At 38.2% G+C, this 72,089-nt stretch overlaps 2 protein-coding genes across 7 annotated transcripts in view; one reads left to right on the top strand and one right to left on the bottom strand.

Annotated features, from left to right (window-relative positions):
- Positions 1 to 18,580, bottom strand: part of LOC124233517 (BTB/POZ domain-containing protein KCTD18-like) — a 33,478-nt gene extending 14,898 nt beyond the window's left edge. The window contains exons 1-6 of the mRNA XM_046650670.1: positions 18,482 to 18,580; positions 15,905 to 16,140; positions 14,119 to 14,330; positions 11,797 to 11,990; positions 10,624 to 10,718; positions 1,850 to 1,952 (exon numbers count right to left, since the gene is read on the bottom strand). Coding sequence (XP_046506626.1) covers positions 1,850 to 1,952; positions 10,624 to 10,718; positions 11,797 to 11,990; positions 14,119 to 14,330; positions 15,905 to 16,064 — 764 coding nt within the window. The 5' untranslated portion in view covers positions 16,065 to 16,140; positions 18,482 to 18,580. The remainder of the gene's footprint in view (positions 1 to 1,849; positions 1,953 to 10,623; positions 10,719 to 11,796; positions 11,991 to 14,118; positions 14,331 to 15,904; positions 16,141 to 18,481) is intronic.
- A 17,898-nt stretch (positions 18,581 to 36,478) lies between these two features.
- Positions 36,479 to 65,020, top strand: LOC124233441 (shugoshin 2-like). Of its 6 annotated transcripts, none has more exons than XM_046650543.1 (9): positions 36,479 to 36,552; positions 39,515 to 39,649; positions 41,600 to 41,775; positions 42,626 to 42,703; positions 49,697 to 49,782; positions 56,004 to 56,242; positions 57,441 to 60,632; positions 62,085 to 62,235; positions 64,678 to 65,020. In XM_046650543.1, coding segments are annotated over exons 1-9 (4,074 nt in total). In that variant the 5' UTR covers positions 36,479 to 36,551; the 3' UTR covers positions 64,694 to 65,020. The 6 variants fall into 6 exon arrangements, with proteins under 6 accessions (XP_046506499.1, XP_046506498.1, XP_046506501.1 ...); XM_046650542.1 differs by lacking the exon at positions 36,479 to 36,552 and adding an exon at positions 36,730 to 36,917; XM_046650544.1 differs by lacking the exon at positions 36,479 to 36,552 and having other exon boundaries at positions 39,585 to 39,649; positions 41,632 to 41,775.
- The last annotated feature ends 7,069 nt before the right edge of the window (positions 65,021 to 72,089 follow it).

Below are 72,089 nucleotides of genomic sequence, written 5' to 3'. Positions count from 1 at the left end.
ACCTACCAACAAAAGTCCAGGACCAGATGGCTTCACTGGTGAATTCTACCAAACATTCAAAGAAGAATTAATACAAATCCTTCTCAAACTCTTCCAAAAAATAGAAGAGGGAACTCTTCCAAACTCATTTTATAAGGTCAGCATTACCCTGATACCAAAACCAGACAAAGATGCCACAAGACAGAAAATATAGGCCAATATCCCTGCTGAACATACATACAAAATTCTCAACAAAATATTAGCAAACTGAACTCAACAGCACTTTAAGAGGATGATACACTATGATCAAGTTGGATTTATTCCAGAGATCAAAGATGGTTCAACATCTGCAAATCAGTCAGTGTGATACACCACATAACAAAATGAAGGATAAATCACACAGAATATTGTTTTAAATGACCTTAAAACTATCAAACAACCACTGTCAAAAGTTTGCCTGCTCCCCCTACTGCTTCCATCAGTTTTACTTCATGAAGATCAGCTCCTGAACATGAAGTATAATAGCAATCCTCCAAGACTTCTCCCTCTCACCCAGCACTGTTGTGTTTTCAGAGGCAAATACAACAAGTGAATTCCGATTCTTGGAAAAGGGATCATAACAGCATGGTGATTTCAAAATTGCCATTTGTAATAAAGAATGTGAATATAATATATCCAACTCTAAAACTCTACTGAACATAACTAAATTTTCTCAAGTGAGTCAGACGGTTCTTCAGGACCTCACAAGTACTTCCAAGTCATCATTATCATTATCGTACCCATGAAACAAAAATGATGCTTAACAAAGTTCCAGGGGGAAGACAACTAACACAGAGGAAAGTCTCCATAAAACCATTCCTACTTGCTTTGTTTTCTGCCTACATCTTCCACTAGACTCTAGACCAAGGTTTCTCAACCTTAGCCCTACTGCCATTTGTGGGTGGATAATTCTTTGTTATGGGGGCTGCCCTGTGGATTCTAGAAGGTTTAACAGCATCAGTGGCCTCTACCCGCTGGATGCCAGTAGCATCCCGCACTCCACAGTGTCTTCAAATACTACCAAATATCCCCTGGAGGACAAGATTGCCCCCAGGTTAGAACCACTGATCTATACCCAAATAATATTTGCTAACTATAAGTTCAAAAGACAAAATAAATAATGATAATAAAATGAGATCCTTTAGGAAAAAAGATCTGTTTTAACAAGAGATGATTAACCACTAAAAACTGAATAAACTTCTCTGCATTTCTATGAAAGATCTAGAGGGCAGAAGTAAGAAAGCAGTCTAAAATTCCAAATTCTAGAGTAGATGATCAAGAAATTAGAACATCTGAAAACCGTGAATAATACCCAGACCATGAAAAAGAAATATGATTTTAAATGTATTTAAAACACAGCAAAAGGCACAGATGTAGAATGAATTTAATGCTAATAATTTCATAGAACACTAGAATATATCATTAAACAAAAATGCTATCTGTGAGAAGAAAAAGGAGAAAGGAATTAAGAATAAGTCACAGGAAATCCCAAATATTAAGTCTAATAAATATTTTGACTTCTTCGAATAGAGTCCGGGATTTCACTTCTGTAGGGAAAAATACTGCAGCATTCCTACTGTGTCCACTAGTATTTTTAAAATCACACTCTCCAAAAAAGAATCTATCATAACTCAGTTTTACGTAATTATTACCAGGTTTTACATAGTTTTGGTGACTGCATTTATCAAGATTTATATTTTGATGGTAAGGCAGAATATTCATCTAGGTGACTAATAAGCTTAGTAAGGTCAAGAACCATTATTCACTTCTCCAATAAAGGCAGTAAAAATATAGGTCACAGATTTTAAAAAATCAACAGAACACAGATAACCTCTTTCGAATTGGGGCCATGTGACGCAGGCTTCCAAGTAAAGGCCGCTCTTCCAGAGTCCAACATTCTATCAGCTCATGAGGCACCCGCCAGTAGCTAACACCTGGAAGATAAAAATTCATCATGAAGAAAGCCACTGTTTACTGCAAAAGATTCAGCAACACTCTTTCAAGTAAGACTGGCCAAAAAGAGTTTGAGGTCCATGCCTCCCATTTGACAAAGGGAGGTGTACACAGGAAGTGCTCCTAAGAAGAGTCAGGGCAGTAGTAGCACAGCCATGGCCTGGGTCTAGGAAAAGCCAGACCAGCCGCAGCTCTGCCACTTACAATCAGCAAGATTTTATATGGGCCCTGGGCAACTGAGTGTGTGCTGGTTAAGGGCCCAGGCTTTGAAGCGAAGACTGCCTGGGTCTGAACCTCACTTCTGTCTTACTAATCACATGACCTTGAGAACGTTACTTACCTTTTGTGCCTAAATTTTCTCACCTGTGAAATGAAATGATGACAATAGTAGTACATACACCTCTTAGGATTGTTGTGAGGATTAAATTAGTAAATAAATGCAAAATTCTTAGAATGGGGCGTGGCACAGACAAAGCACTCAAGCGATCTTAGGTGCTTTTACTATAAGTCATAATATTAGTGTTAGTAGTAGTGTAAGGACTGGACAGTGCGGGTTCTAACACTTTCCCTGTCTACCTCACTGGGTTGCTGTGACCATCAAATCAGGTAAATTTTGTGAACCACTCTGTAAGAGGCAACCACTATGTGACTATGAGATATCAGTACCCTATAAGCACCTTTTCAAACAAGAATAATTTGAGTTAATGTGTTACACTAAGATTCCAGTCAAATTCATTTTAACTTTTAAATCTGATATTTCTGATTGAAGGCTGTAGTCTAATGGACCTTGAAAATATTAGGCTAGGTGAATGAAGCCAGACACAAAAGGTCATATATGATATGACTCCATATATATGAAATATCCAGAATAGGCAAATCCATTGAGACAGAAAGTGGACTGGTGGTTACCAGAGGCAGAGAGGAGAAGGGAATGGGGAGTAACTGCTTAATGGGTATGGGGTTTCCTTTTGCGGTGATGAAAATGTTTTGGAACTAGATAGACGTGGTGTTTACACAACATTGTTAATATAGTAAATGCCACTGAATGTACACTTTAATTAATTCTATGTTATGTGAATTTCCCCTAATTTTTTAAAAAGGAAGCATAAAAAATTATATAGACACATTAAAAAACGCTTAAAGAAAGAGATGTCAGCCTCATGACGGAGTGAGCTCTTTCCTTAGACTCTCCCCCCAAGATACAAGAAAAAGGACATTTCTAAAGCAACAGAGGACATTCACACAACACAAAAGACATCTAAGAGACCCATGCAGCCATATGTCTGAAAGTGGAAGTGCTGGAACCCCCAGAAGAAAGTGGAAGGAGGTAAGAGAATCTCCTCTCCCTCCCCGGGAGTGACGTAGGGCGCAGGACCAGGTGCAGCTCTGAGAAGAGAAGCGGAAGGGGTGGCTCTCCGTGGGAATGCCTTTGCTCTCCAAGTTCTCTCACAGCCCATAGGAAAGCCCCACAGAGAGGAGGCTAAGCTCTTGCAGGGGTGTCTTCATCAAGTGAGCACCCCAGCAGGGCAGATAGCGAGGGCAGAGCGAGAATGCCCCAGGGAGTGCACACATGAAAAAAAGTGCCCCCCACCCTGCCTGGTGCACCAGCTGAGCTGGTCAGCCAGAGCAAGTGACCCCCGCCAAAGTGCCCATGCATATGTTAGTAAAGCTGCCGTTGCAAGCAGGGAATCGCACACAGGCCCTGATAGCATAGATTCTAAAGGTCAGGCACAGACACCAGGTATCTTGGCAGGCTCAGAATACACAGCTGCTGACCCCAGCCCCCCAGTGGCAGCAGGTGGAATCTACAACCAGATACTACCACTATGTGACAGAAGAAATCCACCCCAGCAAATAGGATGAAGAAATACATTACTAATCCAGACTAGAAGGAAAATGACAAGCATTCAGAAATCAATCCTGAAGGCACAAAAATTTACAATCTAAATGACAGAGAATTCAAAATAGCTATCATAAGAAAGCTAAACGAGTTGCAATCAAATTCAGATAGACAGTTCAATGAAATCAGGATTAAAACTAATGAACAGAGGGAATTCTTCACAAAAGAGATTGAAACTATAAAGAAAAACCAATCAGAAATATTAGAGATGAAAAACACAATGAATGAGCTCAATAAAAATCTGGAGTCTTTGAATAACAGAGCTAATATTATGGAGGACAGAATTAGCAATCTGAATGACAGAAATACAGAAATGCTTCAGATGGAGGAGAGAATTAAGACTAAAAAGAAATGAAGAAATTCTCTGAGAAATATCCAACTCAATTAGGAAATGCAACATAAGGATTATAGGTTTTCCAGAGAGAGAACAGAGGGAGAAAGGAACAGAAAGCTTGCTCAAAGAAATAACAGCTGAGAACTTTCCAAAACTGGGGAAGGAGCTGGAATTACAAGTAAAAGAAGCTAATAGAATTCCTAATTACATCAATGTAAAAAGACCTTCTCCAAGACATAAAGTACTAAAACTGGCAAAAGTCAATGACAAAGAAAAACTATTAAGGGCACCAAGGCAGAAGAAAACAACTTCCAAAGGAACCCCTATCAGGCTTTCACGAGATTTCTCAGCAGACACCTTACAGCCTAGGAGAGAGTGGAACAATATATTCAAAATTCTGAAAGACAAAAACTTTCAGCCCAGAATACTCTATACAGTGAACAGATCCTTCAGATATGATGGAGAAATAAAAACTTTCCCAGATAAACAAAAGCTGAAGGAGTTCATCACCACAAGACCCTCCCTACAAGAAATGATCAAGAAGGCCCTCATAACTGAAAGGAAAAAAAGCATTCACAAAACCTTGAGCAAGGAGATAAACAGGCAGACAAAATCAGAAAATTGCAGCTTTCTATCAGAAAAGGCTAGCAAAGACTTAATTATAACATTAAAGATAAAGGGAAGGAAAACATAAAAAATAATCTTGTCATTTTAACCACAAACTCACTACACAAAACAGAATAAGTTGTGACAACAATAGCTTAGAAGGGAAAGAGGAGAGGGATGGAGCCAGCTTAGACTAAGGAAATAAGAGGCTATCAGAAAACGGACTATCTCATCTACAAGATTTTTTTATACAAACCTCATGGTAACCACTAAAAAAAATTCAGAACTGAGATACAAATGATAAATAAAGAGAAAACTGAGAAAACCATCATAGAGAACTACCAAACTGAATTGGCAGTCCGAAATACGTGGAATGAGAAACAAGGGAAATGCAGAACAACCAGAAAACAAGGAATAAAATGGTGACATTAAGCCCTCATATATCAATAATCACTGTAAATGTAAATGGATTGAATTCACCAACCAAAAGACACAGAGTGGCAGGATAGATAAAAAAAAAAAAAAAAAACAAGACCCAACAATATACTGCCTCCAGTAAACACATCTCAGCTCTAAAGACAAACACAGGCTCAGAGTGAAGAGATGGAAGATGATACTCTGAGCTAATGGTAAACAAAAGAAAGCAGGTGTTGTCATACTTATATCAGACAAAGTAGACTGCAAGGTAAAAAAGACAATGAGAGACAAAGGTGGGCATTATATAATGATAAAAGGGACAGTCCACCAAGAAGACATAACACTTATATATGCGCTCAACACAGGAGCACAAAAGTACATAAAGCAACTATTAACAAATCTAAAAGGAGATATTAACAACAACACAATAATAGCAGGGGACCTTAACACTTCATTTACATCAATGGACAGATCATCCAGACAGAAAGTCAACAAGGAAATAGTGGTTTTAAATGAAAAACTGGATGAGATGTATTTAACAGATAAGTATAGAATTCTCCATCCAAAATGAGCAGAATACACATTCTTCTCAAGTGTACATGGAACAGTCTCAAGGACAGACCATACAGTGGGAAACAAGGCAAGCCTCAATAAATTTAAGATTGAAATCATATCAAGCATCTTTTCTGACCATAATGCTATGAAACCAGACATCAACTACAAGAAGAAAGCTGGGAAAGTGACAAATATGTGGAGACTAAACAACATTCTACTGAACAACCAATGGGTCACTGAAGAAATTAAAGGAGAAATCAAAAAATATCTGAAGACAAATGAAAATGAAAATACACCATACCAACTCATGGGTTGCAGCAAAGTGGTCTTATGAGGCAATTCACAGCAATATAGGCCTACCTTAACAAACAAGAAAAATCTCAAACAAGCAATCTTGAACTACACCTAACAGAATTAGAAAAGGAAGAACAAAGCCCAAAGTCAGCAGAAGGAGGAAAATAATAAAAATACGGCAGAAATAAATGAAATTGAAACCAAAAAAACAGTAGAAAGGATCAATGAAACAAAGAGCTGCTTCTTTGAGAAGATAAACAAATTTGACAAACCCTTAGCCGGGCTCACTAACAAAAAAAGAGAGAAAGCTCAAATAAAATTAGAAATGAAAGAGGAGAACTTACAATGGACACCAGAGAAGTACAAAGGCTTGTAGGAGACTATTATGAAAAATTATATGCCAACAAATTGGACAATCTAGAAGCAAAGGATAAATCCTTTGACTCAAACAACCTCCCAAAACTGAATCAAGAAGAAATAGAGAATCTGAATAGCCCAATCACAAGAGATTGAAACAGTAATCAAAAACCTCCCCAAAAATAAAAGTCTAGAACCAGACAGCTTCTCTGGAGAATTCTACCAAACAATCAAAGAAGATTTAATACCTGTCCTTCTGAAACTATTCCAAAATATTGAAGAAGACAGAACACTTCCTAACACATTTTTTGAGGCCAACATCACCTGATCCCAAAGCCAGATAAGGACAACACAAGGAAAATCACAGGCCAATATCACTGATGAACATAGATGCAAAACTCTTCAACAAAATATTGCAAACCAAATACTGCAATACATTAAAAGGGTAATACATCATGATCAAGTGGGATTTATACCAGGGACACAGGGATGGTTCAACATCTGCAAATCAATCAATGTGATACACCACATTAACAAAATAAGCAATAAAAACCACATGATCATCTCAATAGATGCTGAGAAAGTATTTGACACGATCCAACATCCATTTATGATTAAAAAAAAAAAACTCTCAATAAAATGAGTATAGAAGGAAAGCACCTCAACATAATAAAGGCCATATATGAAAAACCCACAGCCAACATCATACTCAGTGGGGAAAAACTTAAAGCCATCCCTCTCAGAACAGAAACAAGACAAGGGTGCCCACTCTCACCACTCTTATACAACATAGTACCGGAGGTCTTGACCAGAGCAATTAGTCAAGAAAATGAAACAAAAGGTATCCAAATAGGCAATGAAGAAGCAAACTCTCGTCATTTGCAGATGACATGAGTTTATATATAGAAAACCCTAAAGAATCCTTTGAAAAACTATTAGAAGTAATCGACAATTACAGCAAAGTTACAGGGTACAAAATCAACTTAAAAAAATCAGTTGCATTTCTATACACTAATAACGAACTAACAGAAAGAGAACTCAAGAATACAGTCCCATTACAATCACAACAAAAAGAATAAAATATCTAGGAATAAATTTAACCAAGAAGGTGAAAGACTCACACAATGAAAACTATAAGACATTACTGAAAGAAATCAATGATGACATAAAGAAATGGAAAGATATTCCACGCATGTGGATTGGAAGAATAAATATGGTTAAAATGTCCCTACTACCTAAAGCAATCTACAGATTTGATGCCATCCCAATCAGAATCCCAATGACATTCTTGATGGAAATAGAATAAAGAATCCTAAAATTCATATGGGACACCAAAAGACCCCAAATAGTCAAAGCAATCCTGTAAAAAGTTATTCAAAATAATTTTAATAGCTATATCCCATCTATATCCCAAGGATGTGCCAATACGTATTTAATCCTCTACTGTAGACATTTAGACTGTTTTTATTTTTTCCCTATTATGAATAATGCTTAATAAACATTTCTGTTCATAAGCCTTTTTCTGCATTTGATTATGTCCTTAAGGAAGGTTCCTAGAAGTAGAATTACTGGGTCAAGGAATATGAGCAATTTTGATGTTATTGATATATACTGATTGATAAATTTTTTCCAAAAAAAGCAGTTTTAATTTTTACTCCTTTCAAAATGCATGAGAGATCTTTACTAATCTGGGATATAAAAAATAGTTCTCATTTAATGTATATCTCATTGATAAATAATGAGTTTGAACCTCCTGCCACGTTTGTTTCCCTTTCTGGGAATTTTATGGTCATCAATCTTGCACATTTATTTGTAGTATGGGTTGAGCTGATTTTCTAATCAATTTAAATAAACCCTCTCTATATCAAGGATATTCTTTGTCCAACTAATGTAACATTTTTATCCAAGTCTTTGATTGGCCTTAATTTTATTTACAATTTTTTGTTTTAAGGTTAATATATTAAATATTATGTAATCAAATTTATTAGTCTTTGTCTTTATGATTTAAGCTTATAATTTTTATCTATTAAGAAATCAGTTATTTGCTTACATTTCATTATAGTTTATTATAGTTTCATATTTCATTTATAAATCCACCTGGGGTTATTTTGATAAATGACGTGAGGCTGGAGTTCTATTTTCTCTCCCAAGTATATTTCTCACTTATTAAACAATCTACCCTTTTTTCATTGATATTTAATATTTTATCACATAGTATTTTTATTCTTACAAATATAATAAAGTTTTATTGGGGTTTACTCCTGATCTCTGAATCTATTCTTCTACCAGAAATACATGGTTTTTATTACTATAAATCTATGTATAGCATTTTTACTACCAAATAGTTAGACTCATCCCACTAATGATTTCTTCTTCCCAAAATGTTCTTGGCTATTTCACCTGTTTATTCTTTTAAAGGAATTTTAGAATCATTTCTTCAAGATTTCCAAAGAGTTCCACTGATATTTTGGTAGTAACTGTGTCAAACCTATAATTTAATCTGAGAAGAAGTGATACTCAGATTTCCCATTCAGAATCATGCTATGTCCCACCGTAATCTTCATGTTTTCTTTTTCATAGATGGATAGATGGACGGATGGATGGATGAATACATTTTAGCAGTTTTCTTCAAAAAAGGCCCAAGCGTTTCTTGGCGGGGCAGTCCTAGTTATTTCGTTTTGTTTATTGCTTTGTGAATGGGATTTTCCCCTATAATTTCTCATTAATCTATCAGAGGCAAGCTGCTGAGCTTTCTTTACTTATATTGTATCCAGCTGGTTTAGTCTACTGAACTCATCATTTAAAATATCTTTAGTTTATTCTTTGGGTTTTCTAAAAAGATATGTTGCCCACAAAAATAACAACAACTGTCTTCTTCTTTCCAATAGTTCTTTCTCTTAATTCTGTTTCCTGCCTTATGGCTTTCCACAGGCCCCCCAGAACTGTTAAATAACAATGATACTTCATTACGTGCTTTCTAAAAAGTTAAAATCAGTTGCACGCTTTTTAAAAGTCAGTGATTCCAGCTCTCCGCTCCAGCTTCCTTAGTCAGTGGAGACAGAAGCCCAGCCAGGGCCCTCGAGAAGCCTCCTGGGCAGCCTGCCAGGCGAGAGACACAAAAGGAGACACAGAGAACACCAGGGGTTTGTTCCTCAACTCAAGCCTAAGTATCTCAAAGTCAATTAAATCTAAAATAATAAGCTCTTTAAAGAGAAGAGCACTTCTTTCATTATACTTGATCCTAGATACTTGGGGGTGTGATATGAAAAGAAAAAGGAGGAAAAGTGAGGGGGCAAATTGAGGAAAGGAAGAAAGGTTGGTTCTAGCACCCTGCCTGAAGGAAGAACAGCTGATAGAGAGTTCTTAAAAGCCTTTTCCTCTCCTTTTATTCAATCTTACATGACTTGCCATGTCTGCGCCTACTGGCTTTTAAGAGCATTTGAGGACTAAGATGTGTCTTACTTATCTTTGGACCCAATTTTAGGACTTACTATAGTGGTGAACCTAACAGACACTCAATACACGATTGTTAATTAAGAAAAAAAAAATACTTCAGCATAGAACAGTTAACCCTCTGTGATCCTTAAGCAAGCGGCATGGCCTCCCTGAGACTCAGTTTCCTCATCAATAAAATGGTAAACAGCATTCAAGGCTGTTTTAGGACTGAGAGATACTGAATGTAAACTATTTATCACACTGGACATTAAACAGCATTATTATTATCAACTCACTTTAAGCAGCTTGGTGAAACGGTCAAATTTCAAAGCATGCATTTAAAGATTATTTTAACTGTTTTCTAAGGGCTCCTTAAACAACTTCCCCAGCATTATTTTCATTTTCTCTCTTTTTTTGGATTATACATTTTATGCTTAATTTAGAGGTATAGTTCCTAGGACAATGCCAGGTACAATGTAGTTGCTAAATGAACTCTTGTTTAATTGAACTAAACAAGCATTACGAACAGAAGCATATTTTAGGTTACTGAATGATAAACCCAGTAATAATATCTAGCAACATATGGAGTTTAAAGATTTGTAAATAAACTGCCTTAATGTTACTATGAGGTGACAAATACCTTAACCCACACAAAAAAATAATTTCTCAAAAAAAGAAATGTAGTATTTGAGCTTACTTTGTCTTACTAAGGAAAAGTCTACCTTCTGCATGAAATAAAAGAATTGTACTGTACCTTTTCCTTCCCAGGCATCAAAAGCATCCATCATTTTCTTCAGTTCTGCTACTGAATAATAGCTCCAAATGTACTGAACATTATTTCCCGCCTCTCTAGAAATATTGCAAAAGGTAATGAAAATACACTACCTAAGTACAAACATGAGTGTGCATATATATATATGTATATATAGCTCATAGACACTCAAGTGCTCATTAACAAAGCAAAAAAAATCTGTAGGCATTGCGTAGCTGTTCTTCTGTGACTCCTTAGCATATGTGTGTATATATATGTATATATATAATATTATATACTATATGAGTGTAATATACTATACTCATATACTAATCTACATTTGACCTCATTTTACTATGGTAAAGTATATGTTAATTCCAAAATATAGACCATGCAGACAAACCAACAAATCTTTAAAATAAGTTTTCTATAAAATCACCTAACTCCAGTAAAGTTAGAAAAGACAACTTTGAATAAAACTTTCCTAGCACTGTGCCAGGCACTTATATCTTATACAGAAACATCCTCGCCTATAAAGAATTCAGAAAATGAGGACATATTTAACAATCTAAAAAGCAAGCTCATGTGGTCATGCACTAGTCACTAATATATGACTCAATCCAATCTCCCAGAGAATTAAAAAAAATTTTTGCTAAGTGAATTGACCAGTGTAAATACGATTACAGGATAAATATTAAGAGAATAACCCTTACAAATTTAACATGTTCAAGTCATAGAATTTAATGCTGGGAGGAAGCAGGGAAGTCTTTCATTTCTAAGAACAGGACTCCGCGGCCCAGGGCACTCAATGAAACTGCTGTCTTCGAGGCCCATGTTTCTGAGCCCAGACTACGGCCTAGGGGAGATACCCAGGCATATGACTTTTCTTTCTTTCTTTCATTGTCTGTAAATCCTCTCAGGAGATTCTGATGCCCACTCCCAGTTGAGAACCACTGTACCACCACGTAGATGGCCTTTAGCTCATATGTATGTGAAACAGTCTTAATTATAATCTTCTCAAGTAGCAGGCCTATCTCGACAGCTATAAGGCCTTACTCTGTCTGTGGAAAGATGTTAAGGGTCTTTTCTAGTCAACCACATATTCCATTCAATAACACCTCTTAGAAGAGACCAAGACTTTATTTTGATTCTTTTCATATTTAAATATGGACATACCTTTTAAAAATGCTTTTACTGTGAATTCGTCCTCCCAGTTGCTTATCAATAGCATCTGTTCCATCAGTTTTTGTGGAATATACACCAATAATTCTACTCTCACAGCTTGCACCAGATGTGTTAAGATAGTGCAGAACCCAAACTGTTGGTTTATTGCAAACTAAACCATATGAATCACAGAAGTCTGTTAAAGCCTGGAGCAAAAAAATATATAAAATTTGAATTTACTTCTGGTGTAAAGCAAACAAGAATTTGCTCTATTACTTTCACGTAACGCTGAAATTTCAGTTGGTCATAAGAGAAAGAAGAAGATTATAAATTTCAGCCCAGTCTTCGTGCCTTTAAAAACCACATGCGCATTTGTGAATTTGGCGGTGGGGGGGAGCAAACCACAAAAAGCACCACCCAAAACCCAGCACCTTTTCAGCGAGAGGATCTTTTTCCATGTGGAAATTCTATTTTATTTCTTCCTCCTTTAGCGTCACTACCAACATCACTTTTAATTTTAAAATGTTCATATAATAACTAAAAGTCAGACCTTTTTCTTTTCCCTTTATTTCCTCCTAAATTTCCCATTTGATTCAATCTTCCTTTCACCTTCTACTGACTAGCCCCATGGTTGACGCTTATTTTTAACTTCAACTCTAATCATGGGTTAACCAGATTAACTTGTTCTTTTACACTGAAAGATATGAATATATGAACTCAATACATACTGTCTGACTCATACGGCATTTATCTACCTAGTCATTCATTCATTTGAATATTAAGTACCAACTAAACGCTGAGCACTGTCTGAGGTCCTGGAGCTACAATGCTGAGGAGCAAAAAACAGGCACCCAGCCCTCCTGGAGTTTATAGCTAATGCAGAAGACAGACGTCAAATACGCCATCAGCACACCGTGTAAAAAGTGTTGCCAGTGGACCTACAGGGTACAAAGGGGCACAAGCAGGAGGGCCTCGCCCAGGGGGCAGCAAGGGCCTTCCCTGGGAGGAATGGTGTTGAGCGCCCTGAGGACAGGCACTTTTGTCTATTTTGTTTTGTCTCCCAAGTGCCTGAAATAGTGCCCGACACAAAGGAGATGCTTAAGATTTATTGATTCAGTGAAGGAAAATAGGACCCTAACATGTCTTGCACTTTCATTTAACATTACTATCTAACTCCAGTATTGGTTTTTAACTTTACTTGCCCATTTGTAGAATTCCCAACTATATTATAAACTGTTCAAGGGCTAGAGCTGTATGTTGTATTTCCTTGTGTCCCACACAGTCCCTAGAACAGTGCTCCATATGCCAAAAGCATTTGAAATAAACATGTGTTGGCTGACAGAATGAATGTATGCTTGCTGTAACAAACCAGGAATAAAAGACTACAGAGTTGGGACTTGAGAAGATGAATGTTAACCCACCTCAATCTTCCAGATATGCTTTTTTAGCCCCAGTCTGCAGATGGGGTGAATAGCACCAAAAGACTGACAACTCAAATTATAAATAGCTTCAGTAGCAGAACCCATACAACCATGCAAATTCCTGACGAGATGTGGAACCAAATCAACTTTCTCCTCATGCTGCTCTCCTAATAACCATACTGTCAGCTTGCTCTCCTGAACTCTGACATCCAAACCAAAAATTCAAACCAATTTAGGTCAGTTTCTACTACTAACAATTATCTAGGAAAAATATTTTGCTTGGATGCCCCAATATGCTAATTAATAGCAAATGTAATACTTATCAATAAGACAGAAACAAATAATGAAGTTTTTCAAGTCATGTAAAGATATTTAAAATGTGACAAAATAGAAGCACCTTAAAGAAAGATTTATTGATCTCAAAGTGAATTCATCAAACTGATGTTTTAACTTAGTAACAAACTGTTACATTCTCTAAATCAGGTAAGAGATTTTATACAATCTTTTACTTATCATGACCATTCTTTTAAAAAATTATTTCAGTAAATAAAATAATACCAGTATACCCTCACATACTACAGTATTGCTCTTAATTTAAAAAGAACTTCAAGAGCAGAGTAGTTCTGCAAAAATACCCATCAAAAAGTGTTAAACCTTCAGTGAGGAATAAAAACTCCATAAACCTTTGAGTGGTGATGTAATGAGCTTTCCTAGAATAGAATACTGGCCTTAAAAAATGAGTAGTAGTAATTAAGAAACATGTCTTCAAAAATTATCAAAAGTAAAACTGTCTCATGTCTGACTTATGTGGCAACATAAACTATGTAAAATAACACATGTTGCTTTGTGCATAATAAATGCATATACATATGTACACTTATATATTTTTTAAAACTTAGGAAAATGCCAAGACCTTTTTAAGTTCTATATTTGACCTTAAAGAATATGTCTCCATTTCATTGGCCAAGTGGTCAGACAGGCTGTACGGATAAGGGATGCCAAAGTAATCAGCCTCTTCCTGCAGAGCAACGCGGGTTTGCTCATCTGTGGGAATGTGAACTTCTCCATGAAGATAATCCAAAAGGTATTTAAATAGATGTCCATCTCGGTCAATAACACAAGCCCCTAGAAAACATTCAGTTCAAAAATGATTACATAGATGCATACGACCACGATAAAGTTTCAACGTGTCCAACTAAAATCACACTGAAGACCTCTACAATTAGAAATGTTTCTTTCTCACAAGAAAGTTAATACCTAGTGTTCAAATAGGTTTAGTCAAATTTGGTAATCCTCTGTATTCTCACCTACCACACAGGAAAAGGTATTCTGAGCTCCACTTGGAATTTTGGATGCAATGACCATATTTGCACTATGGTCACTGCAAAAGCCATGGAGACCTCAGCCTGCTGGTAGAAACAAGCTTACCCCTAACCCCAGCCCAGCTGGGCCAGGAAAGGTGTACAGAGCCCCTCCCCAAGGGGGCATGTGGGGTGCTCGTTACTATGTCCAGTGTTGGTATGTCAGGGACACTACGAGTCAGCTTCAGGCTTCTTAGCTCCAGGCATGCCAGATACTTGGACTTATTAGGTTAGTCCCTTTGTACTATATGAAACTAAACTTTAAAGAGTGTTATGTTGGTACTACTTTATGATAAAAGCCTTTTCTTAGACAATTTAGCAGAATCAAAAAAAAGCTACTTCTGTGTGAGTTTACTCAATAATTCCTTTTCTCCCTTGATTAGCTGAGAAAAGAAGGGATTAAGACAGTAAAACTTGGGGGTACAGAACAAAACTCACTCCCCGCTTACCAGTCTTTCACCAGCAACCTTTCCACCCAAGTGGACCCCAGCCCTGGGCACCAGCCATCAGCAAGTTTTCTGTTCTTTCTGCTGCCATGCAAGTGGCAAAGAAACCTCTCAAGACCCAGGGTTTGCTAACAGCCCCTCAGGCTCAAGATTCCTCAATCTTGCCCCTCTAACAGAGAAGCAAGAGGGGTTCTACGAGCCCCAGAGCCCCCAAGATGTGCACAAAGACTTACTTGCCTTGCTGAAGATTCTTTACTACCAGTGGTAGGTTCAGTGAAGCCCAGAGCACTAGAAGCAGAGAGAGCAGCCCCAGAACCCTAGCTTTGCGTTTTACAGTTTCTTCTGAAACACCGATTTTCAGCCCTCTACCCTGAGTGACTGACGGTAACCGACATTACTGCCCTGACATTTTCTCGGGCGTACACGTGAGCCCACACAAGTCTACACAGCCAGCCCAGGTGGTGAGTTTAATGCCAATTCTACTCTGACAGTGACTGCCCTGTCAGCTATGAGGGCAGCTTTTTAACTTGAAGAACACAGAGAGAAGCTAACAAATTTAATCAGTCTCAATACCTTTACTCATGGAGTTGCATGAATATTACAACTTTCAAAATATAATTAATCCCCATAATTAGGTCACGGTTGGCCTTGATGAACATTTGCTTTTTGTCAACTTTTAGTGACAAAAACTTTTAGTGACTGCATCACAGAGTCTAGAAACTGGTATTTAATTTCTCCATGTACTTAATGAGTCTCTGTACAGTCCTAAGGATCTCAGTAATTAATACACTAATCTAACACATTCCATTGTAATTAGGAAAATCAAGGAATTTAAACTAGACCCCTATTTTAATAATATTCATGAGCATGCTTACAGCCTTTAGATATTTACCTGATTCATCGGTTTTTAGAGGAAAACGACCACTGAACATGGACGCCAGCATCGAGTCCTTAAAGCGGCACAAGGACTCACGCCTGGCTGTATAAATAGAGCCCCCCACGTTCAGTCGAAGAATATCGAACACCTCTTCTTCTGCCTTGTGACCTTCCATCACTCCCACCAACACCTGAATTTCTGTCTTGAAAGACTTTCAGAAACTGCAAAACAAGGGCCGTCCCGGTCCCCCTCTGTAAAAACAAAGGATAATCACCACCGACATTTCCAATAGTACACTAAATAGAAAATAAAATAAATACACTTTAATGTGACTTAAATCGCTTCCTCAGCACTGGCAATATTGAACTGAAGGATTTTATATAATACGAAAGAAGTTTGAGATATGCTGAGAAGCTGGAAAACTTTGGCTCAGAGGATTTGTAAATGATGATAAACTACTACCAACCAAATCATAGCTGCTGAAATGACTGTTTAATGAATTTAACAAGATAATGCAAAGGTAAGGTGTGCTTACGATCTTTGATATTCACAGATCTTTTTAAACTATAGTAAGTCTGAGGGAGCTGTCTAGTCTGCAGAGGGCATCGGCATGTAGCATGGAATCGGGCTCCCAGCCTCCAGCCCTTACTAGCTCTGGGACCCTGGGCAAATACATATCTTCCTCGGTTTCCTCATCTCTAAAATGATGGAGGTGGGACTGGTGCCTGCCTCAAAGGACTATCAGAGGAATAACTGATAGAATATATAAAAAGCATATGGAACAGTGTCTAGCTCAGAGTAAGTACTTGATGAATAATATCTATAATGATATAAACTTTATCATAAGGTATATACTGAGGGACTTGATACTGGCTCTGGAGATCCAACAAAATATAAGAGCAGAAATTATTAACGACAGTAATCGTAATACTTAGGTAACTAAAGAATAAATAAATTATCGACTGAGAATAGAATTCTATGTATACCAGTAGCCAGACTGGTCCAGAAGAACAACAAATACCACCTCTAAAGCATCTGGCTTCTTCACTCTAAAATGGCTGAAGCTTTAGGGAAGTTTTAAGGATCTGATTTCTTAATCCATTCTGGAGATGGATGAACCACAGGTGACTGTGGTGCTTCTACGGAACCTAAAACAATACTGTGATAAAAAAGGTATTCCCGATGTATCCGCACATTTCACAGCAAGTGTAAAACGGCTCTCAAAATGCTCAACTACATCCACGGCAATTCACGTTCACTTATGCAGTCAACTAAGATTCTTTCATGGATGCTCCAGTTTAGCCAGTCTCCAGTGAAATGGGGGAAGGAGACCATTAGAGTCTGAGTTGAGAGCCATGTGTGTCAAACACCGTCATTAGACAATCTATTATGGACCAACGGTGCGGCCTTCAAACACCACTCATGGATGTGACTTCTTGCACTGCCTAGAAGTCCCAGGAGCAGCCCCAACGACCACGTGAGAGAAGCACCTCTGAGGCACCGAATGGAGCCGGTTCAGCTGCCCCAGTTACCAGCGCCCTGGAATCCTATCTATTCTTCAGAGCTGCAGGCAAACCTCACTACTGTCATGACCTTCCCGAGCACCGCCAGTTCGAATACTTGCACAGCTCTCCTAACACACTTTTGTACCTCTGCCGCATTTCATCCCACGCGTTTAATCCCTAGTTTAGGGAATTATAAACCCCAGGAAGGCAGGGCCTGTATCACGGTCAATAATTCCCACTTCCTCAATGCTTACTACGTGCCAGCCACTGTAGGAGACACTTGATAGACATTACCTAATTGACACAAAAGCCTCATCGGAAGGGAATTACTGTCCGTGGTGACAGATGAGGACACTGAGGAAAGAAACAGTGATGTGTGCAGGGCCCACACTAGGCTACCGCGATCCCGATCGGCAGGACCCACTCCAAGGTCTTCCCGCCGCACGGCCCCCGCACGGTCTCACCCTGAGCTTCCTGACCCCGGCATCTGTCCCCCGGGAGATTCCTGTTGGTAGCGACAGGGACACAGCAGCACCCTGAGCGCTGGGACTTAAGAGGTACCCCGCCTCAGCCTCTCCTGAGGCAGAGGACCATCACCACTCCAGGCCGGTCACGGCGCCCCATCCTCAGATGCACCCACTCGGGCTCCCTGCGGGGTCGGACGCGCCCTGCCCTCTGGGGGAGTGTCCCCAAGTGCGGTGCTGTGGCCACCTGCATCAAACCCTCAGGGAGCTGGCTGAAAAGGCAGACTCCGGGCCACGGCACCGGGTCCGGGGCAGGAAGCCTGAGGAGCGGTCGGAGTCCGCCCGCGGGCCGCGCTCTGGAAACCGCTCGAGAGACTCGCATTCCTCCCACGACCGGGGACGAAGGCGAGGGGCGGGGACACCAGAAAGCCCCGCCGGGGTCTCCCCGCGGCCTGGGGACCCCGAACTGGCCCGCAGCCCGAGCCTGCAGCCCGGGGCGCCCGTGTTACCGGCGCGGCCCGGGCCCTTCCTCGGGGTGCCTCGCCGCCTCCCGGGCCCGCGGCCCACCCGGCGCCCCACTCCTCCGCACGGGCGGGGCCGGCTCCGCGGCCTCCCCGACTGACCTGCGGCCCGCCCGGCCCTCGGCACGGCCGCCGGACGCCGCCGGGCCCGACCCGGAAGTGAGCGCCTCCCCGGCCCCTCAGCCCCTCGGCAGCTCTCGGCAACTCTCGGCAAGTCGGGGCAGCGCAGCCCCAGTGGCGCCCCCGTGCGGCCCGGCCCGCCGGCCCGCCGCCAGAGCGAGGGAGGCCCCGCCCCCCCGCCCCGGGCACGCCCCGCTCCGCCCAGGACACGCCCCCGGACAGGCCCCGCCCCGCCGGCCGCCGCCGCCTGCCCGGGGAGGACAGCCCGAGCTGGGGGGCTTTGTATCCTGCAGGAAAAGGAAAGGCCTGGCAGAGAGACGTGGGCTGGACCCCCGAGGAACGGTCTTGTCCGTTCACAGGCCGCTTTTACACAAGAAGAAAAGAAACAGATTGTCCAGAGTCAGTTAATAAGTGACAAGAGTTAGCATGAGTTAGGTCTTCTCGCCCCCAGGTGAGGGCCCTTCCCTCCAAACTGGCCTGCTCAATGCACTGGGATAACTTCATTCGGGTAGTGTTTATGGTTGACAAAGCTGTTCCACACAGAGCATTCTTGTTTAATTTAGTCTGTGTGACGACCCTGTATTTTTATTCTCATTACAGCAAGGAAAATTGAGGCAGAAGCAAACATTTATTGAACACTTCTGTACGCCTAACATTCTGCTAAGTCCTTTGAACGGGCTATTTAAATTCCCCCTAATAATAACCCCAAAAGAGTTCTTTGGGTTTCCAGCTCCACCCTACCTTGTGCAAAGACTTTGCTAGGTATTTCACGATGACTAAAACACAGTCCTGTTTTCGGGGTACTTTCCCAGAATCGGTAATAATTGGTTCCCAATTCCTCTGACTGAGTCTTAGAAGGGAATAAGCTAATGAGAGGTAAGCCTTCCTACCCCCTCATATATTCAAAGTCCCGGGAGAGAGGGAAGATTGGTTCAACCTGTAGTTACTGAGCACTAGCTGTGGACCAGGCACTAGAAGTGAAGACTGAACAAGGTCATCGATGTCCCTCATCCATGGCACTTACATTCTAGTGCAACAGTCAGAAAACTTTTTCTGTAAATATTAGAGGTTTTGTGGGCCATACACAACTGCTCAACTCTGCTGTTGTAGTGTTAAAGCAGCCGTAGATAATATGTAAACAAATGAGTGACTATATCCCAACTTTATTATATATATTATTATTCCATATTATTCCAACACTGAAATTTGAATTTTACATAATTTTCATGTGTTGTGAAATATTCTTTTCAAAAATTTTTTTCAAACACTTAAATACGTAAAAACCATTCTTAGATGGTGGGCCATACAAAACAATTGGTGGGCCATGGGCCATAATTTGCCTACTCTGTTCAAGTGAGAGAAGCAGATGGTAAGCAAAAGACTTAGCAGAGAATGATAACTACCTGGGAGGAAATAGTCGGGATAACGTAGGGTGGAGATGATGGCTTCGGTGAAGAAGGCCTCACTGGTGAGGGGACACTACGTTGAGCGCTATGGATGAGAATGAGCCCACCCTCTGAAGAGATGGCGAGGAGTATTTTAGGAAGAAGGGAGACCAAGCCGAAAGGCCCTGAGGCGGGAAAGGGCTGAACAATTTGTAGGAAGAGAAAGGACACAGGTGTGCCTGCACCTGGTGAGCCTGGGGACAGAGGGAAGGTGATATAAGATGAAGTTGAAAAGAGAGGCAGCAGCTAGCTTTTAAAGCATCTTGCAGCCACAATAGGAGTTTAAATTTTACTCTAAGCACAATGGGAAGCCATTGAAAGGTTTTAAGCTGGGAGGTAGCATGATTAATTTACTATTAAAAAATCACTCTGGCTACTGTGATGAGAATGGACTGGAGGACATAAAATGAAAGTACCAGGCTGTTGCAGTGATCCAGGGGACAAATGGCATAGCTTCTACTTGAGGTGATGGCAATAGAGAGAAGTGGGTGGATGCAAGAAATATTTAGGAAATAGAAATGACAGAAAATTTGCTCACAGATCAACTAAGATGTATTAGTTCAGGCTCTCTGAAAAGCAACAGTAAGATCAGATTAGACATGCACAAGATTTATTGGGGGAGATACACATGTGAGGAAAAAACAGGGCGAGATCTGGAGGGGACTGGGAGAGCTTCTAGACCGGCTGCAGATTCAGCTCCCGTGGAGGACAGGAAAGGAAAAGTTGTAGAAATGAGACAGTTCTAAGGAAGTTTCAGGAAAGCCAATGGAAAGTTTTCAGGCCGATGTCTCCCAGAAGAGGAGTCCTGTGTCTCCCAGGAATGGGCCTACCTTAGTATCCCTGCCACGCTCAGTAACTGATGGGGAGCCATCGGTGGGAAGTGCAGGCCAGACCCTGGTGATAGACTTCAGAGCACAGCAGCTGGGGCCGTCAGTCAGTAATGCTCTCTGAAAGCAGAGATCTGAGAGGTGCACTTTCATGGCTGCCACATATTGGAAATAAGGGAAAGAGAAAAACGCAGGATTACCTCTAAATTGTTGGCTTGAATAACTGGATAATGGTGCCATTTACTGAAATGGTGAATTATGGGAGAGATCAGGTGCTATATTTGGTCTATTAAGATTGAGATGTTTAACAGCCATCCAAATATAGAGATCAAATAACAATTGAATGAATCTAGAGCATAGGAGTGAAATACTCTGCTGAAGGTGTGAATTTGGAAGGTATCAGCATTGAAAGCCATGGGACTGGATGAAATCACTTATGCAAAAGGCAGGTAAATAAGAAGAAATAGGATGGAGTACTGACTCCAATACTTAGAGTTCAGGCTTCAAAGGAAGAGTCAGAGGGGAGGAGAATATGGAGCTACAAAAACCAAGAGAGGAAAGTGTCATTTATGTCAAACACCGCCAAGAGATCAAGAGTCTACTATATTTGGTAATATAGGAGTTCTTTGTGACCTTGACAAGAGCAGAATCAATGCTATGATGAGGATGCAAGCCCAGAAGAAAATGGGTTGAAGAGTGAATGTGAGATGGCAGACTGGATATAACTCTGTAGAGAAGACATTGCAAAGAGAAGGAGAGAAGCAGGGCTGTAGTTGAGATGGGATACGGGGTCAAGGAAAGGAGTTTTAGGATGCGAGTCACTAGAGCAGGTTATGCTGATAGAAATCATTTAATAGATAGGAAGAGACAGGTGATGCAGGAGACAGAGGGGACAAGTGAAGGAATGAAATACTTGAGAAGTCAAAAGGGTGCTGGAGCCAGAGCCCGAGGGGGTCAATTTCTGTTTGACAAGAGCAAGGGGAAGAGGTAAAACAGAGAAGAGAGATTTAAGTTCAGTTAAATTGGTAGATTTCACAGTGGGAAAATAAGGACATTCTGATTTAATGGCTTCTACTTTCTCCATTAAGTCTAAAGCAAGGCCAGAGGCTGAGAGTCATGAAGGGTAGAAGAGGTTTGAGGAAGGAGGATAATGTATGAATTATTTATCTTGAGAAAATTGAAAAAGCAAACTTTCTCTAGAAACCTGGTAGGGTTGCCAGGAAGGAATGATAGCCTATTTGAAGATTATAACCATTGTAACATAGATGACAAACTAGTCATCCCAGTTATGTGACTTTCAGCCAGCAACATTCAACAGCTTCAGTGTAGGTGCTGAGAAAGTGGAGAATTGGGCTCAGCTGGGCTGAGATTTAGCCAAATAATATAACGCAAGGAGGGAAGAGTGAGGCAGTTGAGGACGTTTGTAAGTGATTGATTCCCATGATGGACCACGGACTCTAAACTGGGTAAGAAGGGAAATAACTATATGAAGGTGGTGATGGATATCAAAAACAGTGAGGTTAACAGATTTGAGTTCTCAGTGTAGTTGAAGAATTACTTAAACAGGAGTACCAGAGTAAGTGAGCTGGAAGGATTGGAGGCAGTAGTCAGAGAACATCATGCTTGAATCCAAGATTTCAGTGACCGTAATGGCAAGGTTCTGGTCTGAGCTGAGGTGGAAGAAAGGTTGATGGAGGTAAGAAGTTTAAGGAATAATTATTATTAGATGAGTTTCTCTATAAATAGCAATGTCAACAAGAGTGGAGTAGATGTAGAGAGGAAGATGATGGAACAGAAGCTAATGTCATCAAAAATGGGTGATCAGAAGAGCCTCAGAAGACTACATTGAGGAGAAAAAGAAAGCTACTATATCCAGATGGCATATAATTCAGATTAGTTAGAGTTTAGAAAAAGGAAGGAGGAAAAATTGTTTGTTAGCAATAAGGGGAGAAAAGAAGACCCCAATCCCACCTCCTGGCCCTGACATATGTGGGGAGTGGAAGGAAAAGCAGTCACTACTGAGAGGGCTACAGAGGAAGCAGGTCCTCTAGGAAGAGACAAGTTTCAGTAAAAAACAAAAAAACATAGGCACATTAAAGAAGGGAATTTTAAAAGGCTCAGTGGAAATGTTTCAGAGGAACGGGAAGGGGGAGTATTGGCTCAGAGTAGTGGACATACTAGCAGTATGGGAATGGGAGCCCACTTGACAGGGGAAAACTTAAGGGGTTGGAACTGACAAGGTGATTTAAGGTAAACAGGAATCTGAGCCATGATGAGAACAGTCCCAATGGCATGTTAGTGAAAAGTTCAAGCCAAAACCCAGATATTTAGCTCAATAGCATTGGGGTGACCCCACCCTCTGGCTGCTCCCAATTGTATGGTAGTAGAAGGGCAGGTCTTATGAGGAGCCCAAGCATCAGGAAAGCCCTTGGATGATTATTCTCTTCCTACCCATTCTCCCGGAAGTGAAGGATAATCCTAGCTCTGAGGTATAGGAGCTTGAGGGGAAGGGAGAGAGGAAGCACCATATAAATCAGAGTCTGAGTCACAGACCTGATCAGGTTCAGCTGACTCACGTCTGTCCTTTGGGGAAAGATTCTCAAATCATAAACAACCCCCTCCCTCCAACCCAGGACAAGGTATAAGAAGGAGAAGAGGGGTCTGGTTACTCCTTTATTCACAAAACCTAGATGAATTACAACATTTTTCTTTTTGAAATGCCTAGTGCAGAGTGCGCACTTCCGTCAAAATAACAGTAGGGGTAGAATTTCTGAGTAGCCAAGATGATATTAGCCACAGCTGTATAAATCTAAATCTCCCAACTCATTCTCCAAAACACCAAATACAGAACAATAAAAAGAACAAAGAAAACTACATGAACCCCATGCCCTCTGCATAACTAAAAGAGAATGCCAAACTTCAAATTATCTGTGAATAGAAAAATAAACACCAAATCTCAGGAAACTATGTCCCATGCTTCTGCCACAAACTTGCACGGAGATAAAGAATGGTCTGGAGAAAATGCATGGAAGAGAGGAGAGCTGTTGGCAAGACTATGATTGATCTAAGATAACCACAAAAAAGAGAAAGTCCACTTTTGTGCTAAAATATTGGTGAAGAATCCTGGTAGATAAGAACACTTACTATATATTAAAACAAATTTTAAATGCACGTGATTCAAGGGGATAGTGTGTGAAAACCATTGCTTCTGGAGGTATAGAAGGTAAAAAAATAGAGAGGCACTCTTTGGAGCTTGGTGAAGAGAAAAAGAAACAAAAGGACATTTTAGGGTGAAGTAAGGAAAAAGAGAGCCAAAGCTGTGAAAATCTGCAATCTTTAGCCCATATTACTCACACACACACAAGATCCGTCCATTAAAAAATTGTATGTCTCTGCAGAAGAGTGAACTTGAAATTTTGTAAACCATCCGAAATCTTTGAAATGCGCAGATGAAAACAGAGTAAATATAAACAAAACTGTTATAAGAAACAGAAAACAAGACCGCTTCAGCTGATAAAAAGTACCAATCCCAACTGGTAAAAAAAAAAAAAGGCACAAAGAAGAAGAAAACTACAACATAAACTCCAAAGTCAACTAAATATTCACAAAGAAGCACTTGGGGATATGAAAAACCACCTTCAACCAGAAATTCAAAAACTAAAAGATAGAAATGGAAAAAAAAAAACCCCAGGAAGAAATGAAAAGAAAATGAATTGAATCTAGGAAAGTAATAGGAGAAAAAGACAAAAATTATCACAGAAATGAAGAATAAAATGTAAAGGTTCTGATTTATTGAAAATAAAATCAAGTGAAAATTTAATAAGGGGCTTTGGAAAAGGGCAGGAAAATAAACAAGATAATGAAAATAAGATACAAAATTAAAAGTAGTTAGGGTCAACAAAAAGTGGCTGAAATGAAAGATAAAGAAGAAACAACATATAAACAATGATAGTCCATAAAGAAGATAAACAAAACAACAGAACAGAACTAATATTTAAAACTATGATCCAAATATTTTCAGAATATGAAAGAAGATATAAATCCAAATACTGAAAGGATTCATCAATTACATAACGAAATTAAACCAGAATTATCAACTCCAAGACATATGCAGGTAAAACTATTGGACTTCTTTATCCTCAAAGTTAAGAAAAAATACCCAAGCATCCAAGCTAGAAATGATCAAGAAATTACAAGGATGAAAGAATTAACCTAGCACCAGCCTGCTTAAAACTACATACAAGAAAGGCAACAATGGAATAGCATTTTTTAAAAACTCGAGAAAAAGTGTGAATTGATGATATTCAGTCAATCTGTCTTTCAAGTATCATGGCAAGAGAAAATGAGTTTTAAACATGAAAAATTCAGGGAATTTTGTATACATGAGCACTTCTTGAAGAATCTTTGGAAAGATGATTTCCATTCAGTCAAGTGGCAAAACTTCATCAAAAGGACTGATAGTGATCATTTATTATATTTAATAAATATAATACTTTATATTTATTATAAACTATAAAACTAAAACTAAACAGAGATGTGAACAAAGCTCAAACAATGATGTTATATGTAATGTGTATTAGGTTCTAATAAAGTAGAAATAATGCAGGTAAAAATGGGAGAAGGGAAAGAGAAAGAGGAAGGCAGAATACATCCATTGATTGTGACACAGGCAATAGATGGGGGTAAAGGATAATATTAAAACTGACAAATCAGATAATAAATGATTAAGTAAGGAAGAGAGAACTAAAGGCTTTACAAAAAGTACAAATACAAAGATAACCACTAGAATAACACTACAAACTTTCCTAAATACAAAAATAAGTTTTAAAAATTAAAAGAGCAAAGAAAATGCACCATATACAAAAAGAAACATAGGGATTATAATAATATTAATGTCATTACTATTAAATAAAATAATTTTAAAATAAAATACTGTGACCATGGATCTAAACATATGTCATATCAATAAATATGAATAGGTTTAATTTATATGTTAGAAGAAAAAGATTTTCAATTTGACTCACAAAGAAAGCTGCTGAAAATAAGAGACATGCCTAAATCAAAGTGATTCAGAAAGTCAAAAACTAAAGGAATGGGCAACATTGTACCAGGCAGCTGGAAATGATGAGAAAGCAGAGGTTGTGATCCTGACTGTCAAAGTAGCATTTAAACCAAAATGCATTAAATGAGACAAAGAAGGACATGTTTTAATGCCACTATTCACAATGAATTATATTTTAACAGTTGAATGAATGAATTATTGTATTATATTATAACAGTTACGAATCTATTTACCAAACAACTCAGCAACACAGTTATAAAGCAAAAATCATAGAACATGCAAAGAAACATTGACAGAAATACACTAGTAGTAAGAAACTTCAATATGCCACTTTCAGGACAAACAGACCAAGTAAACGAAAAATAAGGAAAACAAATATAGACGTAAACAGCATAATCAATAAGTAGATCTTATGGACATATTTACTTTATATCCTTAAATATTACTATTGTAATAGTAACAAAGAAAATAAAATGTTTCAGCATGAAATTATCAAGAAATGCGCAAACTTATGTGAGAAAACTTTAAAGTACTGCTGAAAGATACAAAAATGGACTTGAACAAATGGGAAGGCATTCCATAATGTTATAAAGATACATTTTCTCTTAGTTAATTTATATATTTAACAAATACTAATAAAAATACCAAGATGTTTATGGAACCGGACAAGTTGATATTAAAATTCATATGGAAAAATAAGCATGCAAACATAGCCAGGAAAACACTGAAAAAGAAAAGTTTATGAAAAGCGACTAGCCCTATCAGTCGTTAAAATATGCTATAGATCTGGTTTGTTTATCTACTCATGGCACTGGTGCATGAATAGATAAATAGACCAGTGGGATAAAATAGAAAGTCCCAGAAATAGATGCAAACACATATGGAAATTTAGTATGCAATAAATATGATATCTAAAATCACTTGGGAAAAGATAGACATTTTAGTAAATATTGGTGGGACAACTGGTTTGCTATTTGAAGAAAGATAAAATTAGAATCACATCACAGACTATAATCAAGAATAAACTCCAAATGGACCAGGGATATAAACGTCAAAGATGAAACCATGTAAGTACTGGAAGAAACCATGTATGATTTTCTCTATAACCTGGATGTAGGAAAAGGCTTTCTAACTATGACTCAAAATTCAGATGCAATAAAAAATAAAACTGACAAATTTGACTATGTTTTAAAAAACTTTTGAACAATAAAAAATAAACAAATAGGGCTCAGCCAGCCCGGTGGTGTAGTGGTTAAGTTCGTGCACTCTGCTTTGGCAGCCTGGGGTTCGCCAGTTCGGATCCTGGGCACGTACCTACACATGGCTCTTCAAGCCATACTGTGGTGGCATCCCACATACAAAATAGAGGAAGATTGGCACAGATGTTAGCTCAGCGACAGTCTTCCTCAAGCAAAAAGAGGGTGATTGGCAACAGAGGTTAGCTCAGTGACAATCTTCCTCACAAAAAAAACCCCAAACAAATACAAGAGACAAATTACTAATTAGGAGACAATTTACACACACACACAAACATATAAATACACATATTTCTCAAAAATATGAAAAGATATTCAAACCCACTTATTTTAAGTGAAATGCAAACTAATCTACCCTGATGATACACCTCCAACAGGATGAAACTCCTATGCACAAAGTTAGTCATTATAGTATCATTTGTAATTGCAAAATATCAAAAAAAAAAAAAACCCTCTAAATTCCTATATACAGGAAGGTGTGTGAATAAACTGTGGTACATCCATGCAATGGAGTACTATGAAGCTGTGAAAAAGAATGAGTCATTTTCTATGAACTAACATAGCGTGATTTCCAGGATTATTTTTTTAAGAGAAAAATGACAAAATGCAAGAGTTTTTATAGTATGCCACTTTAAGAATGGAAAATGAGAAAATATACATGTATCTAATCATTTGTGTAATTAGAAACATAAACAAGAAACTATTAAGATTAGTTACCTATAGCAGTTAAGTGGGAATTGGATGGTATAGGTGGCTGAATAATGGCCACCAAAAATATCTAGGTCTTAATCTCTGGAACTTGTGAATGTTACCTTATATAGAAGGAGGATCTTTGTAGATGTCATTAAATTAAGTATCTTGAGATAGAGAGATTACCTAGGATTATCAGAGTGGGTCCTAAATGTAATGACAAGTATGCGTATAAGAGGCAGGCAGAGGGACTTTGACTACAGGCAGAAGAGAAGGCCATGTGATGGAAACAGAGGGAAGCAGAATCAGAAGATACTACGCAGCTGGTTTTGAAAATGGAGGAAGGGGCCATGAGTCCAGGGATGTAAGGAATGCAGCCCCAATGCTGGAAAAGGCAAGGAAACAGACTCTCCCCTGCAGCCTCCAGAGGGAGCATGGCCCTGCTGACACCTCGATTTTATAAGACTCATTTCCGACTTCTGGCCTCTAGAACTATCAGAGAATAAATTTCTATAGTTTTAAACTACTAAGTTTGTGGTAATTTGTTACAGCAGCAATAGGAAACTAACGCAGGTAGTAAGGAATTAGGAGTGAGAAAGGGATAGAAGAAAGGAAGAGAGGAGTGACACTTTTGAATACACCTCTTTATAAAATTCTGACTTTTGAAATTAATGTTTCACATACTAAAATACATATATGAGTATAAACATACATACATATAAAGATAGGGAAAAATTCAAGAATTATATACAAGGAGATATAAGTAAACCTAACCATAATTCAAGTGACTAACATAGTCACACTGAAGAGAGAGGAGAAAATCAATGAATCGGAGTAACTTTAAATGACAGTATTTAGCTACTTACCCTTAAGCTAAAGATTTTAAGAAAGAACAGCAAACAAATATTCAACTTTAGTTAGTTTTCATAGAGTGGATTAGCAATTCTTCAGTTACTTCCTATGTATGCTAGGACTGAGCAGAAAGTAAATATATTGTAGATAATAGGAACCAGATTTCTGGTTGTTGGAGAAGTAGTTACATTGAAAAGGAAAACGCCGGAATGAACCCTGTGGTTTTCGTTTGGAATTGGAAGTGTCAGTGTGAATGCATGAGTTTTAAGATAGACAGATGATGGACAGATTAGATAGATAGAGGGATAGACAGACAGATACATACATACATAGATGATAGAAATATAGATGTTTGTATACATGCATGTGTGTATACATAAATGTACATAAATTTTCAAGTTCTGTGCCTTGAGAGAGCCTAGCATTAATGACACCCTAGTAGCAATGGGCACACTGAGTACGCAGATCTTGGTTTCTGAACCCGTTCTTCCCCATTCTCCAGTAAAAGGAACCAAGGCTTTTTGGTGAAATGGCTGATTGACTGACTCCAGGGCTGGGGCTGAGAAAGTACAAAATGAGCCAGAAATATCCTGCTGTTCCAGAAAGTAAGGAAGTGTTCAATCAATGATGAGGATTATCAAAAGGACACAGAATCATCTCAAAGGGACTATCACTGGCCAAATATGGGACAATTTGCTCTTCAAAATTATGAAGGTAAGAGATTATAATCTATTGAATAAAATAAGAATCTATGATTCCGTACTGAAATAGGTAGATAGATAGATAGGTAGGTAGATAGGTAGCTAGATAGATGGATAGATAGATGAAAAATAAAGGAAATAATAGCAAATCTACAGTGGAGAAACCTAGCAGACACCACCTTAACTAAGTGACCAGTAACAGTACAAACCACCATCATGTGCTCCTGATACGATGTACTAAGAAGAACTCAACATCACTTCCATAGCACTTTGGCCCAGAATGAACACTTGAATTTAATCCTGAGGAAACATCAGACAATCCCAAATAGAGGGGCATTGTGATTTAGTTTGCCTATACTCTTAAAAAAAGCCAAGGTCAGGAAAGACCATAAAAAAGACTTTCTGACTTTTCCAGTTTAAATGAGTCTGTAGAGTCTGAAATTGTCAAAATGAAAACATAAATAATTTATTTCAAAATAAAAAGTAAAAAAATGTAAATACAATTCTACGTGGAGGGCTAAGTAGAGTTTATATAGGGTGTCTGGAAATTGTTCTAGCAAGTCCAGAAGCCTTTCCGCACGCTTATATATATATTCTGCATAGCCCTGATTATGTCCCTTTTCTGCTCAAAAACTTACCTGTATCTTTATCGCCAAAAAACTTCGCACCCCTCCTTTTCTAACTAGTCCTCTACATTTACATTGCACCTGAACTGAACGACTCATTAGAAAATTTGTGCGTTTTTTCCCTTTTATTGCCTTTGTCCTGCCCTTCTCTCAAAATAAAATGTCTCTCTCCACACACTGCAGTCCTCATTTGGTGGAAACCTACTCATCCTTCAAGACCCCTGCATTAGTTTCCTGCAGCTACTGGAACAGAATCCCACAAACGGCGTGGCTTGAAACAATGGAAAGGTATTCTCTTACAATTCTTGTGGTCAGAAGTCCAAAATCGAGGTGCCAGCTTGGCTGCACTCCCTCTGCAGGCTCTGGGGGAATCCGTTCCTTGCCTCTTGCAGCTTCTGGTGATGGTTGGCATTTCTGAGCTTGTGAGTGCATCTCTCTCTTCTCCATCTTCATGGTGTCTTATCTTCCTGTGTGTCTGTACGTCAAATTTCCCTCTGCCTGTCTCTTAAAGGACACTCATGATGATACTTAGGGCTCGCATGGATAATCCAGGATAAACTCCTCATCTCAAAATCCTTAACTTAAATTTTCAAAGACATTTTTCCAAATAAGGTGATATCCACGCTTTTGTCACATAAAGTAATATTAGCAAGTTCCAGGGATTAGGAAGCAAATATGTCTTTAGGGGACATTTGTTCAGCCTACCACACGTTCACGTGAACTTCTCTATGTTGGCTTCCTGACTCTACAACCAAATAGGAATCACTCTTTCCTCTGCTACTGTTGTGGCAATGAATGTGGACTACCTTGTATCATTATCAGTGTATATGTCAGATCTCTCAGTGTCTAAATTCTTTGACAGCATGAACTTTCCATTGTTGTAACCCCATAGGACCTAGCATCTATTAGCTGTTCATCTTTTTTCTAAATAATTTCTACCACTATATATAGTTCATTACTTATACATAAAAAATAGCATATATGATGTTAAGAAAACCACCTATGTCACCCATCTTAATAAAATTAACATGATGGAGAAGATACATGATATTTTGTGAATTTAAATTACTAGTTGTCCTTTTATTGAGAAAAGTACTTCATATTTGCTTTAAGGGTGAACATAGCAAAGTTTTCTCAACCAACTGTTATGATAAATATTTAAATACAGGTTCCTGTCATGGCTGAGAAAAAATTGATTTGATGAGGCTATTTGTTTGGGTTTATTTATATTCACTGTCTAAATTTTTATTTTGGGAAGAATCTGCAATCTAGTCTATTTATCTTTTCCTGCTCAGATTTTGCAGAGCTTAGTCAGCAGGCAACCCAGTTCGAAACCAGAGCTTTTCTTTCTTTCTATGACTTAGTGTATTTTAAGAGGCCCTAACTCTATGTAGGGGTTGATGTAAGAACAGCTGAGAGTTTTAGGTAAAAACTATTTCCCTTCATTCTGTTACAGAAACTGTTTACAGGAGATAAGGAAGTTTTGGTCCATATCTAAATAATGTCTCTGACCTCAGTTTTTACTGAATTAAATGAAAGCAGCAATTTTTAAATGTGGAGATAGCTCTTTTTTAAGGAAGCAAATGTTTTAAATAAAAAGATAATATTCCTACATTTATATGAATTCGAAAGCTTACAAAGCATTTTCGTTTCAAACTCATCTGGTCTTTCATATCTTCTTCCTGCCTCAGAAGAGGCCATCCTTCAGACCACAGCTTAGCCCTCCTTCCAGCCTCCTGATCCATGGAACTCTGCTCCACCGCTACCCACATCTTTCCTATGTCATCCACTCTCTCTCTGCCAGCTCCTTCCTCTAGCCTATAAAAAGAACACAAACCCTCCCTCCACCCTGGATTCCCCTGTAGCTATTGTCACTTCTCTTTTTATCCTCAAAGAATTATCTGCTCTCATCTCTGCACTCTCTCTGCCATGAAGTGAATGACTTCCAAACTGTTAACCCCCAAGGTTGTTCCCCCTCACATCTTCCTGCTGTGTAAGACAAAGCTGGGGGTTCCTCTTTGAAATGAGCTCCTCCCCTGGCCTCCCTGGGGCTCTGTCTCCTCCTACCTCTCACTGCCTCTCTTGCCGCCCTTTTCTCTCTTTCCTCCCTAATGGATGTTCACCAGGGTTCTACCTTCTACCTTCCTTGCACTTGTACACACTTCCCTCCATAACTTAGTCCACTCTAGCGATTTCTGTTACCCTTCATTGCTGAGTCCCAAATCCAGAATCTCTTTTGAGCTCCATGTTTGTATATCTGGGTGCCTGCTGGACTTCTCCACCTAGATATCCCAAAGGGACCTCAAACAGCAGATTCATTATTTTCCACAACTGCTGTTCCTTTGCTTTTGCAGTAAGTATCAAAAGGGAGAAGGGATATATGATGAGGAAGTGTGCGGATGAAGATATCTTGGAACCCTCTGCAGGAGCCAGAGGAAAGCCCACCTGGAGAGAACTGTGGAGACGTGGGCTGCAGGACCCTGCACTGCTGGCTGTCGCATGTAAATGTAAGTCCCTTAGTAAAGCTAGGGAGCGCAACAGCTGCCTCTTCAAGCGCTCCCCAAGCCCCCAGTCTGTATGGTTTGGATTTTGTGACTGGAAGCCTTGAGTAAAGAAATACTTGAACCTTTGTGGAATTTTCTGTGGAGGCACAGGGCAGAGGGTGGGAAGTAGACCCCACTCCAGTCTCTCAGTACAGTCTAGTCTGTGGACTGGTGTAGTGGAGGTGAAAGAGCTGCAAAGAGAGCTACTGCTGAACACACGCAGACCAAGGCCCCTGATTATTTTATCCCTCCGCAGGGAAGGCTCCCCTCACTCGTACATAGACCCAGGTCAGGGACAAGAAGGCTCGGTGCCCCGTTAAATAACTTGCTGCCCTTGCCTACCAGAGAATCAGTCTTGAATTGCCTCAAGCCTCTACCTATCCCAGTGTATGGGAATGAACTGTTTGCTTGGCTGTCTTCTCCCTCAAGGAAAGAGGATTTGCCTCCTCCATCTTTACCACTGGACCCTTTTGGGAAGGGACTCCCAAAAAACGTAAATTGAAGAAAAGGAAGAGACTGTTAGGCAGGCAATTCACATGATAGATGCCCTGCCTTGAAACTGAAGTGACACGTGACAAACCACTTCTTCCACTGTCTCAAAGAGGCCCCAGCCAGACCATCTGGGTTCAAATCCCAGCTGTACCACTCACAAAACTTTGCAGAAGTTACTTAAATTTTCTGTGCCTCAGTTTGCTCAACTATAAAAAGGAAATAACAGTATCTACCACATAGGATCATTAAAAGGCACATAAAGGGCTCGACACAGTGCCTAGGACGTGGAAAGCACTGGATAAATGTTGTCTGCTGCTGTTATAATTATTACCTGTCCCTCACTAGGCACGGCAAGAAGTCTTCTCATTAAAGAAAATAGAAATAGTGATTGTAGCAAAGGAGCCTAAAATACTGAAACAAACTTTTGTGATTCTTTTGTCTGCCTAGCTCAAAATGCCCTTCCTGGGCCTAGGTGGGAGGTAGAGATGGCCTCTCAGTAACAAGCTAAAAAAACCAGACACAGGCTGAATGTTCAGGACTCCCTTGCAGCCAGAGTTTGTAGCTATGATCCAGGCTTGACCAACCAGACACACCCAACCCAGGCCTAGCAACAGGAGCTAGTGAGGCCACGCAGCAGGGATGGGGGCACTGCGGCACAGTCATGCTCACTTTTTCCAGAGGCAAGCCGCAGTGGCAGTCCCAGCAGTAGTATTGATGTGGGTTCTGTGAGCCAAGGAGTCGAAAGAAAGATTTGTTGGACTGTCAAGTTCTGGTAGTCCTGCTCTTTTATTCCGAGAATAGCATGGGAACAGGACCCATGGGTGGTGAAGAGCTGCAATGGGTTGAGGGTAAAGCTAAATTTACAAGGTATAGGTATGTGAGCTATTTCTTTACTAGATACAGGAAAGATCATGTAAAAAAGTCGTTAAAATGGTATCAGTGCTGGTGGGGTCTGGTTGTTGAGTGGTCGTATAACTTTGGATATGAATAGGTTAAATCAGGTCAGGATGTCCTATGCTTCCCAGAGGATGATATAGATCGGTATGTAGGCCAGGACGCCTTGGGCTTCTTTCATTCCCTGGGGCAGCCTTGATACACACTAGTATGAAGGGCCACTGCTGGCTGTGCAAGATCAGTGGCATCCTCATGGGCTGTGCTGGTAGCAAGAGGGTGGCTGAGTCCTTGTCTGCTATGAAGGCCCCCTTGTTCCTGCCTGTTCTCCAAGCCCGTACCTCTATCCTCTCCAGAAATGCTTTAAATCACCCAAGGTCCTTTTCTGCTTCTATCAGCCTGGGTTAGTTTTTCTTGGCACTTTTCAACCTGTCAGACTGATACAGATTATCAGATCAGAAGGATTAATAAAATGTAAGTAGACTACTTCTACTTTGTTTTATTGGTCTGTTGATTTGCAGTATGTCTTCTACTCGGCTCCTGTCCAGAGATTGTTTTTCTTGGATGATTTTTGTTTTAGCAATGCTGAGATGTTAAAGAGGATTTTTGTTGTTATTGTTGTTTGGAAATCAGACTTCCTCTTCTCCTTCTCTCTTCTTCCCCTTTTTTTGGTGTGGGTACTGTGGGTCAGGACAATCAAATGTTAATTGACTGGAATCTGCCCATAGGTAAAGAAAATCGGGCAACCAATTGAGTGTAAGAGTAAAGGAAAATGGAGGGAGAGGAGCAAAATCAGCGCCATGCGCAGGAGAGAATCACAATAGAACCATGAGCTCATTTAATTTAACTGGTTTATTTTATAGATAAGGAGCTTGTAACAAAGAACACACAGCTAACGTGTGCTCAAGACACAACTAACTGTATCTTCACACTCCTCGTTCAAGGTTCCTGCCTCTATGCATTATACCAAGAGGCAAATGATCAGAAAGCAAGCTAAGATTAGGTTAAATTCAGCTTAATTAATTATACATTTTAGGTTTATGGTCATGTATGTTGAGAACTTACATTGTCAAAAACATTTTACAATTCACAAAACACTTGGTTCTTTAAATACTCTGAGATAAGATAATCAGCACTTTTTAAAAAGAGGTGTTGGTATTCATGTCTTGATAAATTTTTTTGACATCTCTCCTACCTCTGAATTCTGTTTCCCTTTTCTATTTGTTTTAGTTTTGAAATTGTAGCTACAAAATGAATCAGGAAGAAAGTAATATTAATGTACTTGAATAAAAGGGTCTGTTTATGGAAACCATCATAAAAATATTTTGGATGCTGTTATTAACATCCATTTTACAAATGAGGAAACAGAAGCTAAGAGAGATTGAGCAACTTGGTCAAGATTAAATAACCACTAAATGGCAGAGTCATGGCATGGTTCATTTGAAAAAACATATATATTGAGCATTTAATGTGTCAGGCTGGGTAAACAATATATGGTGCTAGTTAACCTCTAGATAACCAGAAATTTCTATAACCAGTATATTACATTCTAAACCAGTATCACTGAAGTTTTTACTGTACCATGCACTGTAATTTTAGCAGCTGGCTAATCAGTAAATAGTTTTCTACATACACAAGATTCACATAGCCAGATCTCTTTGGAGACCGATCTTGAAATATATTAGACTAAAAGGTTTAACTCAAAATCATGTTTTGCATCATTTGTCTAGATTCTCTAAAGTAAAATGGAAAGTTGTGATTCTCGAATGTCCCCAAATGAACAAAACATCGACAAGAATATGAAGTTGACTGTATCACTGTATAATCAACTATTAAAACCTAAATGTAACGAGCTATTTTCATTTTCAGTCTAATGGCATACAAAGAGGAAATTTTACTCTCTGTATTGTTTCTCCAAATTCTTTGTATAGATTATGAAAGTCATTTGTGAAAGGAAACTCAGATAACTGACTTGGAACATAAAGTGAATGATATATATATACGTTTATATATATATATTTTTTTATGTAGTTGTGTATAACGGAAAATGTCATACTTCTATATAAAGCTAAAACAGACCATTAGTACATACCTAAACATTGATGAGATAGAATTTTCAATCAAATTTCATTCCTGCTTTTCCCTCAGAAAGTTAAAAGCGGGAGAGCTTTTAAGTGAAAACTATATAATGGTGCCAGCATCATAATGCAAAGATGCAAAGAATGCAAAGATGCAGAAGAAATGATAAGATGTGGGCGGGCCCTCTCACAGTAACGTCATAAACAACAAAAACTTTCCAACAGACTTCAGGTGGCTGTCAAGGCTTTTAGACCTCTGACTGATAAAGGCAGTTTCGTCAAAGGAGAGTTTCCTTTTTCACCTAAGCATCAGGAGACAGCACCACGGCGCCCGCTTGGAGCCACAACTGGCCCGTTTCACCCAGCGGACGGCGCCCTGGCTCTCCTGGCCACGCCCGCTCCTGTCGCTCGCGGCGAGGTCCCGCCCCTTCCGCTCCCACTTCCTCTACCCGCGCGCCTTTGCGCCGCCTTCTCAGGACCTGATTGGCTGAGGCGGCAACCGCTAACGGCTGAGGAGTTTAAACCCAAGCCTGGGCCGCGGGCGCCGAGCTCCGGGAGCAGGTGCTGGTCCCCGCCACGCTGAAAAAGCAGTAAGTCGGTGACCTGTCACATTGGGCGTGGCCGCCCTCTGTCTGGCGGGATGCGGGCCTCTCCCGGGCCGAACCTCCGGGCGCTGCCGCCCCAGGTCTCCGGTCCGCCGAGCCCCGCCGGCCCGCGGCCCCGCCCACTCTCCGCCTGCGGTGTTCCGGTCCGCGGCCGAGGGCTCGCCAGGGGAGTCCCTGGTTCGGGTCTAAGTCGCTGCTTTTTGTTGCTGAGATTTGAGCGCCCAGCTGGGGACTGGGGGAGGGGGCGAGCCGCCAGATAGAAGGTCAGCTCCTTGAAGGAAGGGAGCTCTGTCTTGTGACTGCTCTGCTTCATGCTTTTACCGCGATATCTAGCTCCTTGTGAGCGCTCAGTAAGTACCTGCGGAATGAACCTTAGAGACTGCCTTCCCACGTTCTTGAGGGAGCCCTCGCCTTTGGAGCGCTCATCCAGAAGGGAGGCTGGCTGAAGGCGAAGGGGTGATGGAAGCCTGGGAAGAACTTAGAACTTGAACTGGGTCTTGATGTACAAGTAGGGTTTCGTTAGGGAATAGGGACGATGCTTTTTCTAGATGAGGGATGCAATTCGGGAGGGTTGGATGTGGAACTATTTCTGATTTAGAGATAGCCGAGATGCTGGCCGGACAAGAGCTACGGAATACCAATAAATAGGCCTTATTAGTGTTGACTATGTGCCAGGGCCTGTACCAGGCACTATACATACATTGGCTCATTTAGTCCCTGCTACGCGATGCCCTTATTTTCTATCATTTTTTAAGTCTGGAAATTGAGACTTAGAGATGTTACGATCACATAGCTGTGAAATGTTGGAACTGGGACTCCTATACAGTCCCAACCACTGTTTATAATACCTCAATCTCTATATGGCAAGTCACACTGGAATGGTACTCCAAGGGCCTGGCTTTGGCTCATAAAGCCTTACTTGGTGAGGTTGTTAATGTGCAGGGTAACCGGGCAGTGTTAAGGAAGATTTTCTGACTTCTAACTTGAAGATTTGGGGGGTGATTGTTGGTGTCATTTATTAAGTAAGGGAACTAAGAACCAACATATTGGGGAGGGCAGTTCAGCTGGGATTTCCTAATTAGTGAAATGAGATTTGATCTTCCTGACAAGATTTTTTGGGAAATGGACTAGATTTCTATGGATCTTTTTCAGGTGTGTGAGATGCAACAGGTTGCATGGAGTTTCTGTGTGTGCCTGTGTTCTGTTATCTATAGAATAGATGGAGATCAAAGTTTCTTTTTGGCAAAGCTTTTAGAAGCATTGAACCTTAATCCTGGAAGGTTCCTAGTTTAACTTCTTCCCCATTGCAGAAATTTCTTCTAAAACCATCCTTCCGTTATTTGCTTGACATCTCACAACATCTGTTCAACACTTGAAAAGGAGGTTCATTCCAGTATTGGGCAGTTTTTACTACTTGAAATTTCTTTCATTTATCCTTAGGCATTTCTTCAACACATGTTTATTCAGTAGCTGCTATGTGCCAGGCACTCTTCTGGGCACTGAGGGTACAGCTGGAAACAAACTTGACAAAAATCCGTGCCCTCACGGAACTTAAATTTTAGTAGGAGAAGAAAGACAATAAATTAAATAAGGAAATTATGCAATTTTATCTTAGACATTGATAAGTCAATGTCAAAAAATAAAATAGCAAGTGAAATGATGTCAGGTGTGCAATTTTAAATAGTTTGGTCTGGGAAGGCCCACTAGGAAAGTGGCATTTGAGCAAAGACTTAAAGGCAGTGAGCAAAGCCAGTGGTTATTTGAAGGAAGAGTTGGTACAAAAGAAAAAAAGGAATACAGAGGTTCTGCAGTGGGAGCATCCCGAGGTGGAAAGGGTGGCTGGATCTTAGTGAGGAGAAGGAAGAGTAGTGAAGAGGTCAGAGAGGTACTGATAAGAACTGGGGAAGGAGAGAGTGTCAAATTGTGTAGTACCTTCTAGGCTGTTGTAAGGATTATGACTCTACTCTTGAGTGAGCTGGAAAACCACTGGAGGGTTTTTAACAGAGGAGTGACATGAATTTACTTAAGTTTTAAAAGGATCATTTTGGTTATTGGGTTGAGAATAGATACTAGGGGAGAAGATGGGAGCAGGGACACCATTTAGGTTGCTGTAGCAAATGACATACATGAGAGAGAATGGCACCTGGATCAGAGTGGTAGTGGTATAAATAGTGGTAAGTGATCCATATGGCTGTGTGGTGAAAGCTGGGCCAGCATGACTGATGATAGAGTGGATATGGGATGTGAGAGAAAGAGGCTTCTAACCTAAGCACTTGGAAGGATAGAGTTGCCATTAAGTGAGCTAAAGGGAGAATGTTTGGGTCGGGGGAGTTTAGAACCTGCTAAAATTGAGATGCATCTTAGAGGTCCAAGTTGGAGATGAGGAGTAGGCAATTGGATGAGTAAGTCTGGAGTTGATGGGGAGTATAAATTTACAAGTCATCAGCATTTAGGTTTAAAAGCCAGGACACTGGATGATAGCCCCCAAGGGAGTATATGTAGATAGAAAAGAGATGAGGCTAAAGGTCTGAGAACTGGGGCACTCTAATGTAAGAGGTTAGAGAGCTGAAGAATAACCAACAAAAGAGATTTCGAAGAAATGGTCAATGAGGCAGGACAGTAGGGTGTTTTGGGAGCCAACTGAAGATAGTATTTCAGAGAGAGAATGATCTGATATTAAATACTACTCAGAGATGAAATAAAACGAGAACTGGGCCTCGACTGCTGTATTTGATTTAGCAACATGGCAATTTGGTGACCTTAATGGTCAATTTCCATACAGTAGTGGTAAGAGCAAAAACTTGGTTGACTTTGCAAATGCTTATGTACAGACAAAATATATTATTTAAGTCATGATTGTTACTTTGTAGAATATATTTATCAGTTCTTTTTTCTTTTATTAATCAATACTATGGTTTCTTTCTTTCTTTTTTTTTTCCCACTTCAGTGATGGAGTACCCAGTGTTGGAAACTGGCTCACTTTTTACCTCAGGAGTCAAGAGACATGTGAAAGAAAAAAGAATTTCAAAGCCTGCTAAGTTGAATGTTTCTCTTGCTTCCAAAATCAAAACAAAAATAATAAGTAAGTGCTGTCAATTTTAAAGTATACTCACATTTTTAATTTCCCCTGGAGAATTAATATAGTATTTGGTACTTTATCAAGTATAGAATATGACTAAAATGACTGTTTTGTTAAATGAGGCATTTTTTCCCCATTCAATCCTTCATATCCACTTCAACTCCTATCAGTTGGGTGGTTATGATGATTTACTATCAGTCGTGACAGCTGAATTTTTTTTTTATTGAGTTCATAATAGTTAACATCAATGTGAGATTTCAGTTGCACATTATTTCTTGACTGTCACCACATAAGTGCTCCCCTTCACCCCCTGTGGCCCCCTGACCTCCTGTGCCCCCCCACCCCCTTCCCCTGGTGACAGCTGAATTTTCAGGAGTGAGGCTGGGGCCGCCTCCTCCTACACTGCAAAGAAAACACCAATGTGACATTTCTGGAGAAAGAGCTCAAAGAAGTGACAGGTTGTTGTTCTGGCATGCTGTAGCAATTGGATGATGGGTAAGAGAGGTGGTTGGCTCAGATAGGGTGCTGTAGTGGGTGATTTTATATGGCCAAAGCTCATCATGAGGGCACTGAGCACTTTGGAGATAGGATTTCATAGATTCTGGAACGAGGATGTCAGAAGGGCAAAAAAACGAGGTGGGAAAAACTCCCCAAGATAAATTTTCATTGCTTCTAAAAATTATCTCAAAGGTCATCTCCACCTTAGCAGGAGCCAGAGAAGTTTCCTGCTGATAGAGCACCTGTGAAGGGTAATTGTGTGTGCCTTGTGACATAGCCGAGCCTCCTGAGTATCTTTAAATCATAATGTTGCTCCTACCCGGGCCTCGAGGGCCGTACTAGGCCACCTCCTGTAGCAGCTGCTATTTCCTGTTCTCTTTGGCAGGACAACTGCACCCCCACTGTTATGAAGGAATATAGTGAGTTTGAGGAATGCAACAGGTAGTCCTAAACTGGTTCAAGTCTTTCCATTTCCCGTGTCACAGGTGGCTATCTGAAACTACTTTCTCTGTGCCAAAGATAAAGTGGTTTTTTTGGACCCTGTTTTTTAGATACCCAAACTTTCCATGAGTATTTAAAAAATATTATTACTTTTATAAACATATTTTACATACACTATACTTTTTTTCAGTGGAATATGGATTGAATAGTGGCATGTAAATCAAAATTAAGGAAATATAATTACACTAAGTGTACTGAGGGAACACACTGTATTTAAGGTGAGTTTCACCAAGGAATTCACAATAAAATTTCTTTGCTAACAACAGAAAAGCATTTCTGATTGAAATTATCTTTACATAGTGCTTGTGAGGAGAAGAGGTCAAATTTAGATTGCAGTAGATGCCTAAAAGTAAAAGGTAGGGTATTTGGAGTGAAGGTTGAAGATCCTGCAGGATTTAGCTGAGCTGTCCAATATCGTAGTAAGTATGCTCCCTTTCACTCAAGGTTTTGAAAAATGGACTTTGGGAGCATTAACTAATTTGTTCAATCCTGGAGCCACAGAAACTGGTTTTAAAATTTCTACAGATTGGCTGCCCTAATTCCTATGGGAGATCTCAGTTAGAGCTGCAGGATCCGCTTCTCCATTCTACCTCCTGGTCAAAGGTGCGGAGGAAGGTAGGGCAGCGTATCAAGATTTAGTCTTTGTGACTGATCTAATTACCCAGAATACCATGTCTCTGCTGGAGTCCTCTTATTCCCAGCTCTGTAGTCACAGACATTCTGCGTTCCTCACAACTCTTGTTTTTAATCTTCTATCTAGCTTTTATTTCTTCAGCTCCAAACTCTGGGTACATTTTTTTCAAAACTACATCTATATTGTCATTCTCTTCTTTTCCAACCTTTAGTTAAAAATTGTAAAGGGAAATACATTTTGCCTAAAATAATTTTATTAAGGAATCTGAAATTTTATTAAGGTGTAAGTTCAATATTAACTCTCTTAAAATCTTTTTACAGACAATTCTTCTATTTTCAAAATTTCTTTAAAGCACAACAACAGGGCGTTAGCTCAGGCTCTTAGTAGAGAGAAAGAGAATTCTCGAAGAATTACAACTGAAAAGATGCTATTGCAAAAAGAAGTGGAGAAACTGAATTTTGAGAACACATTCCTTCGCCTAAAGCTAAATAATTTGGTATGGAAACTGTATTGTGTTTGAATTCTGAATTATAACTAAAATCTTAACTATATTATTATAGAAGCTCTAAAAATGTATTTAAAATCTCTCATTGTTGTAAAAAATTGTTGGAAGAGTGTGCCATGTTAATGGACAGACTGTTACTGAGTAATAAAATTGGTGTCTTAAGTCTGCATTCTAGATATGTACTTGTGGCTCCACAAACCAGCACAATACCTTGATCAACATTTGATTGCTTATCATAAGCAAAGCTTGGTGCATTAGTACATTTTAAGGAGATGGGCATAGTTCTTCCAGTAGGTTGAAAGGAGGGATTTCCTAGAGTGTATTCTCCTTTATCCCAGCATTTCACTGGCTATAGCCAAATAGAATGAAGATTGTAGTCATTCCTTTTCCTTCCACCTTTCAACTCTCTCCACAGACAGGGCAGTAACAGCCAATGATTGGCTAGTCTGCAACTATAGATCTAATTCTCAAATGAGTGAAAATGAATTTAAAATGGAAAAATGATCTACTAGAGGGTTTAAATTCGTGGAGCTGACAAACTATGTTCACTTGCTGTATGATGTGTTATTATGAGAAGATAGAAAAATGCTTGTAGGAAAATTTATGATTGATCGTTCAGAAGCATTCAAAATGTGTGTGTGTGTATATGTACGTGTCTGTGTGGCTGTTTGGACTGTACAGTATAGTACCTTCTTAGCTCAATGTGGTCTTAATTTTTAGTTCAATGTGATCTCGATTATTTTCTAAGTCTTCTCAGCTGATGATATTCATAAAGATATGGTATAATAAACTCCATATCTTAATTGATTAAAAGGAGTCTTTCTGTATTTTATATATGCAGAATAAGAAGCTTATAGAAATAGAAGCACTCATGAACAATAACTTGATAACCGCAATTGAAATGAGCACGCTTTCTGAGGTAAGTAAAATTTGTGTGTAAGTGGTATAGTTTTTTAACATTAGTGAGGATATTTGAGATTAAATAGCATCAAAGTTAGAGATTCATATCTTATACTTTGTGCAAAGGAAAGACAATAATATCAATTTTAACTGGCGAACAGCACATTATCATTTAGTATAGTCCATTATTGAAATTATTATATAAAAATTAGATTTTGATTAAAAGTAACATTTGCTCAGTGGAATGTAATAACCCCTAGACAGACTAGAAAACATAAAAGATATTAGTAGAAAGGTAGTATTTCAAATTAGGAAAGAATTTGCTTTATTAAAAAAAGATAGACACAGAAAACTATTTGGAGAAAAACAGAGTCAGAGCCTACTTTATACCACTCTCTAAAATAAATGTAAAAAGGGAAATCGTATAAAATGAGGAGAAAATGTAAATGAAAAGGTAGGAGAGGCCTTTCTATACCTGGAAACAAAGATAGAAACCATAAAGGAAGGTCTTGGTGGATTTTCTCAGAAAAAAATTTTTTAGAAGGCTAAAAATCATAAAAATAAAAGGTAAATGACAGACTAGGAAAATTAAACATATGAGCAGAAAGAAAGGACTAAGTGTTAATGAATTTAACTCAAGCATCTAAAGAGGAAAATTAATTGTTGTGAAGGAATGGCTAATGAGAAGGCAAAATATACATAATAGATAAACTGAAGAAAGTTAGTGAAGTCGAAGTTTTACATCCATTTCTTGATAGATTCTGGAGACAGTTAGTGCTCCAGAGGGTGGCTTTGGAATGGGATTGCCTGTGTTTAGATCCCAGCTCTGCTACTTCCTGCTTCTATGACTTTGGCCTTGAACTCTGAACCTTAGTGTCCTTCTCTGCGTGGTATGGATAATGGTAGCCTATCTACAAAGAGTTATTGTAAGAGTTAAATGTGGCTAGCGTGTGTCCTGAAAGTAGGAAGAGTGTGATAAATGCTAGCTAGCATAGCTTTTATTGTATGTGTATTTTCCTCTGTTTTCTAAATTCTCTGCAAACCTCTGCTTTTAAAAACTTTTTAAGGTCATTTATAAGGCTCTTAACTGCAGTCTTTGTGGTAAGAAGATATGAACTCTTTCAACCTATGTGGTCAGTGTTTAGCTCCTTTGTCATAATTTTTATAAAAGCTAGCCAAAGAAGAGGTACTTTATGGTCTAACTTAATTGACATTTGGATGAAGAGAGGATTTGTGTAAATGTCCCTGTGGAATAGTGTTCAGGGGGTGTAGCTACTAGCATTATAATGTGAGACCTAGGATAACCGGTGAGCAGAGGTGTGCCTTGTGCCTTTGGCACCCTCTAAGGAGAAGAGACGCTTTTCACTGGAGGGGTGGGTGGGGGGAGTCGGGGAGGGCCTCTGTTTTGCCGATCATCTCACAGGGCAGAATTGAATTGCCCTGAGTAAATTAGTAAGACCAGAATCAGATACAGCATTGGGGAATGTAGAGTCCGTATAGGAATTGACTTGGAGAGTAAGAGGGAAAAGCTCATTGGCAAGATGTGGGAGGAGGGTCAGATCACTGATAGCTCGAGGAACTTTGGAGAACAGCTAGCCCTAAAAACTTGCTCAACGGTCTGTTGTGAGTTAGGTGATGTGAAGTTCCTTCCCTCTGTTGGTTCTTTAAAAAAATCTTTAGTAAAGTCAACATTGTTCCCAGATGTATTTTGTGTGGCTCTCTTTGGAGAACTCAAAGAGAGCTGAGATCAGCATCTGGATTTAGGAAAAGTGAAAAACAGCGGATGCAGAAGCTGGAGGATGAAGGCACATCATACAACTTTGGTGTCCACTTTCTTGGACTTATTATTTAACAGACTAACTTTTGCATATCAAGTTTCACAATTGCTTCTCTTTTTACTTGAGCGGGGAGGGTGGTGGATAATATGGACATGTAGTTCTAATACCAAAACAGTATAAAGACGTGTAGAATGACGTCTCACATAATTCTGTTCTGCCTCCAGCTACTTTCTTCTCTATTCTCCTCTCTTCTCCCCACGCCTCATGCAGGTTACTACTTTTGTTTGTTTCTTTATATAAAAACAAACAAACATGTAAATATTTTCTTAATTTTCTTTGTTACACGAAAGATAACATACTATACCAACTGCTCTATGGCTTACTTTTTTTATGTGACATATCTTGAAGGAAGAGCTCTCCATAGGATTACAGGGAATGCTTCCTCCTTCTTTCTTAGTGCTGCTGAGGATGGATCTAGAGTGGACTTCTAGCTCATTTAACTAGGCTCCTGTTGTTGGACACTTGGGTTGTCTTTTGCTGTTGGCTTGATGTTGGTGTAGATTGCCTTTTCCTCTTGTGTTATTAATTTTTTTCCTCCCTTCTGGATTATTCCCATCAGGATGCAAAAATGTTATCTCCCATCTTGAAAGAAAGAAAGAAAGAAAGAAAGAGAACAAAACTAAAACCTCTTACTCCACTTACACCCCTTGCCCCCAGCTATACTATCTCATTTTTCGTCTTAGCTTTACAGCGCAATTCTTTTTTTTTTTAAGATTTTTTATTTTTTCCTTTTTCTCCCCAAACCCCCCCAGTACATAGTTGTATATTCTTCGTTGTGGGTCTTTCTAGTTGTGGCATGTGGGACGCTGCCTCAGCGTGGTTCGATAAGCAGTAGCCATGTCCGCGCCCAGGATTTGAAACAACGAAACACGGGGCCACCTGCAGCGGAGCGTGTGAACTTAACCACTTGGCCACGGGGCCAGCCCCTAAAGCGCAATTCTTTGAGAGAACTGTTCAGTGTCTGCAGTTTCTCTTGAAATTGCACCAATTGGGTTTTTACCACCACTCTGTTAAAACCACTTTTCTGAAAATTGATCTCCACTGTTACCAGAACCTCTGGATATTTCTTGGTCCTTATGTTATCGCCACATGACTTTTAGGATACTACACTCTCCTGAGTTTCTTCGTACCTTTCTGACTGTTCTTTTTTGGTCTGTTTGCTGGTTCCTCTTTATTTTCCTGACTGCTAAATTTTGGGTACCCCAGGACTCAGTTCTTGGACCTCTCTCTTCTATCTACCCTAGTTCCCTAAATGATTTCATCCAGTCTTCTGGTTTTAATTGCTATTAAATACTGATGACTCCCCAGTTTGCATCTCCAGCCTGGCCATCTCTGAACTCCAGACAGTACATATCCAGCTACCTACTTGGCATTGCTATTTGGATGTCTAAGTGGCATCTTAAATTTCACATTTGCCACCAAACCAGTTCCTTTTGGGGTCTTCACCTCAGGTAATTACACTTCTATTTTGCTATCTTTTCCTCACACCCCATATCTGATCCTTTAGCAGATTCTTTTAGTGCTGCCTTAAAAATCAGTCTGGAATTCTATCACTTCTCACAGCCCTCGCTTTCACCACTCATCTGAGTCACCGTGACCTCTTCCCTGAATTATCGTAGTAGCATGCCAGCTGGGGCTGCTTGCTTCTGCCCTTGCCCCTCTCTGTTCTCTTCTCAGCATAGCAGCCAGAGTGATCCTGTTAAAATGTAGTTTCTGCTTAAAGCCCTCCAGTGGCTTCCCATCTCGTCCACTGCCCAGTATTGTCTGAAAACCGAAACTCTTGTTCTTTCTCTCCCCTCATCTACTACTCGCCTTCCTGCTCTTTAACATCTTCTGTACGCAGGCTTCCCCCTGCTCCCTCTAACACAGGCAAGCTGCCCTCCCAGGGCCTTGGACTTGTTCTTCCTTCACATGGCCAGTTCCCTGGCTTGCTTCAGAGCATCATTCAGAAGTCACTTTGGTGAAGCCTTCCCTGGCAACCTTGCATGAATCTGAATCCTTCCCCACTCCTGTCCCAGTGTTTCATGTTCTGCTTCCCTGCTTTAATTTTTCTCCTTAGCACTTAACACTATATAACATATAATTTTACTTGTTATGTGTTTGTCCCCCCAGAATATAAGCTTCTTGAGTACAGGATTTTTGTCTGTACCACAACAATGTCTAGAACATGGTAGAATGCAATAAATACTCTTAAAATGTTGTATAGTGTTTCCCCATTAAGAACGATGCTTGTGTGTATGTGCTTTTTTAAGGATGAGGTCCATATTTATCCTGTAATACTTGTGTTATTGAGCTTTTAAAATAAAAAATAGTGATAAATAATGTAAAAATACCTTTTTAGCACTTACGGTGATGATCATGTGGTCTCTCTTTTTAGGAGTATTAATATGACTTATTTTAGTAGCTTTGCTAATTTTGCATTTCTAAAATAAATGTCAGAAATGACCTATTATTCTTTTGATGTGCTACTGAATTCTTTTGGCTAGTATTTCGTTCGGGAATTTTTTACTGTTATTCATAAGTGAGGTTTCTTTGAGGTTTTCTTTTTGTATAGTCTTTAGGCATTGATAAAAATGTTGTATATATATTAAACTCATAAAAAGAATTTGGGTGTTTTCCTTTTCCTGTGCTCTGGAAAAATGATATAGTGTTAGAATTATTTTTTCTTTAAAGGTTTGGTAGAATTCTCTTGTGAAACCATCTGGATCTGGGTCTTTCTTGGTGGGAATGGTAGCTCTTTGTTAACTTTATTTCTTCTAGGTATGTTGTTTTGCTTAGGAAAATTTCTTTCTATCGTTTGTGGTCAGTTTTATTGAACTATATTTCCTTAGAAAATTATCCATCTTATCTGTGTTTTCAAACTGATTTGCATCGAGTTGGCCCAAGTAGTTTGTTATTTTTTTAATTTTGTCTGTGTTGTATATTCCTTCAGTTGACTAATTTTGTGTATTTGGGCTTTTCTCTGTTTTTTTTTTTCCCCCACTAGGTGGTTGTGGTTTTTCTATTTTTATTCTTTTAAAAGAATCATCTTTTGTATTTAATTTTGAGTTCTACTGTTTTGGTGTTTCAAACTTATTAGTTTTTGCTTTTTTCTTTAGTGAGAAGTCCTTTCTTCTGCTTTTCTGTGCTTTATTTTATTGTTACTTTTCTAACTTTGAGTCAGATGCTTATTTATTTTTTATTCTTTCTTTACTCTGTAGGTAAGGTGTCATTTCTCTCTTAGTGCTCTCAAGATTTTTGTCTTTGTCTTTAGTTTTGAGAAGTTTGGTTAGGATGTGTCTTGGCATAATTTCTTTGGGTTTATCCTTTTTGAAGTTCACTCAGCTTGAATATGCAGGTTGATTTCTTTTGCCAAGTTTGGAACATTCTCAGCCATTATTTCCCCACAACTTTTTTGGCCCCACCCCCCTTCTTGCCTTCTGGGACTCGGGTGACGTGAATGTTGTATCTTTTATCATAGTTCCACAAATCTCTGGCACTCTGTTTTTTCAGTCTCTTCTTTCTTGCTTAGGTGGGTACTTTATTGCTCTATCTTCAAGTTCACAGATTTTTTTTCCCTTTGTCCTCTCCATTTTGCTGTTGAGTTCAATGAGTTTTTAATTGATTTTGGTTATTGTATTTTTCAGTTCTAAGTTTCCATTTGGTTCTTCTTTACATCTTCTGTTTCTTTTCTGAGACTTTCTTTTTTTTCATGTGTTTTAAGCCTGTTAGTAATTGCTTTTTGAAGCATTTTTATGATAGTTGCTTTAAAATCCTTGTTAGATAATTCCAACATCTGTGTCATCTTGGTGTTGGTGGTCGTTGATTGTCTTTTCAAGTTGAAATTTAGGTTTTCCTAATTCTTGGTGTGATGAGTTACTTTTGATTAAATCTTAGACATTTTAGGTATTATATTATGAGACTCTGGATCTTATTTAAACCTTCTCTTTTAGCAGGCTTCCTATGACACCACGTGGTGATAAAGGGAAGTGCCACCTACTGCCAAGTGAAGGGTCAAAGTTTAAGTTCCCCACCCAGCCTCTGTTGACACCCTGGACACAGGGATGTCTCCTAACTGATGGGTGGGTTGGGAGTTCAGGCTGACACCACCGTGGCTGGGACAGCGAGTGACGCCTTGTTACTTTTATGGCTTCCAGGGACACCAGGGTGAAGGGGATAATGAAGGGGGAGGTTGTTACCATTGAAGAGTGGTGAAAATCCTGGCTCTCTACTAGACCTCTTCTCTCACCACCTTGGTGGAGAAGGAGAGGGGCTCCTTGTTGTTAGTGAGTGAGAATGGAGTCCAGAGTCTCCCTGTGCTCTCCCTGACATTGCTGGGTCAGTGCAGAGCTGCCCCAACTCTCCCTTTGGCCTTCGCTCAGTGTCCCTGGTTTGGAAGAGAATTGCCTTATTATAGCTTGGTGAGTGTGGAAGTTCAGGCTCTCTGTTTGGCTTTGCACCTTTGTCAAAAATTAGTTGACCAAATGTGTGTGGGTCTATATCTGGACTCTCTTCTATTTTATCAATCTATTTGTCTGTCTTTCTGCTACTACTGTACTATTTCAATTACCATAGCCCTCCAACTTTGTTCTTCCTTTTCAAAGTTGTTTTAGTTATTCTAGGTCCTTTGCATTTCCCTATGAATTTTGAAATCAGCCTGTCAATTTGGCCATACCCCTGTTTCTGTTACAGGTTAACACTGTAGTAGGAAAACATGGTTGCACGTTGCCCAGTTTTATGGTATTTATTTTCAAAGAGTGTCAGGTAATTTACAAAATATAGATAAGCAAAAATTTAAAAGATATATGAAAATCACCCAGACTTTGACTTTTAAAAGGTCATTTAAAAATAAGTGTTATGAAGTCCAATAATGTATTATATAATACGTATGTAGACATGAGTGTATTGCACATATATGTAGAGATACTGTATATGTGCGGGTATGCACGTGTGTATTCATTCCTATTAGTAGTGATTATTAGAAGTGGTATAATTAGTAGTAATTATCTTTAGATGGCATGATTAAGGATGAACTGTGTTTAACCTTATCATCACATTATTCTCATTCAACTATTGAAGGCTAATGAAAGAATTGTTCTGTTACTATTGGTATCCTTGGTACTTTAATAACAAACATGATATAAGGAGATGAGAATTTTGTTCCTTTTCATCTTCTTTGTTCTTTTCAAAAATAGTTCCATCAGAGTTCCTTTCTGCTGCCAGCTAGCAAGAAGAAACGGGTTAGTAAACAGTGCAAGTTGATGCATCTTCCATTTGCAAGGTAATTGCTTCAAAACTCAGTTAAATACTGACTTGCACACTTCTGCCTGAACTAGACTTTAAATGGTTTTTTTCAGTCTGCTTCCTTTAAACATAGAAAAACATTTACAAATAAATAATGAAATAAATTGTTAATATTGTACCGGTAAAAGAAATTGAACACATCCTCTAATAGAATTCAGTTTTATACTTTGAAATATTCTTCTGCTTTCCCATACACTCTAGAGAAGAAGGAGGCTCAGGTGGACCTTTAGCAACACGAGTTGGAATCACACTGCTTCAGAGCACTTAGATTTTTGTATAACACAATCAGTGTTTGTGTGTGTGATGCAATATTTGGGTTTCATCAGCCTGTAGTTCCCTACTGAGGAGGAATGAGATGGTCTGTGGTATTTGCCACAGCTCGTACCTCCAGGGCTCCAAGGACACTTCCCATCAATTCAACAGTCAAGTTCATCTGTAGGAGATGTAGTAGAACTCTTCGGTTCTTTTTTTCCTTTCTCCCGGGTCACATTGTTTTCTACTAGCCTCATTGTTTTCTACTAGGTAATTTTCCTTTCTTGTAATATGTTTTATCAAGTTTTGGTATTTGCATTATACTGGTCACAGCAGATGAATTGGTAAGTGCAGTTCTTTTTCCATTTTTTGGAAGTGTTTGTGTAAAATTGTTTTTTTCTTTAAATGCTTGGGAGAAGTTTATCTGGGCCTGTGGTTTTCTTGTGGAAATGTTTTTGATAACATCCCATGTTAATGGATGTAAAAGTATTCAGATTTTCTATTTCTTCTTGTGTCTAGTTTGTTGACTTTTGAAAAGAATTTGTGCATTTCATCTATAGTACCAAATTATTAGCTATAGTTGTTCATAGTATCTCTAATTATGTGTTTAATGTCTGCAGGATATATAATGATGTTCTCCTTTTCTTTCTCACTATTTCTCAATATTCTTTCTCAATATTCTTTCTATTTCTTTCTCAATACTTCTTGATTAATTTTGCTCTAAAAGTTTATCAGTTTTGTTCATCTTTGCAAAGATAGTCCTCTTTAGGGCTATGTTGATCTTTCTTTTTAGTATTTTTGTTTTCTATTACATTTATTCTTGTTATTTCTTTTCTTCCTGTTTTGCTTTTCCTTTTCAATTTAAAATTTTTTATTATTATTACCATTATTTGCTTCTTCAGATTGTGTAGATTACTGAGTTTCAGTCTTTCTTTTAAAAAATACAACTATTTTCCTGTAAGTACTGCTTCAGCTTCATCTCACAATTTTTGATAGTCTGTTCTGATATATTTTTTGGCCTATAGATCATTTACAAGTATATTATTAAATTTCCAAACAGCTGGTTATTTTTTCTAGTTACTTTTTGTTGTTGGTTTCTAGCTTAAGTCCATTGTAGTTACAGAACATTGTTAAAATGATTTTAGGTTTTTGAAATTTATTGAGACCTACTTGGTCTCATCTTGGTCTAATTTGGTAAGTATTTCGGGTTCACATGAAAAGAAAGTGTACTTTGTGGTTGTTGGATGCAGTATTCTATATGTGTCAGTTGTGTCAAGTTTGTTGATTGTATTGTTCAGATCTTCCGTAGCCTTCCTGGTTCTCTTGTCTGTTTATTCTATCAGCTATTGAGAGAAGTGCCTTAGTGTACCACTGTGATTATGGATTCATCTGGTTCTCCTTTTAGTTCTGTCAATTTTTGCTTTATATATTTTAAAGTTATTATTAGATGCATATAAATTTAAGATTGATTTCCTGATGAATTGATTATTTTATCAATGTGAAATATTTCTAGAAATGATTCCTACTTTAAAGTCTACTTATCTGATATACCATTTCTATGGTATGTCTTTTTCTATAACTTTGCTTTCAAACTCTCTGTTATATTTGAAATGCATATAGATTCATCTTTTTTAAAAAAATAAGTTCAGTGTAACATCATAGAATATTTAGTATGTTTATGTTTAATCTAGTTCCTGATATAGTTGGATTTATATCTGCCATCTGGTTATTTTCTATTTGAGCTACCTGTTTTATGTTCTTTTTTCTCTCCTTACTTGATTTCTTTCGAAATCAAATGTTTTTCGTTACAGTAGTCTCCCCCCTTATCTGCAGGGGATCCATTCCAAGACCCCCACTGGATGCCTGAAACTACGGATAGTACCAAACCCTTTTATACTGTATTTTTGGTATATGTACATACCTATGATAAAGTTTAGTTTATAGTTTAGGCACAATAAGAGATTAACAGCAATAACTAATAATAAAATAGAACAATTATAACAATATACTGTGATAAAAGTTATGTGAATGTGGTGTCTTTCTCTCTCAAAATATCTTATTGTACTGTACTCATCCTTCTTGTGATGACATGAGATGATCTAATGCCTGCGTGATGAAACGAAGTGAGGCAAATGACGTAGGTGTTGTGACATAGCGTTATTTTTGGACCTTGGTTGACTGCCGGTAACTGAAACTGTGGAAAGCGAAACTGAGGATAAGAGGAGACTACTGCATTTAATTTTTCTTAGCTATTAACTTATCTTCTGTTCCTTTATGATTGCCCTAGTGTAGCAATATTCATCCTTGATTTATTACACTATTATACAAAATATTACTTCACCACTTCTTCAGTAATGCTAGCACCTTGGCATAGTTCAATTCTGCATTCCTGTGTTCTGCCTTTCTATTATTATGTATTTTCATTCAGCATATGTTTTAGTCCCACAAACTCCTACTTTCATTGTTTTGTGTAGTAGTCAGTTTTCATTTATAATTACCTACATATATAACTTTTCTATTTTTTCATATTACTTCCTTCAATTTTTATTTTATGCTTGTTCATAATCTTATTTTTATTATTATTTCAGCTTTATTGAGGTAAAACTGACAAATAAGCTTCCTGCATTTTGATATTTCCTTCTGAGATAATTTTCTTTCTGCCTGAAGAAATTCTTTATTATTTCTTTTAGTGCAAGTACTGGCAATGCATTCACTCAGTTTTTGTTTTTCTGGAAACATATTTATTTCACCTTCATTTTTGAAGAGTATGTTTATAAAATTGAGGGTTTGGAATTATCTTTGAGTAATTTAAAAGGGTCATTTCATTGTCTTCTAGCTTCTATCTTTTCTTTTGAAAAGTTAGCACCATTTTTGCAAGTTGAAGTTCCTTTTTATTCTGCTTTGCTGAGAGTTTTTCTAATGAATTTGTATTTAATTTTGTGAAATGTTTTTTCCTGTATCTGTGGAGAAAATCATGTCTTTTCTCCTTTGTTCTTTTAATATGATGACTTCACTTGATTTTCTCATGTTAAACCAACTTTGCATTCCCAGAATAAATTCCACTCAGTCATGGTGTATTATTCTGTTTACATATTGATAGATTTGATTTGCTAATATTTTCTTAAAGATTTTTATACCTGTGTTCATAAGAGATTGATTTATAATTTTATTATTATTTCTTTGATAGGTTTTGATAAAGGTTATGCTGGCTTTGTAAAATGAGATGAAAAGCATTCCCTCTTCCTCCATTTTCTGAAAGAGTTTATAGAGTTGGTATTTCTTCTTTAAATGTGTGGGAGAATTCACAAGAGAAGTAATTTGGGCCTGGAGTTTTTAATTATTAATTTGATTTCTTAAATAGACATGGGGCTTTTCAGATTTTCTATTTCTTTTCAAGTCAATTTAGAAACTATTTGTCTTTCTGGAAAACCATTCATTTCATCTTGGCAGTCAAGTATATTGGTATAAAGTTGTTTATAACGTGCCCTTATTCTTTTAATGCCTGTGACATCTCTAGTGTGGTCCTTTCTTTCATTCCTGATATTAGTAATTTGTGTTTTCCATCTTTTTGCTCAAACTAGCTAGAGTTTCGTCAGTTTTATTGATCTCTTAAAAAGCTCAGCTTTCGGTTTCATTGATTTTTGTTATCAATTTTTCTTCCATTCATATGTCATTAGTGTTTGCTCCTCACTATTTCCTTTCTTCTACTTACTTTTTAAAAAATTAAGATATAATTCACAGATAAAATTTCTCATAACATGAAATTCGCCCTTTTAAAGTATACAATGCAGTGGTTTTAGTATGTTCACAAAGTTGTGCAACCTTTACCACTATCAAATTCCACTAGAATATTGCCATCACTCCAAAAAGAAAGCCTGTATCCATTAGCAGTCACTTCCCAGTCTCCTCTTCCCTAGCCCCTGGCAACCACTAATCTACTTTCTGTCTCTATGGAATTGCCTATTTTGGACATTTTATATGAGTGGAATCACACAATATGTGACCTTTTGTGTCTAGCTTCTTTGACTTAGCGTAACATTTTCAAGGTTCATTCATGTTAGCATCTATGGTACTTCATTCCTTTTTATGACTGAATAGTATTCTATTGTACAGATATACTACATTTTGTTTATCCATCATCAGTTAATGAACATTTGTGCTATTTCCACTTTTTGGCTTTTATGAGTCGTGGTGCTACTTACATTCGTGTAAGAGTTTTTGTATGGACATAGTTTTCAGTTCTTTTGGGTATGTACCTACAAGTAGAATTGCCGGGTCACGTGAAAACTCTACATTTAACTTTTGGAGGAACTGCCAAACTGTTTTCCAAAGCTGCTGCACTGTGTTACATTCCCACCAGCAAAATGTAGGGTTCTAGTTTCTCCATATCCTCACCAACACTTATTATCTGTCCTTCTGATTCTAGCCATCCTAGTGGGTATGAAGTTGTGTCTCATGGTTTTGATTTGGATTTCCCTTTAACTAATGATATTAAGCATATTTTTATGTGCTTATTGGCCTTTTATATATATCAGGATCATTCTCTGTTGATTTTTTTCTCTCGAGTTTGAGTTGTTGTCTTATGGTTTCATATGTTGGATAATATTGGACTATATCCTGGACATTGTGAATCCTACATTGTAGAAAATCTGGATTCAAGTATGTTCTTTCAACAAATTTGATTATTTTATTTTAGTAGGTGGTTACCTTGTCTGAACTTAAACTTCTTGCTTCTCTGTTGTGAGCAACATATGGAATCTCGTTTCAGTTCTTTTGTCCTTAGCCGGGCTGCATGGAATCTTCTTCACATATATATGATTCGGGAGTCAGCCAGAGATTTGGGAAGAGTTTATACACAAAATTTGGGGCTCCCCGCTCTACCTCTCATTTATTTTCCCCGTCACACACAGTTTACAGCTGTTGTAGTTGTCCTGAATTCTGTGGTTGAACTAGACTGTGGGTTTCTAAGTTTTTAAAAATGTGGCAGTGACTGAGGTTGTAAACAGTGGCAACTCACCCTTTTTCTAAGTGTCAAACTCCCTTCAGTTTCTACTTGTTTTTTGTTCACTTTTTTTAGTGACTTCAGGTAATTGTTTTTTTATATTTTGTCCAGAATTTGTAGACATTATGTTTGATAGGGTTGGATTCAGTAGTAGCTGTTCGACTGTAACCCAGAATCAGAACCTCTGTCCTATTTTTGTTAACTTGTTTCTTCAGGTGGCATAGAAATTTCCTCTGAATGGCTATTCTAGTAATACTTGCCTTTAAATTTTTAACAAATAGTTTGCAAGATTTATTTTGATCATCATCAATAATTTTTAAATATCTATGATTCATTTGGCATACAAGGCAAAATCTTTAGCGTTGGGGGATTATACTCTTCATTGTTTGAATTCAAGAAGGTTAGATTATCAGATTGTTTCTGTGAGTTTCTGTCCCGCCCCCCCCCCCATAGATTTAGCTACTCTAGGAATATGGCTTTAATTTGCATGCATGCCTTTTGGAAACATAGCAAACGTTATTTCACACATAACTTTACATGCAATTGTAGTTATTTGAAACCAAAGTAAGAATTTTGGGTATTCCATAAAATTAATTATAGGAAAACTATAAATATTATGCATGAGTATTTGTAAGTATGTTTGAAATTTATTCATTTCATCAGTATTATTATCCTAATAGCCTAACCAGTAATTATATCAGTGATCTCCTTCTGGGGCCCTTGGAGCTGTGGGGATAAGAAGCATTCCTCTTTATTCCAAGGTTTGTACTATTAGAAACTATCTGTTTTTTACTTGTAAGTTGTCTTCACTGAACACAAAAGGTAACAAGGTGGGTTCATGGTTGGATCTTAAATAAATGGAATATAGAAAGAACTATCCATGTAATTTTCCAAATACTTTTTGTAAAATACAAAATTTCCCATTCTTTCCCACTTTCCTTTAGGGTTCCATTAACTTCAAATGATGATGATGATGATGATGATGATGATGGTAAAGAGAAAATGCAATGTGATGACAATATTAAATCAAAGATGTCACCTGATATTCCCTCTTCAGTATCAACAAGACAACCTTTATCAACTCAGTGTAATTTGGAATTATTATTTCTTAAAGAAAATAATCAGAATGTGTGTGGTTTAAGTGATTCAGAGCATATTTCTTCTATTGATATACTTCCCAAAGGTAAGGTTGTTAGTTCATTTTGAGTATCATTATTAAGTAGTTAGGTTCATCAAATTTTTTTCTTGAGGCATGGTTTATAAACAGTTAATAAGTTAGATCTGTTACGTTATGGATTTACTAACTTTTGCTGTTTAAAATTGCTGGTGAAAAATTTAAAAATAAATATGCTGACAAATGTCAAATGCACCATGGGCTAATACTGTTACTCTGGGAGCAGTATTTAGAAGTAAACCTGCCTAAAGAGCTTCTCTTGGTATCTTAGCTTATGAATTAAAAGGTACCATACCCTGCTTAACAACAGGGATACGTTCTTGAGAAATGCATCGTTAGTTGATTTCGTAGTTGTGCAAATATCGTAGAGTGTACTTACACAAACCTAGATGGTATAGCCTACTACACACCTAGGCTGTATAGTACTAATCTTACAGGACCACCATCATATACATAGTCTGTCATTGACCAAAATGTTTTGTGCAGTGCATGACTGTATATTTATTAAGTTTGGTCTTCTCCTTTTCATAGATAGAAAAATTGGATGCTTAGATAGGTGTAGTGACTTTTTAAAAATCATAACCAATTAGTGGTAAAGCGAAAACCTGAGCCTGGCTAATGGTTTAGTTAGAGAAAATGACACATTTTATTTATGTGGTATTTCAGAATAATAATCCTATGGTGTAGTCTGGCTTTGTATTTGTCATAGATTTTCAGATTGGGATATGGAACCACAACTATATTGAATTTAGAGCTTAGAATTATTTTTCCTTTCTAAAAATTTATGTGAGTGTGTGTGTGTAATTTATATAAACTTTAGCTTCCTTCTCATAGCCTTTCAACAGTAATCCTTATCAGAGTTATTACTGTTATTTGGGTTCCTTTGCTGGCCTCCTCCCATTCTAGAAATATATTTTAGTGGCTCTACTTTTGGCTATTCTCCACTCTACTGTTGGGACCAAAGCAGAGTGAATTCTCAGGAATTATATTCCATAGATACAAGTATAAAATGTGGGTTATGAATACTGTGGTCATTTTGGCTTTATTTTTTATCAGCATAGATTCTTCATAATATAAGTATCTGAACAGAACAGAACACATTGTCAGAAATCTCTGTGAAACAGTTTGATTTCTAATCTCTTTTGTTTAAAATGATAAATTTCATGTCATTTCTTATTTCTGAGTTTTGTTTCCCTTTGTTTTATAGAAAGCCATTCCCGCTCAGACCAAAGTTCCAAGAGTTCTTTAATGAGTGAGATGAAAAACGTCCAGTCCATCAGCCACAGAAAGGAGAAACTATCTCTTGGTAATGTGACTGAAAGGAAAAAACGTGTATCATCTCGGGAATCAAAGAATCCTGCAGACGCTCCCTGTGTGACAGATTTAGAGCAACAGCAGATTTCAAGTCCAGGATTAAATCGGAATAATGAGATAAGTGATTGTACTAATGAAACAAATATTAAAATGCAAAGAAACATCCAGGGCCTTCCTGACACCTCTGAGTCTGCTGGTGAACCTACTGCAGAGCACGTGAGTCAAGTTGAGGGTAATGGCGACTTTCAATTGCAGAAAACTGTGTATGATGCTGACATGGACTTAACTGCAAGTGAAGTAAGCACAATTATTACAGTTTCAACAGGGACTAAAAATAAAAGTAATAAAAAACCAAATGATTGTGGAATGAAAACTTTCAGAAAAGTGAAAGATTCAAGCTCTGACAAAAAGAAAGAAAGATCAAAGAGACAATTTAAAAATAGTTCACATGTGGATATTGAGGAAAAGATTGAAAACAGACCAGAAAGAAGATCTGTTGTTCTGGATGGCAAAGGGGATTCAGAAGATCCAAATTTTATTTTCAATACTGAACAGCTGGCTCAGTTGAACATCCTGAAGAAAATTCATAATGGCTTCGATCAAGATGACAGACAAAGTACACGGTATAATAAAAAAAAGAAAAGAATATGTGTAACAGATGAACCAGAAGAACCGTACTTGTTCTCCCAAAGTTCAGATAAATTCCAACAGGAGAGTAAATTTGATATGGGTCAGAGTTCTCTAGCTTGTAATAAAAGTAAACCTTCTAGACAGACTTTTGTGATTCATATGTTAGAAAAAGGTAACTTGTTCCCAAACCAAAAGGATAAAGAAACCATTTCTGAAAACCTAGAAGCCACAAATGAGTTTCAAACAGTTGATCTTTCCACCAAAGATAATGGGAATTTACATGATTATGAGACCCAAAATTTGTTGGATTTGAAAAAGCATGTCACTGATATGCAACCTGCTCAGCAAAATGAATCAAAAATAAATAAGAAGCTTAGGCAGAAAGTAAATCGGAAGACAGAAATAATTTCCGAAATGAACCAGATATATGGTGATACTGCTAAAGATGCACATGGCCCAGAAAAAGGTAACTTTTTCTTCCAAATCCAGAAGGATAAAGAAACCATCTCTGGAAACCTAGAAGTTTCTAAAGAGTCTCAAATACCTACTCTTTCCACCATCAGTAATGGAAACCTGTGCAATTGTGAGACCCAGGATGTGTTGGGTTTTCAAAAGCAGATCACCAATGTGTCCATTCTTCAGCAAAATGAATCAAAAGTTAATAAGATTAGGCAGAAAGTAAATCGGAAGACAGAAATAATTTCTGAAGTGAATTATATAGATGATGAGAAAAGTGTGTATTGCCCAGGAAAGGATAACTCTTTCTTCCTAACCCAGAATGATACGGCAATCATCCCTGAAAACCGAGAAGTCCCAAGTGAGTTTACAATACATTCTCTTTCCACCAAAGATAGTGGAAACCTGTATGATTTTGAGACTCAAGATGTTTTGAGGGTGAAAAAGCCTGTCCGTGATATGCAGGCTGCTTGTCAAAATCAATCAGAAATAGATAAGAAGCTTAGGCAAAAGGTATGTCGGAAGACAGAAATAATTTCCGACATCAACCAAATATATGAGAATAATGACAAAGGCATACATGACCCAGGAAAAGGTAACTTATTTTCTCTGGCCCTAAAGGATAAAGAAATCATCCCCAAAAGCCTAGAAGACTCAAATGAGTTTCAAACAGCTGGTCCTTCCACAAGAGGTAATAGGGACCTATGTGATTATGAGACTCAAAACATTTTGGGGATGAAAAAGCATGTTACTGATATGCCACCTGCAAAGCAGAATGCATCAAAAATAAATAAGAGGCTCAGGCAGAAAGTAAGTCGGAAGACAGAAATAATTCTGGAAATGAACCAGCTAAATGAATTTAATGACAAAGGTGTGCATGACCCAGAAAAAGATGACTTCTTTTCCCTAACCCAAAAGGATAAAGAAACCATTTCTGAAAACCTGGAAGTCACAAATGAATTTAAAACAGCTTATCTTTCCACCAAAGATAATGGAAATTTATATGAGTGTGAGACCTGGAATATGTTGGATATGAAAAAGCGTGTCACTGATAGGCAATCTGCTCAGCGAAAGGAATCAAAAACAAGTAAGAAGCCTAGGCAGAAAGTAAATCGGAAGACAGAAATAATTTCTGAAATGTTCCAAATATATGAGGATAATGATAAAGATGTGCCTGGCCCAGAAAGCTATACAAAAGATCTTGATCTTAAAATAAATAAATCCAAACAAAGACTTGAATGCCAAGGTATTATCAGTAGAAACTGTATGGAAATCAACAGTAATGAAAAGGAAAATTGTGATCAAATTTCAAATCCTTGTAAACTTGTTAAAAAGCCTGGGAAAGAATCATCAGGCAGGGCAAGGAACGTTTTGGCAAAAAGTGAAAACAAACCTATTTTGCAGTTAACAGATTCTTCACAGACTTGTATCTCCTTAGAATCGGGTTTAAAACATGTTCCTAATGAAGCAGATTCTGATCCTGGAAACCAAATGGAATTACGTAACGATCTAAAGCAAAGCACTACAACTCTGAATAAAAACAGAGATATCCCCTCTGTGGAAGTGATAAAAGAAGGAGAGTGCCAGGTCAGAAAAGTCAGTAAGATGCCATCCAGATCAAAAAGGAAGACCTTCAGAGATCCTTCTCCAGAGAGCTGTGAAGTAACCAACACCATTCAGGGAGTATCAGTTGAATCTGAACAAGCCGATAAGGAAAAAAATTTGGAAAATAATAAAATTGTCACAGTTAAGCCAGACTTTTACACAAAGGTGTTGACGTCTTTATCTCAAATATATTCACCTAATATACAAGAGTCTTCCTTTAACAGTGTTCATGAAGGTTCAATACCTTTAAGTATTTCTTCTAGTAAAAATCTGATAATAAGAGAAAATTTTGCCCTGGAGAGCTCACCAATCTTTCAAGTAAGTGAGGATGTGCATGAGAAGGTGGAAGGGATGAAATGTAAAGTCAGCCAGAGGACACAAAAATCAGAAATAGGTAGGTCAATACCTGAGGTGATCAAGTTTTAAAAGTGTATTTTTTTTCACTTAACCAGTAAAATATTTCCTTTTATAACTGATATTTTTATAGAATTTAAAAACAGTATTTAACTGTGTTGCCTGATCTATGGAAGCAATATGAAGCAATTTTAAAAAGGTTTAATACTTTGGGAAGATAACCGTGAGAATGTCTTGGACTTTTATAACCTAAAAAACGGATTTGGCCTTCACCACAAAGTTCTCCGATAATGGCATTAGGCAGATAATTTATTTCCTCATATGTTTGAAGGAAATTGAGTGTTTTCAATGTGTATAATAATGCATTGCCCTGGTTTGTTTAACAAAGCCACCTGCAAGTTTCCTAAGGGCGAGACTCTCCAACAGCGTATATTTAATGTGATCAAAGCATTGTTCTAGATGTTTTAGAGGATTAAAAAATAACCAATACCAGCTCCCTTTCCTCAGAATACATGGATGTAAAAGTAACAAACAGTGTTGAAATGTGGTAAATGGTGTAATAAAAGCACACACATTATGCTGAGGGCTATAATTGGGAGTCATTTGACTAGAGGAACCTGCAAAGGCGTCATGAAGGGAGCATTTTAGGCCCTTAGGGACAGGTAGGCTTTTGACCTTCAGTGTTTCTTCTTTGCCCCAGTTATTAAAATAGTATTCACTGAAGAAAATTGGAAGTAGAGAATCAGAAAATAGCAGGAAAAACAGTCATCTGGGAAACTGCAGTCAACATTTTGACACATGCATACAGACTTGAATCTATGGATTTTAAATAGATACTTGAAATCCTATTATATATAACATTACTCATCCCACTTTTTCCCCTTAACATTGAATCCTAAGGATGTTCCTTTGTTAATAGAAATTTTGTGACATTTGACATTCCCATGTCAATTACAGTTTTCTACGGGGAGCCTAGCATTTCCAGTACATGTGTGTGGAACACTAGGATTTTGATGGATCAGGCTGCTCCAGTAGAAGGAATACTGGAGGGAAGGAAGGAGAAAGGTCTAGAGCTGCAGGACATGTTAGAGGACAGGAGCCATCTTTCGTCTCTGCTCCTCATGGTGCCTTTCACAGAGTGAGCCACTGATGACCAATGTTCCATGAATGCACATTAATTTGTGTGATTCTGTGAAGAGAGTTGAATCATGAAGAATTGTTATCAGCCTGTATGTGATTTCAGAATAAAATTGTTGCAGGCCACTTTGGTAGTTTATTTCAAATTTTAAGTCTCTTTTCCTCTCTTTATTGCTAGAAAAAAATTAAACATTTACAAATAATTTCAGTGTTACTATTGTAATGTTTAAAATTATAACTTATTGTTAAGTTTAAAAATTTGCTACCAACAATTTGCAAGCCATTAAATATCCCATATCTTTTCCATCTCTCTCTCTCTTTTTACAAATATTTCTGAAAATAATATTCTTTTCAGGAGATAGAACACTACAGGACTTGACAAATACCAATTTTGTTTCAAATAACACTGCTAAATCTGACAGTAAGTCAGAAGGTCTGTCTTCAGAGCTACCAAGCCGGAGAAGAAGGTGTACTCCTCTCGATTTAAAAGAGCCAAGTCTCAAAAGGTATGTATTTCAATGATATTCAGTGATTTCACTGTGATATTATATATGTTTTTTAAAAAATTCCTGCCTGAATTAGCATTTGAGTACTTCTGATTATCGATAAAACGTATACTGTTGACTTGTAACAACCACAGTATGATCTGGGTAAGAATTGAAGAAAGGTCTTTTATTCTTTGAACAGACTTTTAAAACTAATTTGTTGCCTATGATTTGCAAACCAGCGTTTCAATATCTGTTACCCACATTTATTTATTTTCTACCTTGTCCTTCAAAGAATTCAAAGTGGTTTATATGTCCTTTGGCCTCAAAGAACAGCACTCCTTTTTCTTTCTTTTTTTAAACTTCAGACATACCCCAACAAAGAGAAAATAGTACCTCCCACCCCCATGTATCCATCCCTCAGGTTCAACAGTCATCAATATTTTGACATATTTACTTCATCTATCCTTTTTTGTTGTGGTATTTTTTAAAGCAAATGCCTAATATTGGGTCATTCACTTCCTAAAACATTTCCATATATATCTCTGAAAAATAAGAACTTCTCAACCAAACTGGACAACAATGATCACATCTAACAAAGTTATCAATGTTATCATCTAATAGCTAATTCCTATTCAATATCTATTCAAAATCTATTCAGATTTCCTTGATTATCTCAAAAATGCCCAAATGCCTTTTACATGTGTTTTATTCAGAATCTCATTTTTTTAAAGAATAAATGAACCTGATCGTATTTGGGACAGTATTTTCAAAAGGATAGAGAAAAATATTGTTAAATGTTCACTTCTTTATGTTGTTTCAGTGTTTGGTTTTTTTATAAAATTAGATATTGGAGGTTCTGGCAGGTATTTTAAAACAATAACCAGCAGATGGCAGCAATACAGGAGAGGGTGCAAGAGAAGCAAATTAAAAGTGAAATAAAGGACCCAAGGGCTTTTTTTAAAAAACAGCTTTATTGAGCTATAGTTCACAAACCATACATCTCTCCATTTAAAGTGTACAAATCAGTGGTTTTTGGTATATTCATGAATATGTGCACCATCTCCACAGTCAATTTTAGATTTTCTTCACCTCAAAAACAAACCCCATGCCCTTTACCTATCGTTACCATACCCCCCAGCCCTAGGCAACCATTCATCTACTTCCTGTCTCTATAGATTTCCCTGTTCCAGACATTTCCTATGAATGGAATCATGTGATATGTGGTCTTTGGAGCTGGCTTCTTTCATTTAGCATAATGTCTTCAAGGTTTGTCCATATTGTAGCATGTATCAGTATTTCATTCTTTTTTATGACTGAATGATAGTCTGTTGTATAGATACACCACATTTTGTTTATCTATTTGTGTATTGGTGGACATTTGGTTGTTTCCACCTTTTGGCTATTATGAATAATGCTGCTATACACATTTGTTTGCAAGTCTTTTTGTGTACATATGTTTCTCTTCTCTTGAGTGAATTGCTTGTTGTGAACTCTTGTTGTGAATTGGTGGGTCATTGGTAGCTCTATGTTTAATCAGTTCAGGAACTGGTAGACTGTTTTCCAAAGATGCTACAGCATTTTACATTCCCACCAATGGTGTGCGAGAGTTCTGATTTCTCCCTATCCTCGCCAACACACTTATTATTATTTGACTTTTTGATGATTCTAGCCATACCAGTGGGTGTGAAGTGGTGTCTTATTATGGTTGTGATTTGCATTTCCCTGATGACTAATGATGTTGAGCATCTTTTCATGTGCTTATTGGCCATTTGTGTATCTTCTTTGAAGAAATATCTATTCAGATCCTTTGCCCTTTTTTTAGTTGGGTTGTCTTTTTATTATTGAGTTGTAAGTTAAACTTTTTATGTTGGACTAATTTTAGACCTACCAAAAAGTTGTAAAAATAGAATGGAGGTTTCTCATATGCTCCTCACCCAGCTTTCTCTAATTTTAACATCTTACATACCCATGGTATGATTTTCAAAACTAGAAAATCTTATGCTGCAGTACTGTTAACTAAACTATAGACTTCCACTAATATCTCTTGCTCTTTTAGAATCCTATCCAGGATCTCACTTTGCCTTTAGTTCTTGTTTCTCCTTAGTCTCCTCTAGCTGCTGAGTGTGGCAGTATTTTATTCCTTAACCTGGGTGGCAGGTGCATCAGCTTTTACTTGATTGTTTTTAAATTGTATGTTTTCATATATTCTTACATGTATGCTAACGTTCATAATAAAAAGGAAATATGTAGGTAACATGTATAAAATCTATGTTGATAAATTTTTCTTAAACTTTAATAGTTCCCACCATCACAGAGTATTTCAAATATATGGCAAAGCTTGTGATTTGAGGAAACAGCTTTCTACTGATATGAAGCAGCAATTTTCTTCTCCATGCTTCACAGCAAAAGCAGTAGTTTTGTGTTATTATTGTTAATGTTCCCTTTTTTTCTACCTTGCAGGAAGATGAGAAGATAAGGTGAATTTATGGATTCTGGTTTTTCTGAATTCTCAAACCATAACCTCTCAAAACAGATATATAAATAGGATCAAGAAAAGGAAACGCGTTTTGAAAAGTTTTAGGTTTTTTTTTCGTCTTCTGCGTTTTCCTGGAGTGTTGATTTATCCAGTCTTATGTTTAGATATATGCGCCTAAAGTAGCTGTTTTGTAATATTAAACTTAGGAAGTCATTTTGGTTATCCTGTAACTTATCCACCTGCTCATTTAAGCTTCTTTCAACCTCACAGCCCTTAACTAAACAATAGCTATTAACCTTTTAGCCAAATAAAATGTATTATAAATACTTTGCGCATTGGTTTTCTCACTGTATGCCAAGCTGTCTTGTTTTGTTTTGTTTTTAAACCGTTCAGTATATGGGAACATCTCAGAGGTTTTAAAAGTCACCCCCTGCCCCAGCCAGTCTTCTCTCACCCTTCATTCCTCTCCTTGCAGAATTACTTGTGTTATATGTAATCTGATGACTTGGCTGAGGGGGTTAACCTTTCAGGCTCTTTTGAATTTGGTTTTTATGACTTTATTTTAAAGCTCACCTACTATTCCAGTCATGAAAAGTAATAAATCCTATTCATATCTGAGCTCAAGGTACATAGCTCACTGCATTCAAATGACCAGTCAAATTGTATTCTGCCTAAATGGGAAAGCTTTCTTAAACAATATCTGACAAGTAAAAGGGTAGGCCCAGAAATCTGCATTTCTAGCAAACATTTCAGAGAATTTGGGGGTAGATTGTCCTAGGAGCAAACTTTGAGAATTGCTGTAGGAGAAGAGAGTCCCACAGAACTTGCTCACAAGACCAGCAGTGTCGGTGGAGTGGAGGCCAGAGGCTTTGTTACAGGCACGGTGTACACAGTGTTGGGGAGCTCGGCACCCTGACAGCCCTTGATCCCTTTCCTGCAGCCCTGTTACTTTCAGCCTTTGGACTTCCTGTAGTCATCATTCTCTGGTATTATATTTTTGTTCCTATTGCTTATTTCTATTTTTTTCTCCTTTCTATGAGATTTGTCTTTTCTTTTTTCCCTTCCCATGCAAATTATTTTTCATTTTATATAGTCAAATTTGTCAACCTTTTTTTTTTTTTTAGCAGCGGAATTTGGTCACAGTAAGAAACAATTTTCCTATTCCCAGATTATCAAGACATTTACCCATGATTACATTTTGTTTTTACATTTAAATTTCTGACCCATGTGGATTTTGTTCTATTGTATAGGGTGAGGTATGAATGCAATTTTGACCTTTTTCCAAGTGACTCCCCATTAATTTAAAAATTTGTGTTTTCCACTATTGATTTGAAATGACACCTTCTTTTTTCTTTTCTTTTTTGTGAGGAAAATTGGCCCTGAGCTAACATCTGTTGCCAGTCTTCCTCTTTTTGCTTGAGGAAGATGGTCGCTGAGCTAACATCTTTGTCGATATTCCTCTGTTTTCTATGTGGGATGCTGCTACAGCATGGCTTGCTGAGCAGTGTGTAGGCCCACGCCCAGGATCCAAACCTACGAACCGTGGGCTGCCGAAGCGGTTCTGTGCCACCAGGCTGGCCCCGAAATGCCACCTTTTTTTATGTTGTATTTCCATGTGCAGTTAAATTTATTTCTCCATTTTCTCTTCCCTTCTACTAGTCTGTGTGTCTTTTTTATGCCCCACTACCATACTCTTTATTTTATTTTATTTTATTTTATTTTATTTTATTTTATTTTTTAAGGATTGGCACCTGGGCTAACAACTGTTGCCAGTCTTTTTTTTCTGCTTTGTCTCCCCAAACCCTCCCTGTACACAGTTGTGTATCTTAGTTGCAGGTCCTTCTAGTTGTGGGATGTGGGACCCCGCCTCAACGTGGCCTGACGAGCGGTGCCATGTCCGAGCTCAGGATCCAAACCCTGGGCCGCTGCAGCGGAGCACTCGAACTTAACCACTCGGCCACGGAGCCGGCCCCCATACTCTTTAAATTATAGAGACTTTAGGGAAGTTTCAAAGTTTCCCTCATAGAGGTTTACACATTTCTTGATAAATTTATGCCTTGATGTTTTACCTTTTTTTCTTAGTAATATAAATGGAATCTTCTTTTTGATTCTCTCTTCTAATTGATTATTCTTTACATATATGAAGATTATTGATTTCTGTATGTTAATTACTAAACTCTGTTATTGTTTGTAGTATATTCCTGACATATCTCCTGAAAACTAAGCTGTCTTTACTTCTTTTTTCCCCAATTCATATGCAGCTCATTGCTTTTTCTTGTCTAATTGCATGGCTGCTACCTTAAGTAAAGTGTTAAATAGTGGTAGGTATCCTTGTCCTGTTCCTGATTTTCGTGAGAATGCCTCCAGTTTTACCCATTTAGTAAGATGCTGGGTTTGAGCTGGTTATGTATATTTATAATCACATTAAAGTACTATCTATCAATTATTATTCAGTGCTTTTTAGAAAAATCATGAATGAGTGTTGAATTTTGTCATGTGACTTTTGGCATTGATGGAGATTGTATTCGTTATTGTATTTATTTTATAAATTGTTATAATTTATAACAAGAACTGAAAAGGCAAAAGGGACCAGTGGAGTATCGTCAAGGAAGTAACTAGGAGAAGCACCCAGCACCTCCAGGGCTGAGGGAACAGGACAGGATGTAGTTACTGAAGTTAGGAAGAGTTCCAGGACTCTGGTGAAAGAGTACAACTGGCTGGTGCTGTCTCTGAAGCACTATGACAAGGCTGATCTGAGTGTGGAAAAGCTGCGAACTGGAGCCACCTGTTGCTACTGAAGTCAGTTGTTCCTGCCAGGATGAACTATTTCTGTGTCGATGCTGGCAGGAACAGGAAGCAAACAGGAAGGAAGAAACTTCTCCTGCCTCTTCCCTCCTTCCAGCTTGCCTCTATCATCTTCTATTGCCAGAGACTAAAAGGGAGCCTGGCAAAGGAGAAGTGTGATTTGCAAAGGCCTAACCTTAACAAAGTGGAGTAGAGAAGTGTGGATTTGATGCTGAAACACAATATATCTTAATAATCAGCACAAAAATGACACATGATAGCTTAGTGTGATGAACTATGTTCATTAATTTGTTGATACTGTAACATTCTTGTTTTCATGGACTAAATCCCAGTTTTTAATGTATGCTAGCTATCGTCTCTCAGCTCCAAGGCCATCTCTCTCTACTTTGCTCTGTGATGCAGGAACACAACAAATCAGATTGTTTCTTTGCTGGCTGACTCTTTTTTAGCTTCTGTCAATAGGAGGTGATAGAAGGGGATGAAAAGTCAGGAAGAGGGAAAAGGAACTTGCTCCTGCCTATTTGCTTGCTTTTCCTGTCAGCATTGCGTCAGCAGTGGTGCTTCCCTCAGGCCAGCAGTTGGCTCCAGTCACCAGTTGGTTAGCACTCCCAGAACCAGTCTCATTATGCCCCCTTGGAGGTAGCAGCACTACTTGGGCTGTGCGCCCTCATAGACCTGAGGCCTAGCTCCTCAGGGGGCCTCCATCAGGCTCCTGAGGTGGCAGCACCATCCTGGCCACATGCCATCCTTTGAGATCTGAGTTCCAACTCCTGGAAGCCCTTTTCCTAGCACTTGAGGTATTAACAGTGGCCGAGCAGTGCCCTCCCCTCAAGGTCTCTTCCAAGTTTCTAGGTTCTAATAATCCCAGCCTTGTCCTTTTCTTACCCAAGCTTGTTGTTGTACATTGCTGGAGGGAATGCACAATGATAACAGCTTTATAGAAAAAATTTTGATGATATCCAGCAAAATTTCATATGTGTGTAAAATCATTCAACCCAGCAATCTCACTTTTAGGAAACTATACCAAAAATTCTCTTGAAAAAATACAAAAATCTCACTATGACATGCGTTGTAATAGCGAAAAAGGAAGAAAAAAAAAAGCAATCTAAATAACCATAAATAGGGGACAGCTAACTTGAAAGCTGCCCAAAATGAATGAAAATAACTACCAAGTTGGTGACAAACACAGAGATACTTGACCTCAGAAAAGGAATTTTGAATTTGTGTCTTTATTAGGGTATACTCTAAGGATAAAAAGAATGTAAAAAATCTTAAACTTTCAGGGAGTGACATCGGCATCATGTTGGAGTGAGTTCCCTTTGTCTCTCCCCTCTAATTTACAACTAAATAGACATCCATTAACCAACAGAGGATTCCTACACAGCACAACAGGATGCCTGAGAGATCCATGCAGCTATACATCTGAAGGTGGGTGGACTGGACCCTTGGGAAGCAGTGGAAGTGGGGGAACACCCCCCACCTCCACCCTACTCCCTGCTGTTGGGAGTGATCCAGGTTGCAGATCCTCATAGCAGTCAGCATGACTGTGAATGGAACTGGGGGCAGCCTGGCCCATACATGAATGCTTGCGGAGCCCAGCTGGCCTTGCCTGTAGGAGCTCCCACTGTGCTGCAGTGGCCCCAACCATGTGAATGCAGAGCAGCTGACTGGAACAATTACGAGCAGACAGAGCAGGGACAGAAAACAACCCCTGTCCCTCTCCCCCAATGGTGGCAGGTGGAGTCTGTGACTGGTAGCAACAGGAACCACAGTGGAACTGGTGACTCAGCCCTGCATGGCAGCAACTCTGACACAAGCTCCACCAGCAGCAGGAGGTTGTATATAAGTCCCTGGGTCCACAGGCCCCCCCACCAGAAACAGTGATATCTGTGAACCCAGAACCCCTGGCATCGGTGCAACCAGCACCCCAAGACAACTCAGGAACAGCAGTGCAGGTGGTACACAAGACAGCAGCATCCAAGGCCATGGAGAGCCAGTGGAGGAACATGAGACCCAGGTGACCAAAACCAAAGTAACCAAAGCTGTACCCAAATAAGAAAAGGTGATTACTACCACAAATGCACTGTAGTTCATCAAACACCATAATGAACTACAGTAACATTACAGAACAGGACAATGACAACTCTCCAGAAACCAAACGTGAAGTGACAGAAGACTACAGTCTAACTGACAGAGAATTCAAAATAGCTGTCATAAAGAAACTCAGTGAGTTACAAGAAAACTCAGTGAGCTCAAGAATAAAATTAATGAACAGAAGGAATACTTCACCAAAGAGATTTAAGCCCTAAAAAAAACCTAAACAGAAATTCTGGATGTGAAGAACACAATTAATGAGATAAAAAATAAGGTAGAAAGCATAAAAGATAGAGTAGACCTTATAGAGGAGAGAATTAGTGGACTCAAAGATAGAAACCTAGAAATGTTTCAGGTGGAGGAGAAAGAACTAAGATTATTTAAAAATGAAGAAATTCTCTGAGAAATATCTGACTCAATTAGGAAAAGTAACATAAGGATTATGGGTATCCCAGATGGAGAAGAGAGGGAGAAAGGAGCAGAGAGCTTGTACAAAGAAATGAAGCTGAGAACTTCCCAAACCTGGATAAGAAACTGGACATACAAGTACATGAAGACAATAGAACTCCTAATTACATCAATAAACAAAGACCATCTCCAAGGAATATAATATTGAAACTGCCAAAAGTCAATGACAAAGAAAAAAATATTAAGGGCAGCAAGAGAGAAGAAAATAACCTACAAAAGAACCCCCATCAGGCTTTCAGCTGATTTCTCAGCAGAAACCATACAGGCTAGGAGAAATTGGAATGATATGTTCAAAATACTGAAAGACAACAGCTATCAGCCAAGAATACTCTGTTCAGTGAAATTATCCCTCAGATATGATGGAGAAATAAAACCTTTCCTAGATAAACAAGAGCTGAGGGATTTCATCACCACTAGACCTGTCTTCAAGAAATGATAAAGGGAGACCTCTTACCTGAAACAAAAAGGCAAAGGTTTACACAGCTTTGAGCAATGAGAGATAGACAAAATTAAAAAAAATTGTAGATCTCTATCAGAATAGGTTAGCAAACAATTATAAAAGATAAAGGGAAAGAAAGTATCAAAAATAAGCACTTCATTTTAGTCACAAATTCCCAATACGAAAAATAAGTTGTGACATCAAAAACATAGAAGAGGAAGAGCAAAGGGATGGAACCTGATTAGGCTAATGGAGATAAGAGGCTGTCAGAAAATAGACTGTCTCATCTATGAGATCTTTTATACAAACCTCATGGTAACCACAAAACAAAACATAAGAGCAGAGTCACAAATCAAAAGTAAAGAGAAAACCATCACAGAAAACCACCAAACTGATATACCAGTCAGAAATACAAGGAAAAAGAAACAATGGAAATATAGAACAATATGAAAATGAGATAAAATTGCAGTATTAAGCCCTCATGTATCAATATTCACTCTAAATGTAAATGGATTGAATTCACCAATCAAAAGACATAGAGTGGCTAGATGGATTGAAAAACAAGACCCAACAATATGCTGCCTCCAGGAAACACCCTAAAGGTCTCAGCTCTAAAGGATCTCAGCTCTAAAGACAAACATAGGCTACGATTGAAGAGATGGAAGATGATACTCCAAGCAAATCGCAAGCAAATAAAAGCGGGTAAAGCCATACTTACATCAGACAAAGTGGACTTCAAGATAAAAAAGACAAGGAGAAACAAAGGTGGGCATTATATAATGATAAAAAGGACATTCTGCCAAGAAGACATAACACTCATTAATATATATGCACCTAGTACGGGAGCACCAAAGTATATAAAGCAACTATTAACAGACCTAAAGGGAGAAATTAAGAGCAACGCAATAATAGTAGGGGACTTCAATACCGTACTTACATCAATGGATAGATCATCCAGACAGAAAGTCAACAAGGAACCAGTGGCCTTAAATGAAACACTAGACAAGATGGACTTACTAGATATACGTAGAACATTCCATCCAAAAACAACAGAATATACATTCTTCTCAAGTGCACATGGAACATTCTGAAATATAGACCATATGTTGGGAAACAAAGCAAGCCTTAATGAATTTTAGAAGATTGAAATCATATCAAGCATCCTTTCCGACCACAATGTTATGAAATTAGAAATCAACTACAAGAAAAAAGCTGGGAAAGTCATAAATATGTGAAGACTAAACAATGTGCTACTGAACAACCATTGGATCAATGAAGAAATCAAAGGAGAAGTCAAAAAATACCTGGAGGCAAGTGAAAATGAAAACATACTAACTCTTGTGGGATGCAGCAAAAGTGGTACTAAGAGGGAAATTTATAGCAATATAGGCCTACCTCAACAAACAAGAAGAATCTCAAATAAATATTCTTAACACCTAACAGAAATAGAAAAAGAACAAAAGTCCCAAATTCAGTAGAAGGAGGGAAATAATAAAAATCAGAGCAGAAATAATTGAAATATAGACTAAAAAAACAGTAGAAAGGATCAATGAAACTAAGATCTAGTTCTTTGAGAAGATAAACAAAATT

Source organism: Equus quagga, unplaced genomic scaffold (genome assembly GCF_021613505.1).
Source record: "Equus quagga isolate Etosha38 unplaced genomic scaffold, UCLA_HA_Equagga_1.0 203_RagTag, whole genome shotgun sequence".
NCBI lineage: Eukaryota > Metazoa > Chordata > Mammalia > Perissodactyla > Equidae > Equus > Equus quagga.
The sequence above is the reverse complement of the archived record's forward strand: the minus strand, read 5'-3'. Positions and strand labels throughout refer to the sequence as shown.

Coding starts and splice junctions, on each gene's coding strand:
- LOC124233441 (XM_046650543.1), top strand. Junction 41,776..42,625: donor GCCTAAAGCTAAATAATTTG/GTATGGAAACTG, acceptor TTATATATGCAG/AATAAGAAGCTTATAGAAAT. Junction 49,783..56,003: donor ATGCATCTTCCATTTGCAAG/GTAATTGCTTCA, acceptor ACTTTCCTTTAG/GGTTCCATTAACTTCAAATG.